Source organism: Dama dama, chromosome 1 (assembly GCF_033118175.1).
Source record: "Dama dama isolate Ldn47 chromosome 1, ASM3311817v1, whole genome shotgun sequence".
NCBI classification, from domain to species: domain Eukaryota; kingdom Metazoa; phylum Chordata; class Mammalia; order Artiodactyla; family Cervidae; genus Dama; species Dama dama.
The window spans coordinates 50,083,147-50,155,235 of NC_083681.1; the positions used below are offsets into that span (position 1 = coordinate 50,083,147).

The following is a 72,089-nucleotide window of genomic DNA, read 5'->3' on the forward strand; positions in this document are numbered from 1 at the left end:
CCTTCTCTATCTGACTTACTTCACTCAGTATGACAATTTCTGTCCATCTATATTGCTGCAAATGGAATTATTTCATTATTTTTAATAACTGTATAATATTTCATTATATATATGTGTGTGTATATATTATATTACATATATTTATTTATATATATATGCACATTATATATATATTACATATATATATATATATATATATATATATATATATATAGACACACACACACCATATGTTCTTTATCCATTCCTCTGTCGATGGACTTTTAGATTGTTTCCATGTCTTGGCTATTGTAAATAGTGCTGCAATGAATATTGGGGTGCACGTATCTTTTGGGGCCGTGTTTTTCTCTGGATATATGCCCAGGAGTGGGATTGCAGAGTCATATGGTAGCTCTGGGTTTCCCTTGTGGCTCAGCGGATAAAGAATCCACCTGTAATGCGGGAGACCTGGGTTCAATCCCTGGGTTGGGAAGATCCCCTGGAGAAGGGAAGGGAAACCCACTTCAGTATTCTTGCCTGAAGGATTCCATGGACAGAGGATCCTGGCAGGCTATAGTCCATGGGGTCGCAAAGAGTCGGGACTGAGCAACTAACACTGTGGTAGGTCTATTTTTAATTTTTAAAGGAACCTCCATACTATTCTCCATAGTGGCTGTACCAATTTACATTCCCACGAACAGTGCAGGAGGGTTCCCTTCTCTCCATACTCTCTCCAGCATCTGTTTGTGGGTTTTGTTTTCTTGTTGTTGTTGTTATTGTTGTTTTGATGATAGCCATTCTGACCGGTGTGAGGGGATATCTCACTGTAGTTTTGATTTGCATGTCTCTAATAACTAGCAATGTTGAACATCTTTTCATGCACCTCTTGGCCATCCGTATGTCCTCTTTAGAGAAATGTCTATTTCAGTCTTCTGCCCATTTTTTGAGTGAGTTGTTTGTTTTGATGCTATTAAATGTCATAAGCTGTTTGTAAATTTTGGAGACTAATCCCTTATCAGTCACATCATTTGGAAATATTTTTCCCAATCTTCGGATTGTCTTTTTGTTTTGTTTATTGTTTCCTTTGCTGTGCAAAAGCCTTTAAGTAGGTGCCATTTATTTTTGCTTTTATTTCCATTATTCTGGGAGATGGATTAAAAAAGATGTTGGTGTGATTTATGTCAGAGGGTGTTCGGCCTATGTTTTGCTCTAAAAATTTTATAGTGTCTGGTCTAACACTTAGGTCTTAAATCCATTTTGAGCTTATTTTTGTGTATGGAGTTAAGGAATGATCTATTTCATTTTTTTTTAACACGTAGCTGTCCAGTTTTCCCTGCATCATTTGTTGAAGCAACTATCTTTCCAATATTATGTAGTCTTGCCTCCTTTGTCATAGATTAATTGACTATAGGTGCATGGGCTTATTTCTGGGTGTTCTATCTTGTCCCATTGATCTACATTTCTATTTTTTGTGCCAGTATCATACTGTTTTGATTCCTGTAGCTTTATAGTACAATGGGCACCCAATGGTGGTTTTTAATACCTAGATCTGGCCCTGTGATTTTGCAAAGTGAATGAGAGATGAAACTGACCAGAATTTTACAATTATCTCAGGGATCAGCTCAACTAGGTGAACTCTAAAATGTTACAACGCTGCAGTGAACTGTTCATGATTTGCCCAGAAGTCTATTTTAAAATTTTTAACTGACATTCAAGGCAACTTTACCTATAACTGTAATATTGTTGCACTAAGATACAGTTGGATATTCTTGAAATGAAACTATAAATCATAAGATTGTGCAAATTTGGCCCCATAATTCATAAAACTTTTCACCAGTACAAAAGTCACATTCTGGACTACATCCCTGCTGATCATTTGTTAGTGTTTCAGCAACACAGAATTTTCTGTATTTCATATTTGGAAGGAGAACCAAAATCTTCTTGGTATTAGTAAGAAAGTGCTCCAAAATGGAACCAAGAAGCCACTGCTGGAGTAGGACTTCATGTCTCAGTCTCAACTAAGTGTGATGAACTCATGCAGAACATCTGTCAGATACTCAAGATACTTATTGGATCCTTGCCCTAAAAAGAATTTGTGAAAGCAAATCTACCTATTGGTAATGACCGTGAAATATCTCATGATATGTTAAGGACAAATATTGATACTTTCTTTTTTTAATTTTTTTATTGAAGTATAGCTGAAAGAAGGAAATGGCAACCCTCTATTCTTGCCTGGTGAATCCCCATGGACAGAGGAACCTGTTGGGGTGTCTATGGGGTTGCAAAGAATTGGACAGGACTTAGCAACTAAACAACATAATTGATTTACAATGTTGTGCCAATCTGCTGTATAAAGTGATTCAGTAATACACATATATACATTTTTATATTCTTTTCAACTATGGTTTATCACAGAATATTCAATAGAGTTTCCTGTGCTAATCATTAGGACTTTGTTGTTTATCCATTCTAAATGCAATAGTTTTCATCACCAACTCCAAACTCCCAGTCCATCCCTCTCCCTTCCCCCTTCCCCTACGCACACACAAGTCTGTTCTCTATGACTAGGAGTCTGTTTCTGTTTTGTAGGTACGTTCATTTCTGTCATACTTTAGATTCCACCTGTAAGTGATACCATAATCTTTCACTTTGACTTATTTTCTAAGTATGAAAATCTTTAATTGCATCCATGTTGCTGTAAATGGCATTTTTCCTTATTTTTAATGGCTGAGTAGTATTCAGTTGTATCAATGTCCACATCTTCTTTATCCATTCATCTGTCAGTGGACATTTAGTTTGTTTCCATGTTTTGGCTGTTGTGGACAGTGCAGCTATGAATATAGAGATGCACATATTGATGTATTGTTATATTGTTAATTATAGTTTTGTCTGGGTATATTCCCAGGAGTGGGATTGCAAGAAAATCAGGAATTGGTAAGAGCTTCTGCCTACTTTCATGCTTTCAAATTCAGCTTTATGTGAGCATTTGTACCTGCTGTGCTGTGCTTAGTCACTGTGTGACCCCATGATGTGTAGCTCGCCAGGCTCCTCTGTCCATGGGGATTCTCCAGGCAAGAATAATGGAGTGGGTTGCCATGCCCTCCTCCAGGGATCTTCCCAACCCAGGGATCAAATCCAGGTCTCCTGCAATGCAGACTGAGTCATTACCATCTGAGCCACCAGGAGAGCCCAAAAGTACTGGAGTAGGTAGCCTATCCCTTCTCCAGGGGATCTTCTTGACCCAGGAATTGAACCAGCTGAGCTACCCAGGAAACCCAAACATTTGCATACAGAAATGCAATACATTTAAAATTATTTTCATTTTCATATGTCTTGTTTTAAGTGAATATTATATACTTATAAATTATAAAAATACCAAACAAAAAGGAAAGATAAACATATGACTTTACACTTGTGCAGGGACAATATCTATGAAGCAACACACTATATTTTAATGCTTCTCTTATGGGAGGTGGTTGTGAATTGCTAATTTTTCTAAGTCATTATACCCTCTAAAGCACTGTTTCTCCAAGTGTATTCCCCAGACCACTAGCTTTAGCATCAAGTAGAAACTTGAGGAAAATGTAAATATGGACCCCAGACCTACTAAGTCAGATACTCTGGGGGTGGAGCCCAAATCTATGTTATGAAAATCCCCTCAGGTGATTCTGTGCCCACCAGTGCTTGTGGACAACTGCCTGAGGCAGGCATTTCTGAAAATACAAAGTCCTATCTTTACTTCTTAGGTACACAACTATACATTAGAAGTTTCTGAAGAGTTTTAACAATCGTTAGATTCAGGGAAATTTTAAATCCTGGTGTCTGCTGGTGGGAACTAGATAGCAATAGTTCCTCAAACTAGCCAGGTGGATATAACATACAACCAAAGTTGAGAATCTTTTACCTTAAGCAATGTTACTTAAATCACCTGTGTTCAAATAACCTAACAGGTTCTTTTAGGATCATCCTAACATGCAATTTCTGGTTTATTAATCCAGAGTGAGATCCAAGAGTATATACTTCCAACAAACTCCCAGAGGATGCCACAGCAGCTAGACTGAGAACCTACTTTGAACCCTAAAGCCCTAAAAGTTGTACAAAGGAAAGTCAATACCAGGACACTTCAGGTCTGAGGGTTAATGGACTTTCAAATTCTGTATCTTAAAGGAAATGTCTTCCATTCCCAAATTTTGCATACCTGATGTGCCCTCAAGTCTCTGCTGCTGCTCTGCCCCATTCCACTAGAGAATCTAAACAGATAAGGAAAGGAAGGCTACCTGCAAAACACACATCTGATCAAGTGTAACTCGTGCTTAAATACTTTAATGGCTTCCTTGTTTAACAAAAAATGAAAACGGTTCTAATCTTACCTGTTAGAAAGACATGCTGGGGATCTTTTAGTCCTTTCATTTCCTTGAAGGTAGCAGTCTCTGTCTAGCCTCAGTATCTTTGTACAAGCTGTGTTCTCTCCCCTGAAAGTTCTCTGTCTCGAGCTCCATCTACAAACACCTTCTAAGTAATCTATTCAGCTGTTAGATCAAACCTAAACTCATTTCCATCCAAGAAACTTATGTTCCCTCCCAGTCCCACATAGCTTTTCCTTTGAGATCCCAAAGCACTCAAAAGTGCCTACACTTGTATGAAAGCTGATTATTATTTTAATTCCTCAATGGATTGAAATACCTGAAAGATAGGGATTGTAAGTGCTTAGGCTTACTTCCTTCCCTGGTGGCTCATTGGTAAAGAATCCACCTGCCAATGCAGGAGACCCAGGTGTGATCTCTGGGTTGAGAATATCTCCTGGAGGAGGAAGTGGCAACCCATTCCGGTATTCTCACCTGGAAAATCCTGTTAACAGAGGATCCTGGAGGGCTACAGTCGATGGGGTCGAAAAGAGTTGAACACAACTGAGCACGCACGCATCTTACCTAACACCCAGCATAATGTCAAGCTCATAAAGTCATCCAATAAATATTTGTTGAATTGACTGATTAAAAGTGAGTTTTTTCTAATTCTAATAAGCTGAAATAGCACATATATTCTTCTTAGCAAAAATTTGAGATAGATTTTGTACTAAAACCTATTTACTTAAGTATCTTTTTTTGTAATGGGAAATGTAGCAGCAAGAATTGATCAAATGCCTATAATAATTTGACACATTGCTGACACTGCCAGTGTCCAAAATTTGAGTCTACTTAATTTGAATCTAAGTACACACACCAAATCCTAAGGGTCAAATCACCATAATTTACTTTCTTTATTCAAAGTCAGATCATGGCTTATTAACATCCTCAAACAGCCACTGTGAATATCAGCTAATGTCTAAATCTCTAGTGTGAATAGTGCTTTGTTGTTTAGTCACTAAGTCGTGTCTCTTTTCGACCTCATGGACTGTAGTCCACCAGGCTCCTCTGTCCATGGGATTTCCCAGGCAAGGATACTGGAGTGTGTTGCTATTTCCTTCTCCAGGGGATTTTCCCAACCCAGGGATCAAACCCGCATCTCCTGCATTACAGATAGATTCTTTACCACTCAGCCACCCTCCTCCACCTGCTTAAGGTCTCTGCCTGAGCCTAAACATTAAACTGACAGGAGACAGATGAAGCAGACAGAAAAGTGTACAAGATCTATTCAATATTTACCTGTATATGAGGACCTTCACAACTGAATGAAGCTCTAAATAAATGACCAGACCAAAAAGCTCTCATATTTTTTTTTTTTTTGATGGAGCAAAGGTGTTTTAATCAACATGGTATGGGCATATATACTGTAGTTATTCTCAGCAAAGATAAAGATTAAAATTCCAAACTTACAAAACACAAGGCGATCCCTATTAAAGAGAGAAGAGGGTACTTATCACCATAATGAGAAACTAACAAAGGAAATGCCTGGAATCCTCAGCCCAGGGAAAGGCGTGCCTCTCCTCTTAATTCCTGAATATTCAGGAATTAATAAGGGCCAAAGGTTTCCTGACAGATCCATAACAGCACATGGGAAGCCTCCTGTTAAATGCTTCCTGACAAAAACAATATCAATTAAACTGAAATATTAAATGATGAGCATGATTACTACTGTGCTTCATGAAATTTAAGGACATATAATAAGTAGTGAAATTTGTCCCTGAAGTATTATCTGTTGAAGAATAGTATAGACGTAATCCATAAAACATATTATTGTATTAACTGTAAGGATGATGTTGAGATTATGAGATTTAATACATTATACACTATTTTCTGTATTAGTACTCCCAGAAGAAATTTTTCTTTGTTTTTGGCACCTGGAATAGTTATGCTGCTCCTAAACCACTGTTTTGTTTAACTTGTAGGCACCTTGGGCTTTCTAACTGATCATGTTTCTATTTGCATTACCTGTCAGGAAGTTCAGAGTCAAATCTGTGGCTGACCCATAGTAAGTTTGAGGGCTCTTCTGGCATATGTTATCTATCCTAATCTGACACCTCATCTTACTTTCACCCTGCCATTATTTCTTTCCATTAATTTCTATTATAACATATTCTTTGTGGCATGGTTACCTGGGAAGATGAAGCAAGCTGAATCTATGAAAGTGACAAGGTGAAAGTGTAAGTGTAGTCGCTCAGTTGTGTCCGACTCTTTGTGATCCCATCGACTGTATGTAGCCGCCAGGATCCTCAGTCCATGGGATTTCCCAGGCAAGAATACTGGAGTGGGTTGCCATTTCCTTCTCCATCATATTTTTAAGACAAAGAAATAATAATAAATTTGTGATGAAGTGTCAAGACACAGGGCTTTGAGTGAGGCACAATAAGTTGTAAGGAAGTGACTAGAGAATATATGGTGCAGAAGGCAAGAACAAGGAGAGATAAGAATTATTTTGTCAAACTTGTTTTTTCAGACCCATTTCAGCATGGCTTCCCAGTCTCTGCAAACAAGGACGGTCTCTTCTGCTGCTGCTACAGGGAGGTCACCTTTCTCCTGGGAAATTGTATGGGCTGTTTTTAAGTAGAAAAAGTGGTCAGAGAGCCTCCGTGTCATTCACTGTTTTTCAAGCACCCCTGGAGAAGGGAAAGGCTACCCACTCCAGTATTCTGGCCTGGAGAATTCCATGGACTGTATAGTCCATGGGGTCGCAAAGAGTCGGACATGACTGAGTGACTTTCACTTTCAATTTCTCCTTCACTCCAAATAATCATTATTTCAAAGTGACCTATTTGGGAATGGCAAGTCCTGAGCTCCTTCATATTCAAGGCCTTTCCTGGATCACCTTGCCTGTCTCTTAAGGACCCTCTCTTGCCCCTCATATTCTACTTCTCAGACTGCCTACTTGCTATTCCCAAGTCCTTTGACCTGGGAAACTTGCTACTGGTCAACACTCAGCACAGGAATCAGCTCCTATAGGACGACTCCTCTCACTCCCAGCTAGGCAGAGTGACTGCCCTTTGTCTCACAGTGTTCCACAGTGTTGTCTACATAATTTATCACAAGACATTTTAATTACTAGCTGTTTTGTCTGCTATAATGTATGGCCTTCCTAAGAGAGGGGGAATATGATATATATTTCTATATATCCATATTTTAGCTTAGATCTGGTAAGTTATAAAGTGGGTGTCCATTAATGTTTGTTGAGTCACTCCTTTTATTTACAAGTTTTAGTTTATTTGTTTATGGTGTGATTATTGAGAAATATGGGCTTTACTGGTGGCTCAGACAGTAAAGAATTTGTCTGCAATGCTGGAGACCCTGGTTCGATCCCTGGGTCAGGAAGATCCACTGGAGAAAGGAATGACTACCCACTGCAATATTCTTGCCTGGGGGATCCCATGGACAGAGGAGCCTGGCAGGCTAGAGTCCATGAGGTCACAAAGAGTTGGACATGAGTGAGAGACTAACACTACCATGACTACACTACTGAGAAGTATATTCTAAATATGTGGTAATCCTGAGTGTTTTCATACAAAAGCTTGAATCCATTTATACAGTTAACCCTTTCCATACCTGTGGTAGCTGGGATGGCTTGGTTGTTTCTAAGCAAGTAGCAGGGGCATGGAGGCGGGATGACATTTGGGTTTGTGGGCACTATTCAGGCTGAAGTACAGATTCAAAGGCCCAAAGTAGGTGAAGAGAAAATTCAGATGTGAGACAACTTCTTAAAGCACTTTTCTTGGGTGTTACCCTGGATTGCCACTTCACCCTGAATTCATGGCCATTTTTGTCCTTGTCCTGCCTTTGTGTTACATGCAAAGAGACTTTGTGGGAGTTGTGTGAGCTCCATCTCTATGGAATGTCTTTCCTGGGCACAATTATATCAGTTCTTTCAAAGGGAATGGTTACCCTTGGGTTCATGCAATGGTTCTGGTCATATTCCCTGTGTGTCTAGCACAGACTCTATTCTATCTTCTAATATAACACCCTGCTGAAGAAGGAACCAGGAATAATGCATGTTGTAGTTCCTACATTCAGGAGTTGTTTACAGTCAGGCAGCTGAATAGACTGTCATGGATTTCCCCTGCCCAAAAGTCAGTGTGCTGCCAGTGTCCTCTCCTTGGTTAAAAATAGGAACCACATTTCCTGTGTTCAAACCAGTACTCTACAGACATTTCTCCTTTTCTTTTCAGATATTAACACTTACTCTTATGATTCACAACTTACTGATGTAAGTCATGGACAGGTTAGATAATGGCACACACAAAAACGCTTTCACTAATATAATTCCACTTTTTCTAAATGTACAACTACGTAAGTGTCTGCCTATATTTATGAGCAGGCTTCCCAGGTGGCTCAGTGGTAAAGAATCCATCTGCCAATGCGGGTAATACAGAAGATACAGGTTGAACCCCTGGGTCAGGAAAATCTCATGGAGAAGGCAATGGCAACCCACTCCAGTATTCTTGCCTGGAGAATCTCATGTATAGAGGAGCCAGGCAGGCTACAGTCCATAGGGTTGCAAATGCCAGACACAACTAAGTATGTATGCACATATTTATGGACATGTTCATTTTTTAATCATCTTAATATCAAATTATTTACCTATCTATGGCTGTGTTTAGGGGAACTCTTTTTGCTCCTTCTTCATTTAGCTATAATTTACCAATATAAAGTTTATACTTCTAAGGCATACAATGTATTATTTTGATATATTTATTTTGAAATGATTAAGAAATCAAGCCAATTAACATATTCTATACACTTAACTACAATTTGTGTCTGTATGTGATGAGAAAACTTAAGATCAAACCTCTTAAAATTTTGAATATATAATAAGTTAACTATAGTAACAATGCTATCCATTACATCTCTAGAAGTTATTGATCTTGCATAACTGACAAATGTACCCTTTGTATGTGATTGTCCAGGGATGTCACAAGATGTCTCAAAGGGTGAAAAACTCAGTGAGGAATAGTTGAATAAATTTAAAACCAGAACACTGTATTTATTTCATCTATTACCAAATCAAGCTAGTGACATAAAAGATGCATGGCTTTGGAAATTCACAGGCTCTGCATAGGACATAGCATGCTCAGTCAAATATGGTATTACTTTCTCTGTTGATTTGACTGAACAAGATGTAAGTCCCAGAACCTTCTTGGAGAACTTCCACTGGAATAGAATTCACTGTTACCTAGTATCCAGTTTACCACTAGGGTTTCCACCCACCAATTCTACTGCTCACATAGATACCTACAAAAATTGAAAATTCTGTTCATCCTCCAAAGTTATCTTTGCCTTGGAAAAAAATATGTGAGCCACCTGCTTCAGATTTGCTTGGTCTTGATCTCATAAACGATGGGGTTCAGCATAGGTAGAGCCAGAACGCAGACATTAGTCAACAAGATGTGGATGTGAGGCGGAATGTGCCAACCACACCTCTGAGTCAAGGTGTGAAGGTTCCAGGTCCATAAAAGAGAATGATGACGCAGACATGGGAGCCACACGGGTTAAGAGCCTTGTGGCAAACGTCTTTGGAAGAGATATGAAAGAAAGCATGCAGAACCAGAATGTAGGAAACAAAATTAATAGGACATCTAAGACCACTGTTGACATTATGACAGAGAGTCCATTCCAGATGTTCACTCTAATGTCATTACAAGCATATTTGGCCAAGCCAGTGTGTTCACAACAAGTGTGTGGGATGACATTATTTTGACAGAAAGTCAATCTTTTCAAAAGAAATATCATGGGGGAAAATCATACAATAACTTCTCAGAAAGATGATAACACCAATTTTCCCAGTCAGTGTATGTGTAAGAATAGTGGTGTATCTCAGAGGGTAGCATATGGCAATGTAGCAGTCAAATGGCTTCACCAGAAAAATCCCTGACTCAGAATGAAGGTGAAATGGATGAAGAAGAGCTGGGTGCTGCAGCGATCCAGGGAAATCTTCCCAACACTGAGCCGGAAGATAGCCAAGACCTGAGGGACTGTGCATGTGGAGAGGACAATGTCTGCTCCAGACAGCATGCAGAGGAAGAGGTACATGGGTTCATGGGGGTGCCATTCCATGAAGATAATGAAGATCAGCAGGCTGTTCCCAAGCAGGGCGATGACATAGGAAATGAAGAAGGGGTTGGAGATCCACATATGCTAGTCATCAAGGCCAGGGTTGCCCAGCAAGCAAAAGACTGTGTGGCTAACACTAGTGTGGTTTAAAGAAAGCATATATGTAGAGACTACCAGAGACATCACCTCAAACTCTCCAACAGAGATGAAAATTCAGATTTTCCTGGAATATACTTTGTGAAGTCACAAAGACTTTTGGCATATCTCACACACTTCATCTTCTGTGAACATGCAAAAATGAAACATGAAAAGCCAATAGGGTATATTCTCTGCCTCAGTTAGTGATAGTCTAACTAAAAGTTATGCACATCTCCAGGGTATGGAGAGATGGAAACTCTTCTACACTGCTGGTGAGAATGTAAATTTGTACAACTGCTGTGGAGAACAGTGTGGATATTCCTTCAAAAAGCTGAAAACAAAGCTACCATATAACCCTGCAATCCCACTCCTGGGCATATATATGGAGAAAAAACACCATCCGAAAGGATGTATGCACCCAAATATTCCTTGTAGCACTGTTTACAATAGCCAAAACATGGAAGCAACCTAAATGTCCATCAACAGAGGAACGGATAAAGAAGATGTTGTGCATATATGTAATGGAATATTACTCAGCCATTAAAAAAAATGAAATAATGTCACTTACAGCACATGGATGGACCTAGAGATTGTCATATTAAGTGAAGTAAGCCAGACAGAGAAGGAAAAATAAAACGTGGTATCACTTATATGTATAATCTTAAAAGAAATGATACAAATGAACTTATTTACAAAACAGAAACAGATTCACAGATTAGAGAATGAATTTATGGTTGCCAGGGAGAAAGGGAACTATCACATTGTTAATCAGCTGTGAAAGGAAAGTGAAAGTGAAAGTCGCTCTGTCAAGTCTTACTCTTTGTGACCCCATGAGCTATACTGTCCATGGAATTCTCCAGACCAGAATACTGGAGTGGGTAGCCTTTCCCTTCTCCAGGCAATCTTCCCAACCCAGGGATCAAACCCAGATCTCTGGCATTGCAGGTGAATTCTTTACCAGCTGAGCCACAAGGGAGGCCCAAGAATACTGAAATGTGTAGCCTATCCCTTCTCCAGGGGATCTTCCTGACCCAGGAATCAAACCGCGGTCTCCTGCATTGCAGGCGGATTCTTTACCAACTGACCTATGAGGGAAGTCCGTTAATCAGCTATACTACATTATAAAATTAAAAACTTTTTTAAAATAAGAATTAAAATATTTTAAAAGTCTACTTTTAAAAAGATATGCATATCTTCAGATAATCATATAAAGCACATCATTGTATATATTTCTCCCACAAACAAAGGATTATGAATATACAAAGTGTGAAAGTGTTAGTCACTCAGTTGTGTCCAACTCTTTGTGACCCCATGGACTATGGCCTGCCAGGCTCCTCTGTCCATGGAATTCTCCAGGCAAGAATACTGGAGTGGGTTGCCATTACCTTTTCCAGGGGATCTTCCTGACCCAGGAGTCAAACCCAGGTCTCCTGCATTGCAGGGAGATTCTTTGCCTTCTGAGCCACCAGGGAAGCCCATGAATGTGGAAATCATTATGTGTATCTGGGAATGCTATAGCAAGAGGTTTCTTGAATTTGAACTTGAACTTCACCTTGTGTTGGTTAGTTTATTATAAGGAGAATGAAAAGAAGAGGAAGCAATAGTAAAAAGTGGATATTCAAATTGAAATACAGCATGTTTGTGAACCCCATTTGTTCAGATCCAGGAAGCTGTGCATATAGGAATACTGAAGAGAACAGGGTAGGTTGGAAGCTGTGAATGGACAGGTGATTTTTGGGGAAGGATGAAACAAAGGAAATTTTATAGACTGGGGCCAGGCAAAGATGCCAAAAAGTTCAGTGTGAGGATTTGCCTCTTCCATTTTTCCCCTGACCAAGTTAGAGTGACCTTGGTCTGACACAAGTTCAGCCTAAATGCTCACACTCAAGACTCTTCCCTCACAGTTCTCTTCTCATACCTGCCTGAGAAGTCCTGGTCCACTTCCCAAGTCCTGCCTTAGGAGTCCAGGACAGACCTCTATCCTTGTCAGAGCTCTTATATTTGCAGAAGGGTCTTGAGTCTAAGTCAATATCTGTTTTGTTTTCTCATGTCTGGCCCAATTATTAGACACTGGTCATATATTAGATCACTTTGCATTCTTTATAGACCTTCATTAACCTCAGCTGCCTATACACTCTGCACCTCCCTTCCTAAACTTTGCCCCCCCTGACTGGGGGAAACCAGTTGGATGCCTTGGTCTTTGCCAGGCTTTCTCCACATATGTCAATAGCCTCCAAGAGGCCTGTCCCCTCTGACATGTCTGGAACATAAAACCAGCCCAGTCCTTACCTTGGTCCTGGAACCACACCACCCTCGGGCATCTAACTCACTCACCACCCTTTCCTGAGTCTTCAGGAACAGACCTAAGATTGATGATGTTCATCGCAGCACTGTTTATAATAGCCAGGACATGGAAGCAACCTAGATGCCCATCAGCGGACGAATGGATAAGGAAGCTATGGTACATATACACCATGGAATATTACTCAGCCATTAAAAAGAATTCATTTGAATCAGTTCTAATGAGATGGATGAAACTGGAGCCCATTATACAGAGTGAAGTAAGCCAGAGAGCTAAAGACCAATACAGTATACTAACACATATATATGGAATTTAGAAAGATGGTAACGATAACCCTATATGCAAAACAGAAAAAGAGACACAGAAGTACAGAACAGACTTTTGGACTTTGTGGGAGAAGGCGAGGGTGGGATATTTCGAGAGAACAGCATCGAAACATGTATATTATCTAGGGTGAAACAGATCACCAGCCCAGGCTGGATGCATGAGAGAAGTGCTCGGGCCTGGTGCACTGGGAAGACCCAGAGGAATCGGGTGGAGAGGGAGGTGGGACAGGGGATCGGGATGGGGAATACTTGTAAATCCATGGCTGATTCATGTCAATGTATGACAAAAACCACTACAATATTGTAAAGTAATTAGCCTCCAACTAATAAAAATAAATGAAAAAACAACAACAACAACAACAACAAAAAGCAAAAAAAAAAAAAAGATTGATGATGAAAGTCAGCTTGCTGGGGTCCAGACATTTAGGCTGTTTATTCTCTGTCAGGAGACCCCTTAAGGGAAGCACTTACATCAGAGCCCCAGGGAGAGTTGTCTCCACCAGCCTTGTCACCTCCCAAATGGATCCACTGCTCAGTTCATCCATGCACAACTCAGCCTTTCCCTCCTGTTTCTTCTCCTGTTCTCTCCACATGCCCTACTCTCCACCCCACACTCAGTGTTTATACTTAGGATGTTTTCCTACCAAAAACCCATCCCAGCAAAACCAACTTTGCTACAGTCTTGTTTAATACTTACAATGCCATTAAATATTGAGATAAATTAATGAAAATTAAAGTTATTTTCAATCTGCTATATCAATGCCTACAATTATTATGTACAGTTTATTTTCAAATTTTTGTCCTTCATATAAGGATGATTAGAATTATATTTATCCCTAGAGTCATCATAAGATCCATATTTTGGAGTTATATATCATGAGTCTTCATTTTTTCCTGAGGGTATGAAGATGTCCATGCACAATTTGTAGAAACCTTGTGATTCTTGACATTTGAGACATATTTCATTTCATTTGCCAGCCTAGATTATCATTCCATTTACTGCTTATTCATGAAAAATTCACATTTATGAGTGTTGAGGGGAAAAAATGCTAATGCTTTTTGTGTATTCTTTTAAAGTAGTTTTACCTGCTCACCGTAAATGCATACATAAGCTTTTTAACTTAAAAATAACTTTATATTCAATAAATTATCCAAGTACTCTTGTACATTATTGTTTCTCAAGACAGAGGATGAAATTAATATCAACTTCAGAAAATTTGTGTTTTGTTATAACTACACACAGCTTTTTCATAAACCAATTCTAAATCCCATAACTGTACCTTTTTTATTTGTTTGGTCAGACACCCCTATATTGTTCAGTGTCCCTTACTGAAATGCATAAAATAAAACTTGACTTTGCTGAACTGCAGGTTTATTTCTGTGGCTCTTACTAATTAGGCAAGGACAATGTCACTCATCTCCAACTTCTCAACCCAGCATTTTACCCAAGTTTAATTGTTTTTGACAGCCAGACATTGCCCTGGGCACTATGATCATGTACTTCCAGCCATAGGAGAAATAAAAACCATTAATTTTGCTGAAACAAACTTTATAGAAATAGCTCTGCTAGATAAAAACTTGAGAAAAATTTTAATTCATACTGATGTCTTAATTTAACAAATTTTCATGTAATTGTTTTCTGTGTAATAAAACACATAAATGATCCTAATATCTATGATGTGTATTTTCTTAACTTTCATACATATATGACCTGGTCAGGAACAAGTTGAATATATACTTTCTATTCTCAAGAATCTCTCCTCTATGAAAAATGCTCTTAAGAAGTATTAATATTTTGTTTAATCTCTTAAGTATTAAGATATTTTCAAGCTAACTTTCTGTTTTTGATTTCTGATCTAAGAATATACTTTATAAGATTGATACTTTAAAAATATGTTAAGATGTGCTTTATGGCCCAGAACGATGTCTAGTCTGGCAAATATTCTATGTGAGCTTGAAAATAATCTTTGTTCTGCTATAATTGAAAAGACTGTTCCACAAATGTCAACTAGATCAAGTTAGTTCATAGTTTTGTACTGACAACTTAATTTTCATGGATTTTTGGACTGCCTGGTCTATCAAAGTCAAAGAAAGGTGATAATGCCTCCAACCATAATAGTGGATTTGTCTCTTTCTTCATGCAGTTTTATCTGGTTTTGGCTCACATATTTTGACCTTCTGTTGTCAAGGACATATACATTTCAATTGTTATGTCTTCTTGAAGAATCAACCATGCTGTCATTATATAATACACTTCTTTATTCCAGATAATCTTCATTGTTCTGAAGTGTGCTTTATCTCAAGTAAACAGAGCTACCTCAGCTTTCTTTTGTTTAGTGTTTGCAAGGTATATCTTTTTTTTTTTTTTTTTTTGGGTGGGCCCATCTGGCCAGATGGTATTTTGGCTGCACAGCCTTTACACACACACACATTGCTAGAATGCTGAACATGGACCATGCCCCACCCAACATCCCCAATCCCAAATGCAGAGTAGCCAGGCTTCCAGACATAAATTAAAAAATAAAATTAAATAAAAAGAGTTGGTCTCTTGGAGGGAGAGCTCATGCAGAGATGAAGGCAAAGGCAAGGTATATCTTACTCAATCATATTATTTTTAACTCATCTGATTCTTTACAGTTAAGATAGGTTTCTTGTAGACAATATACAGATGGGTTTTTCTTCACTATTGTAAAAAAAAAAAAAATGAGATCTACTTCTTAGCTGAATTTTAAATACACAGTACAGTGTCATTAACTCTAAGTGCATGTTGTTCAGGAGATCTCTTAGAACTTTTTCATCCTGTATGACTGGAACTATAGCCCATTGAAAAGCAATTCCCCATTCCCCTCTCTCCAGTGCCTGGCAACCACCATTCTACTTTCTGTTTCTAGGAGTCTGACTATTTAGACACCTCACATAAGCAGAATCATGCAGTATTAGTCCTCCTATGACTGGCTTATTTCGCTCAGCATGGTGTTCTTGAGATCCATTCATGTTTTTACAAATGGAGAAATTTTCTTCTTTCTCATGAATGAATAATATTCCCGCGTGTGTGTGTGTGTGTGTGCACATGCGTGTGCGTGTGTGTATACCACATCCCCCTTATGCATTCATGATACATGGACACCTATGTTATTTCCATATATGGCTATTGTGGATAATGCTGCAATGAACATGACAGTACAGATATCTCTTTAAGATTCTGATTTCAATTATTTTGGCTAGACATCCAGAAGTGGGTCTGCTAGATCATCTAGTAGTTTTATTTTTAATTTTTCGAGGACCATCCATACTATTTTCCACAGTGACTGAACTAACTTACGTTTCCAACAATAGTGCACAATGTTTCACTTTTACCCTCATCCTCACCAAGGTTTGACCTTTCTTTTTTATTAAATAGCCATTTAAGCAAGTGTGAATTGACTAATGAATGTCCTTTTTATTTTGATTCATTGATGATTAGTAATGTTGAGAACCTTTACATGGACCTTTGGCCATTTGTATATCTTCTTTGGAAAAATGTCTATTCAGCCCATGAGCCCATTTTTAAATCAGGTGGTTTGGATTTTTTTGCTATTCAGTTGGATGAGTTCCCTGCATATTTTGGATAATAACCTCTTACAAGATATGTTCTGCAAAAATTTTCTCTCATTCCATACTTTGATATTTTTTCATTTTGTTAGGTGTTTCTTCTGCTGTGCAGAGCATTTGGGTTGATATAATCTCACTCTTGATTTTTGCTTTTGTTATTTGTGATTTTAGTGCCATACATTAAAACTCATTGCCATGACCAGCTCAAGGAGTTGTTTCTCTGTTTTCTTTTAGGAGTCTTATGGTTTGGGTTTGATCTTTAATCCATTTTGAGGGGATTTTTTTTTTTTTTTTTTGAGTGATGTGAGATAAGAGTACAGTTTCATTTTTTCCTCCTAATCATCGGGTTTTCCTAATACCATTTATCATGGAGTCTATCTTTTCCCCATTGACTGTAGATGACCATACATGTAAGAGTTTATTTCTGGTGTCATCGATGAGGCCTGTGTGTTTGGAGTGAGGCACTCCTGCTCACATCTTAGGGAACAAAGTTTAGAAATGACTGAAATTGGGAAAGAAAAGCATTACTGCTGGCATGCAAAACCATTATATTTAGAAGGTTATTTTAGAAGTAGAAAGTTTACTCTCTATTGACTAGTATACTTTCCTTTGACCAACACAGACATTCAGAAGTATATTTGGAACATTAACTACTTTTAAGCACCACGTTACAATCTGGGGATGCAGAAAAATTTGGGAAACTTTCAGAATCCTAGAGACTTCAGGTTGACAGAGAAGCAAATTTTAAGTTGGTGATTTTAAAAAACTGGAGACAAATGTTGATTCTCTCTGAGGAAAGTCTATCTCAGGATATCTATCTCAGTACTATTATATCTTAGGCTGATGAACACTGTATCTTCCATCCCAGGTTACCTATCTTGCTTCCTCTGCTTTTACTTTGAGTTGAGAAAAATCAGCTCCTATTTCCATCCTCCCAGCAATGAAAAAAATTGTTCTACCCTTAGACTTACTGGCCAAGGGAGCCCAGTCACTGGCCTTGACACACAAAACTCTCTAGAGCAGAAGGCTGCTCAGCGAGGAGGAAGAAGCTGAAAAGTCACATTTCTACACAGACAGGGGCTTGAAACACAACAGATGATTGTGCTAATGGTGGTCATGTGTTTGGATAAAAGGAAAAAAAAGGAAGTGTCTATGTCTGTTTTTAATTTTAGGCAAAGACCAAAGCCATGGAACCCAGGGTTATTTGGCAGGTTGTTCTTCTGACAGAGCAACTTTGGTCTTATACATGTTCATCCTAGATTCCTCCTAGAAATCTGCTTCAAATGCCTCCTCTGACATCTGCTTAAGAAAACCTAAAAGTCTCCTGTTTCCATCCCCTGCTCTGGGAACCCCAGCAAAGACCCCAGTCATTCTCAGGACTCTTCATATTTGCCATGACATATCTGCAGTCTAAGTCAGTATCTCCAGCCTGGTATAATTATTAGTGTACCTCTCATTTTTTGGAAGGTGTCTCTTTATTTACAAAATTTCAGGAACATCAGACAGACCATGTACTCCCACCTCCCTTCCCAGATGTCACCCTCCACTTCAGCTATAAATAACTAGATTTGGACTTCCTTGGTGGTCCAGTGGTTAAGAGTCCACCTGCCAAGGTAGGAGACACAGTTTCAATCCCTGGTCTGGGAAGATCCCACATGCTGGGGAGCAACTCATGTCCTGAGCCACAACTACTGAGTCGGAACTCTAGAATCCCGGAGTTGCAGCTACTGAGCCTGCTTGCTGCAACTACTGAAGCCCATGTGCCAAGAGCCCATACTCCACAAGAGAAGTGACCATGATGAGAAAGTGTGTACCACAACTGGAGAGTAACCCCCACTGGCCACAACCAAAAAAAGCAACATGTGCAGCAACAAAGATCTAGTGCAGTCAAAAATAAATAACCAGATCTGTGCCTCACTATCATCCCACACATACTAACAGCCTCCAAGAGGCCTGCCTCCTCTTGCTTATCTGGAACATACCTGCCCAGGCCTTTTGTTGTTGCTCAGTCAGTCATGTCTGACTCTGCAATCCCATGGACTGCAGCACACTTCCCTATCCTTCACCATCTCCTGGAGCTTGCTCAAACTCATGTCCATTGAGTGGGTGATCCCATCCAATCATCTTATCCTCTGTTGTACCCTTCTCCTCCTGCCTTCAATCTTTCCCAGCATCAGGGTCTTTTCTAATGAGTTGGCTCTTTGCAACAGGTGGTCAAAATACTGGAGTTTCAGCTTCAACATCAGTCCTTCCAATGAACATTCAGGATTGATTTCTTTTAGGATTGACTGCTTTGATCTCCTTGTAGTCCAAGGGACTCTCAAGAGTCGTTCTCCAACACCACAGTTCAAAAGCATCAATTCTTCGGTGCTCAGCCTTCCTTATGGTCCAACTCTCACATCCATACATGACTGCTGGAAAAACCACAGCTTTGACTCTACGGGACCAGAGGCAATGATCTTAGTTTTCTGAATGTTGAATTTTAAGCCAGCTTTTTCACTCAGCCTTTACCTTGGTTCTTAAACCACTCCTATCTGCTGCTATCTAATTCACTCATTGGCCTTAGACCGAGTCTTCAGGAACAGGCATTCAGTTGGAGATGACATTTACCTGCTGCATGGTGGAATTAGGACTTTGAGGGAAGCACTCGCACCAGGGCTCCAGGGAAAGAACTATCTCCACCAGCCTTGCCCTCTTTCCAAATGTGCTGGTTCAATTTTTCCTCACTTCCTCCGGTTCCCTTTCTGTCTTGCTTATCTCCAGATGATATGGTACAAAAATCATACACTATGTGAACCAGGCTTCCTACTGACTACTGTAGTACAACAGGAATATAAATACCTATAATTAAAAAGGGCTCACAGTTTTTTTTTTTTTTTCTTTTTTTTTTTTTTTTTATATTTACTCTCCACTTTTTTTTTTTTTTTCCAGTGAGTTTTGTCATACATTGATATGAATCAGCCATGGATTTACATGTATTCCCAATCCCGATCCCCCCTCCCACCTCCCTCTCCACCCGATTCCTCTGGGTCTTCCCAGTGCACCAGGCCGGAGCACTTGTCTCATGCATCCCACCTGGGCTGGTGATCTGTTTCACCATAGATAGTACACATGCTGTTCTTTTGAAATATCCCACCCTCACATTCTCCCACATAGTTCAAAAGTCTGTTCTGTATTTCTGTGTCTCTTTTTCTGTTTTGCATATAGGGTTATCGTTATCACCTTTCTAAATTCCAAATATATGTGATAGTATGCTGTAATGTTCTTTATCTTTCTGGCTTACTTCACTCTGTATAATGGGCTCCAGCTTCATCCATCTCATTAGGACTGGTTCAAATGAATTCTTTTTAATGGCTGAATAATATTCCATGGTGTATATGTACCACAGCTTCCTTATCCATTCATCTGCTGATGGGCATCTAGGTTGCTTCCATGTCCTGGCTATTATAAACAGTGCTGCGATGAACATTGGGGTGCACGTGTCTCTTTCAGATCTGGTTTCCTCAGTGTGTATGCCCAGAAGTGGGATTGCTGGGTCATATGGCAGTTCTATTTCCAGTTTTTTAAGAAATCTCCACACTGTTTTCCATAGTGGCTGTACTAGTTTGCATTCCCACCAACAGTGTAACAGGGTTCCCTTTTCTCCACACCCTCTCCAGCATTTATTGCTTGTAGACTTTTGGATAGCGGCCATCCTGACTGGCATGTAATGGTACCTCATTGTGGTTTTGATTTGCATTTCTCTGATAATGAGTGATGTTGAGCATCTTTTCATGTGTTTGTTAGCCATCTGTATGTCTTCTTTGGAGAAATGTCTGTTTAGTTCTTTAGCCCATTTTTTGATTGGGTCATTTATTTTTCTGGAATTGAGCTGCAGGAGTTGCTTGTATATTTTTGAGATTAATCCTTTGTCTGTTTCTTCATTTGCTATTATTTTCTCCCAATCTGAGGGCTGTCTTTTCACCTTACTTATAGTTTCCTTTGTAGTGCAAAAGCTTTTAAGTTTCATTAGGTCCCATTTGTTTAGTTTTGCTTTTATTTCCAATATTCTGGGAGGTGGGTCATAGAGGATCTTGCTGTGGTTTATGTCGGAGAGTGTTTTGCCTATGTTCTCCTCTAGGAGTTTTATAGTTTCTGGTCTTACATTTAGATCTTTAATCCATTTTGAGTTTATTTTTGTGTATGGTGTTAGAAAGTGTTCTAGTTTCATTCTTTTACAAGTGGTTGACCAGTTTTCCCAGCACCACTTGTTAAAGAGGTTGTCTTTTCTCCTTTGCATATTCGTGCCTCCTTTGTCAAAGATAAGGTGTCCATAGGTTGGTGGATTTATCTCTGGGCTTTCTATTCTGTTCCATTGATCTATATTTCTGTCTTTGTGCCAGTACCATACTGTCTTGATGACTGTGGCTTTGTAGTAGAGTCTGAAGTCAGGCAGGTTGATTCCTCCAGTTCCATTCTTCTTTCTCAAGATTACTTTGGCTATTCGAGGTTTTTTGTATTTCCATACAAATTGTGAAATTCTTTGGTCTAGTTCTGTGAAAAATACCGTTGGTAGCTTGATAGGGATTGCATTGAATCTATAGACTGCTTTGGGTAGAATAGCCATTTTGACAATATTAATTCTTCCAATCCATGAACACGGTATGTTTCTCCATCTGTTTGTGTCCTCTTTGATTTCTTTCATCAGTGTTTTATAGTTTTCTATGTATAGGTCCTTTGTTTCTTTAGGTAGATATACTCCTAAGTATTTTATTCTTTTTGTTGCAATGGTAAATGGTATTGTTTCCTTAATTTCTCTTTCTGTTTTTTCATTGTTAGTATATAGGAATGCAAGGGATTTCTGTGTGTTAATTTTATATCCTGCAACTTTACTATATTCATTGATTAGCTCTAGTAATTTTCTGGTAGAGTCTTTAGGGTTTTCTATATAGAGGATCATGTCATCTGCAAACAGTGAGAGTTTTACTTCTTCTTTTCCTATCTGGATTCCTTTTACTTCTTTTTCTGCTCTGTTTGCTGTGGCCAGAACTTCCAACACTATGTTGAATAGTAGTGGTGAGAGTGGGCACCCTTGTCTTGTTCCTGATTTCAGGGGAAATGCCTTCAATTTTTCACCATTGAGGGTGATGCTTGCTGTGGGTTTGTCATATATAGCTTTTATTATGTTGAGGTATGTTCCTTCTATTCCTGCTTTCTGGAGAGTTTTAATCATAAATGAGTGTTGAATTTTGTCAAAGGCTTTCTCTGCATCTATTGAGATAATCATATGGTTTTTATCTTTCAATTTGTTAATGTGGTGTATTACATTGATTGATTTGCGGATATTAAAGAATCCTTGCATTCCTGGGATAAAGCCCACTTGGTCATGGTGTATGATTTTTTTAATATGTTGTTGGATTCTGTTTGCTAGAATTTTGTTAAGGATTTTTGCATCTATGTTCATCAGTGATATTGGCCTGTAGTTTTCTTTTTTGGTGGCATCTTTGTCTGGTTTTGGAATTAGGGTGATGGTGGCCTCATAGAATGAGTTTGGAAGCTTACCTTCTTCTGCAATTTTCTGGAAGAGTTTGAGTAAGATAGGTGTTAGCTCTTCTCTAAATTTTTGGTAGAATTCAGCTGTGAAGCCATCTGGTCCTGGGCTTTTGTTTGCTGGAAGATTTTTGATGACAGTTTCGATTTCCTTGCTTGTGATGGGTCTGTTAAGATCTTCTATTTCTTCCTGGTTCAGTTTTGGAAAGTTGTACTTTTCTAAGAATTTGTCCATTTCATCCAAGTTGTCCATTTTATTGGCATAGAGCTGCTGGTAGTAGTCTCTTATGATCCTTTGTATTTCAGTGTTGTCTGTTGTGATCTCTCCATTTTCATTTCTAATTTTGTTAATTTGGTTTTTCTCTCTTTGTTTCTTAATGAGTCTTGCTAATGGTTTGTCAATTTTGTTTATTTTTTCAAAAAGCCAGCTTTTAGCTTTGTTGATTTTTGCTATGGTCTCTTTAGTTTCTTTTGCATTTATTTCTGCCCTGATTTTTAAGATTTCTTTCCTTCTGCTAACTCTGGGGTTCTTCATTTCTTCCTTCTCTAATTGCTTTAGGTGTAGAGTTAGGTTATTTATTTGGTTTTTTTCTTGTTTCTTGATGTAAGCCTGTAATGCTATGAACCTTCCCCTTAGCACTGCTTTTACAGTGTCCCATAGGTTTTGGGTTGTTGTGTTTTCATTTTCATTCATTTCTATACATATTTTGATTTCTTTTTTGATTTCTTCTATGATTTGTTGGTTATTCAGAAGCGTGTTATTTAGCCTCCATATGTTTGAAGTTTTAACAATTTTTTTCCTGTGATTGAGATCTAATCTTACTGCACAGTGGTCAGAAAAGATGACTGGAATGATTTCAATTTTTTTGAATTTTCCAAGACCAGATTTATGGCCCAGGATGTGATCTATTCTGGAGAAGGTTCCGTGTGCACTTGAGAAAAAGGTGAAGTTGATTGTTTTGGGGTGAAATGTCCTATAGATATCAATTAGGTCTAGCTGGTCCATTGTGTCATTTAAGGTTTGTGTTTCCTTGTTAATTTTCTGTTTAGTTGATCTATCCATAGTTGTGAGTGGGGTATTAAAGTCTCCCACTATTATTGTGTTACTATTAATTTCCTCTTTCATACTCGTTAGCATTTGCTGTACATATTGCGGTGCTCCTATGTTGGGTGCATATATATTTATAATTGCTATATCTTCTTCTTTGATTGATCCTTTGATCATTATGTAGTGTCCTTCTTTGTCTCTTTTCACATCCTTTATTTGAAAGTCTATTTTATCTGATATGAGTATTGCGACTCCTGCTTTCTTTTGGTCTCCGTTTGCATGAAATATTTTTTTCCAGCCCTTCACTTTTAGTCTGTATGTGTCTCTTGTTTTGAGGTGGGTCTCTTGTAGACAGCATATATAGGGGTCTTGTTTTTGTATCCATTCAGCCAATCTTTGTCTTTTGGTTGGGGCATTCAGCCCATTTACATTTAGGGTAATTATTGATAGGTGTGGTCCCGTTGCCATTTACTTTGTTGTTTTGGGTTCACCTTTATACAACCTTTCTGCATTTCCTGTCTAGAGAAGATCCTTTAGCATTTGTTGAAGAGCTGGTTTGGTGGTGCTGAATTCTCTCAGCTTTTGCTTATCTGTAAAGCTTTTGAATTCTCCTTCATATCTGAATGAGATCCTTGCTGGATACAGTAATCTAGGTTGTAGGTTATTCTCTTTCATTACTTTCAGTACGTCCTGCCATTCCCTTCTGGCCTGGAGGGTTTCTATTGATAGATCAGCTGTTATCCTTATGGGAATCCCTTTGTGTGTTATTTGTTGTTTTTCCCTTGCTGCTTTTAATATTTGTTCTTTGTGTTTGATCTTTGTTAATTTGATTAATATGTGTCTTGGGGTGTTTCGCCTTGGGTTTATCCTGTTTGGGACTCTCTGGGTTTCTTGGATTTGGGTGGCTATTTCCTTCCCCATTTTAGGGAAGTTTTCAGCTATTATCTCCTCGAGTATTTTCTCATGGCCTTTCTTTTTGTCTTCTTCTTCTGGAACTCCTATGATTCGAATGTTGGGGCGTTTCACAGTGTCCCAGAGGTCCCTGAGGTTGTCCTCATTTCTTTTGATCCTTTTTTCTTTTTTCCTCTCTGCTTCATTTATTTCCACCATTTTATCTTCTACCTCACTTATCCTATCTTCTGCCTCCGTTATTCTACTCTTGGTTCCCTCCAATGTGTTTTTGATCTCATTCATTGCATTATTCATTTGTAATTGACTCTTTTTTATTTCTTCTAGGTCTTTATTAAACAGTTCTTGAATCTTTTCAATCTTTGTTTCCAGGCTATTTATCTGTAACTCCATTTTGTTTTCAAGATTTTGGATCATTTTTATTATCATTATTCTAAATTCTTTTTCAGGTAGATTCCCTATCTCCTCCTCTTTTGTTTGACTTGGTGGGCATTTTTCATGTTCCTTTACCTGTTGGGTATTTCTTTGCCTTTTCATCTTGTTTAGATTGCTGTATCTGGAGTGGGCTTTCTGTATTCTGGAGGTCTGTGGTTCCTTTTTGTTGTGGAGGATTAACCCAGTGGGTGGGGTTAGACGATTGGCTTGTCAAGATTTCCTGGTTAGGGAAGCTTGTGTCAGTGTTCTGGTGCGTGGAACTTGATTTCTTCTCTTTGGAGAGCAATGGAGTGCCCAGTAATGAGTTTTGAGATGGGTCTATGTGTTAGGTGTGACCTTGGGCAGCCTGTATGTTGATGTTCAGGGCTATGTTCCTGCGTTGCTGGAGAATTTGCGTGGTATGTCTTGCTCTAAAACTTATTGGCTCTTGGGTGGCGGTTGGTTTCAGTGTAGGTATGGAGGCTTTTGGACAGTCACTTATTACTTAAAGTTCCATGTAGTCAGGAGTTTTCTGGTGCTCTCAGGTTTTGGGCTTAAGTCTCCTGCCTCTGGATTTCAGTTTTATTCTTCCTATAGTCTCAGGACTTCTCCAACTATACAGCCCTGATAAGAAAACTTCTAGGTTAATGGCTAAAAGATTCTCCCCCATTAGGGACACCCAGAGAGGTTCACAGAGTCACATGAAGAAGAGGAGAGGGAGGAGGGAGATAGAGATGAACAGGAGGAGAAAAAGGGGGACTCAAGAGGAGAGAGACAGATCTACGCAGCTGTCTGTTCCCAGAGTGTTCTCCGTAGCCCAGTCACCTACAAAGATTCACAGAATTGGATTGGGAAGAGAAGGGGAAAGGAGGAAATAGAGGTGTTCTGAGGTAGAAAACAGAGAGTCAAGATTGGGAGAGAATAATCTTCGGTTTAAAAATAGGGCTTCTCTTCTTTTTTTTTTTTTTTTTTTTTGTAAGGTTATAGTGTATTGAAAATGAAAATTAAGGAGTAGTAGAGGAGTACTAGAGGACTTTAAAAGAAATAAGAGAAAAAGAAAAATAGAAAATAGAAGAGAAAAAGGAAAGAAAAAAAAGAAAGAAAAAGAAAAAAAAAAAATTTTCCCCCTAATTAAAAAATCGTAAAAGTCTATGGAAATGAAAGTTAAGGAGTAATAGGGGAGTAATAGGGGATTTTAAAGGAAAACAAAAGAGAAAAAATAAAAAAAGAAAAAAGAAAAAAAAGAAAAAATAAATTAAAAAATTAAAAAAAAGAGAAAAAAGTAAAATTATATCTAGGAGTTTCTCTGGAGCTGTTGCAGTCAGTGTGGGTTCGGCTCAGTTTCAGATAGCTCCTCGTTCCAGCTTACGCTTCTCGATATCTACAGGCCCCTCCGGTGTAGTCAATGTTTCCTAGAGGGATTTTAATCTGTTGCACCAGTCCCTTCTGAAGCGGTTCCCTTTGTTTATTTGGCTTCTGTTTGCCGGTCTCTTCAGAGCCTCATTTCCGCCCTGACACAGGCGGACGGAGGTGGACTCTTATTCAGGTAGCTAGTTCCGTAGCTCTGCGGGGAGGGGCTTGCGCTGCAGGGAGAGGCTGGCGCTGTGGGGACAGGCTTGCGCCGCGGGGATGGGCTGGGGCTGCCAGGAGGGGCTGACGCTGCTCTCTCCGTCTGCGCTGCTCAGGCTCCCGGCTGTTCTATATGGAGCACGTCCCGAGCTGCGCGAGGTTCCAGCCCTCGGGTGTTCCACAAAAGCGCGGAAGGAAAAGCTGCGCCTGCTCTCTGTGCCTTCCCCGTCAGAGCGGTCCAGGCAGCCAGGGGCTTGGTGGGCGCACTCTCCCCAGGTGTGGCGCGCCCACTCCCTTCCGCGGACCCAGTCTCAGTTTCCGCTGGCGCCAGTCGGGTGCGCGCGCCTTCTGCCCTCCGCGTCCCCAGCCCCAGTCCCCGCCCGCGCCGGTCGGGTGCCTGCGCCCTGTGTCTCGCCGCGACCTTCCCCTCCTCCCTGCCTCCTGCCTCCGGCGGAGCTGGGCCGGTCCGCAGCCTGCGAGCTCTTCTCTGGACTTTCTCGGTCCCTTTGTTCTGCAAATGGCCGGCAGTGTGTTCGGGCCGGTTAATTTACTCTCTCTCTTTTGGTCTCCCACAGTTCAAGTTGGCAACTCACAGAAGCTCCCTCCGATTGTCCTCAGGGCACTCAGGCCCTGACCCTACCCCAAGCAATGCCGCCTAAGAGCTCCCGGGACGGATCTCCGTCCTTAGCTCCTTTGTCTCACTTTTTATCTTTTATATTTTGTCCTACCTCCTTTCGAAGACAATGGGCTGCTTTTCTGGGCGCCTGATGACCTCAGCTAGCGATCAGAAGTTGTTTTGCGAAGTTTGCTCTGCGTTCAGTTATTCTTTTGATGAATTTGTAGGAGAGAAAGTGGTCTCCCCGTCCTACTCCTCCGCCATCTTGACTCCTCCCTCTCACAGTTTTTAAAATTTAATTCTTCATGGAAAAGATTAATGAAATTCACATGAGTTTCAAAGTCCAGAGTCACAAATACTGATGTTTATCTCTGTATCTAAGAGTCCATAAACGTACTAACCTAGCAGTTAGTAGGAGACATGGGAGTCTTGATTGCCTTAGACACATCTCTATTTCATTTGCCTAATTATCTACTTTGCAGTCAAGATGCTTCACTTTTTCATAATTTTAAGCTTCATCTACATGGGCCTACACAGAGCTTTCATAGTTTTTAGTGTCCTTGAAATTCACTGAGATTTTTGAATATGGAAATTGATTAGTTTTACCTCATTTGGATATACTCAGGAATTATTTCTTACAAAACCTTTTACTCTCCTCTCATTTCAGTTGGAAATCAAACAACACATATGTTAGACCTTTTGACATTGTTTTACCACCGTTTGAAAGCTTTTTTATTTTTCTGTATTTTTTTCTGTCTTCTCAAGTTGGATAATTCTACTAAAAGATCTTATGATCTAGTCTTGCAGGTAGGGTTACCTAGGTCAAGGGATAAGTGCATTTGCAGTTTTGTCCTATATGGAAATAGTCCCACTGAACACATTATACTGCCTTTCATGAAAGCCACTGAACAGCCACATGAAAGTAACTCTGTCCTCACAAACTTGCCTGTAGACTAACTATCATGTCAAGTCTTAGAACATTTGTCAATCTGATATTGTGTCAGGTGTGGCTGATAATCTGCACAAATGGATGCCAATAGTTCTTCCCTCTGCTGTCCTCACAAGCCAATTCTTCTATCGTGGAGTGAGTGAGTCAAAGTGAATGAAAGTCGCTCTGTCATGTCTGACTCTTTGCGACCCCATGGACTACAGCCCACCAGGCTCCTCTGTCCATGGAATTCTCCAGGCAAGAATAACTGGAGTGGGTTGCCAGTCCCTTCTCCAGGGGATCTTCCCAACCCAGGGATCTAACCTGGGTCTCCCACATTGTAGGCAGATTCTTTACTGTCTGAGCCACCCACTCTGTTACACCTGTGATGTCTTCATGACTTGTTTTGGCCAATGGAATGAGGTGGAAGTATTATCCTCTGCTTAGAGGATCTAGAGTGAAGTAAAGTGGGAACAACAGTCAGAAGGTAAATACAGAATCAAAAAACAGCATCAGGGTGGATTGAACTTGGGAAGTGAAGGATTTGAAATAAATACTTACAAATGAAGCTACTGACACACTATTATTGTTAGGCTGTTGTCCCTTGGACTATAAAGTATTTCTGTCATTTTTGGATTTTTTAAATTGTTATTGTAAACACACACAAATATAGAAAACAAAACAAATGAATGGCTTAACAAATTCTATTCTTTTGTATCAACTTTTTAATTGGATGATAATCACTTTACAATGTTGTGTTAGTCTCTACTGTAGTACAGCATGAATCAGCTGTGTGTATACATGTATCTCCTCCCTCTTGAGCCTCCCTTCCACCCCCCACACTACCCTCTGGGTCATCCCAGAGCACCCATGAGTTCCCTGTGCAATACAGCAGCTTCCCACTAGCTATTTTACACATGATAGTGTATATTATAGGACTTCCCTGGTGGCTCAAATGGTGAAGAATCCACCCGCAATGTGGGAGACCTGGGTTTGATCCCTGGGTTGGGAAGATCCCCTGGAGGAGGGCATTGCAATCCACTTCAGTATTCTTGCCTGGAGAATCCCCATGGACAGAGGAGCCTGGCAGGCTACAGTCCATGGGGTCACAAAGAGTCGGACATGACTGAATGAGTAAGCACAGCACGGTGTGTATATATGTCAATGCTACTCCCTCAATTATAAGGCAAACATCACCCAGGTCAAGAAATAAAACTTGGTCAGATACACCTGCAGCAATGTCCATATGCCCTGTCCCAGTCACAAAGCCATCATTGACACACCTAACCTTTCAAGTTACATGTACATTCATGTCTTTCTGCAGTTTGCACCCAAATGCTGCCATTTCATCTCAACAATCTCTGAATATTCTATTTGCCTCTGTGTCTTAACTGGTACTATGTTTGTCTTCTCAAGAAACCACTTTAATTTCAGTAGCACATCTAAATCTTTATTTCCCATTCCTCATAATTAGACAGAAAGATATTGTTAGTTACCATTGCAACCTACAAACATAACTTCCCCTCCCTTTATCAAAACTACCAACAGCAGTGGTGTTCACGCCACTTGGGAACTACCCTCCCACAGTATTTAACTAACACCTGCTCTAGCCCCATCCTCCCCACACCTCAACATCTTTTAGCAGCACACCTGGAGGACCACAGAGAATTTAGCAGTCTTCTGGTCCAAACTATGGCTGATTTTTGTGGATCTGAAGCTGGAAAGACCTTTCCACAATGAAAAGCATCCTAAGATACTGGTAAAAGGAACGTCCAATGACAGAGATCAGAACTCGACATCCTGGGACCCCACACACCACAAGTAAAACCTGAAAATGCCTTCAGAATGCCACCAGCAGCTCTCAGTCCTGACTAAATTCTATTGGTAACATCCACAGCTCCATGTAAATGATCTCTGAGTTCTGATTGCCTCCTCTAATCTGTCTCTGACTTTCCAGGCAGGGAAGCCCTAGGTGCCCCAGGGTTCAGGATGAAAGGTTGGCCCAGGCAGCCTCCCAAGCAACCTTTTACTCATGTACTATCCTCACACTGAGCAACTCAAGCAACTAAAACATTTCCCTCTCAGTGCCCACAATGTTCAGGGTTTGATGTCTTCCTCAAGTACATTTTTTTAATATTTTTTTGATGTGGAACATTTTATTTTAAGCCTACTGAATTTGTTGCAATACTGCTTCTGTATTGTTTTTTTTTTTTTTTTGGATTTTTGGCTTTGAGGGATATGGGATCTTAGATCCTTAAGCAGGGCTGAAACCTGCACCCCCTACATTGGAAGGTAAAGTCCCAAGCACTGGACAACCAGGGAAGTCCCTCAATTGTTATTTCTAACTCTACAATAGACATCAATTTCTACAGTTCCATTGAGAAATATACCACTAGATCAAAATATAAACAATAGATCACCACCATTAAAGTTTTAACTTTCCAATCTTTTTTATATTTTTATAACCTGTAGGGCTTCCCTGGTGGCTCAGTGGTAAAAGATCCACCTGCCAATGCAAGAAATGTGGGTTTGACACCTGGATTGGGAAGATACCCTGGAGAAGGAATGGCGACCCACTCCAGTATTCTTGCTGGGGAAATCCCATGGAGAGAGGAACTGGGCCAACTACAGTACTGCTGCTGCTGCTGCTGCTAAGTCACATCAGTCGTGTCCAACTCTGTGTGACCACATGGACGGCAGCCCACCAGACTCCCGTCCCTGGGATTTTCCAGGCAAGAATACTGGAGTGGGCTGCCATTTCCTTCTCCAGTGCATGAAAGTGAAAAGTGAAAGTGAAGTCGTTCAGTCGTGTCTGACTCTTGGAGACCCCACGGACTGTAGCCTGCCAGGCTCCTCCATCCATGGGATTCTCCAGGCAAGAGTACTGGAGTGGGGTGCCATTGCTACAGTACACAGGGTTGCAAAAGAGTCATAAACAACTTAGCGACTAAACAACAGAGGGGACTCTTAAAAAATGTTCCAAAACCTTTTTAGTTCAGTTACATTCATTTTAATTTATTCAAGTACATTTTATATTTTTTAAATAAATGAATTCTATTTTTAATTTTTTTTGCACTGCAGTTGATTTACAATGTTGTATTAGCTTCTACTGTACAACAAACTAAATCAGTTATACACAAACACACACACACATATATATATATCCACTTTTTTAGGATTCTTTTCCCATTTAGGTCATTCAGTTCAGCTTAGTTCAGTCGCTCAGTCGTGTCTGACTCTCTGTGACAGCATGAATTGCAGCACACCAGGCCTCCCTGTCCATCACCAACTCCCAGAGTTTACTCAGACTCATGCCCATCAAGTCGGTGATGCCATCCAGTCATCTCATCCTCTGTTGTCCCCTTCTCCTCCTGCCCCCAATCCCTCCCAGCATCACGGTCTTTTCCAACGAGTCAACTCTTCACATGAGGTGGCCAAAGTATTGGAGTTTCAGCTTCAGCATCAGTCCTTCCAATGAACACCCAGGACTTATCTTCTTTAGGATGGACTGGTTGGATCTCCTTGCAGTCCAAGGGACTCTCAAGAGTCTTCTCCAACACCATAGTTCAAAAGCATCAATTTTTCGGTGCTCAGCTTTCTTCACAGTCTAACTCTCACATGCATACATGACTACTGGAAAAACTATAGCCTTGACTAGACGGACTTTTGTTGGCAAAGTAATGCCTCTGCTTTTTAATATGCTATCTAGGTTAGTCATAACTTTCCTTCCAAGGAGTAAGCGTCTTTTAATCTCATGGCTGCAGTCACCATCTGCAGTGATTTTGGAGCCCAAAAAAATAAAGTCTGACACTGTTTCCACTGTCTCCCCATCTGTTTCCCATGAGGTGATGGGACCAGATGCCATGATCTTAGTTTTCTGAATGTTAAGCTTTAAGCCAACTTTTTCACTCTCCTCTTTCACTTTCATCAAGAGGCTGTTTAGTTCCTCGTCACTCTCTGCCATAAGGGTGGTGTCATCTGCGTATCTGAGGTTATTGATATTTCTTTTGGCAATCTTGATTCCAGCTTGTGCGTCTTCCAGCCCAGCATTTCTCATGATGTACTCTGCATGTAAGTTAAACAAGCAGGGTGACAATATACAGCCTTGACGTACTCCTTTCCCTATTTGGAACCAGTCTATTTTTCCATGTCCAGCTCTAACTGTTGCTTCCTGACCTGCATACAGGTTTCTCAAGAGGCAGGTCAGGTTGTCTGGTATTCCCATCTCTTTCAGAATTTTCTACCATTTATTGTAAGTTCCTTGTGCTAAAGTAAGTCCTTATTAGCTGTACATTTTATATGTACTTTATATTTTGTAATTCATCACTATAATCTCTCCATCTAAGCACCTGCAACATTTTAATCCTCTGCCATATTTGCCTTGCCTGTCCAAACAGAGAGGAACTCAGAAACATATTATGTTTTCCTCAAAATGTATATTCTGGCAAAAATAATATCAGCTGGATAACACATTTCTATCTTCAGAAGAACATCCAACACTACCTAAAAACCTACTTCAATTTGGTGTTCCCATCACATGAAATGATAGACTCAACAGATTATCCCCTCCAGTCACCAGGCCTGACCTGAGTACCCACCAGCAGCAGAAAGACAAATCATAAAGCCCAAGGAATCTACCAGAAAAGAAACCCTCATGTTCCTACCACCAGCACTGCCACATGCAGATATATACACATAATCACCTGTGGTGAAAAAAAATTGAGTGTTTCTAAATTACTACCCCTCCTCCTCTTCAGCGAGTCCTCTTATTTCACTTCAACATCTCTCTCAGTCCCACATCTACTCCACCTGTCCAGAGCCACAACACTACTCCTGAGTCCACTCTTTACCTCAGGAATTACTGTACTAGCTGGTACATCTCCAGGTCCACCCTTCACTCCAATATGCCTACAATGTGTAGAGAAAGTAAACATCTACTTGGTGACATAGAAAATAACTTAATTCAATCATGCTAACTCCCTCTCCTTTAATTTCTCCTTTAAGATACACAGGCCTTGGTGTTACTGCAGACCACAACCAAGAATATTTCATTTCCCAATAGTGAGGATGTACTTTCAGAGGAATATAATACTCAAAACAATGAATCTTAAGCACGAACAAAATTCTCTTGAGGAAAGAATGCTTTTCTCCTGGGAATTTATATCAGTTTAGTTCAGTAGCATAGTTGTACCCAAGTTTTTGCAACCCCATGGTGTGCAACACGCCTCGTGCAGGACTTCCTTGTCCATCACCAACTCCTGGAGCTTACTCAAACTCATGTCCATTGAGTTGGTGATGCCATCCAACCATCTCATCCTCTGTCGTCCCCATCTCCTCCCACCTTCAATCTTTCCCAGCATCAGGGACTTTTCAAATGAGTCAGTTCTTTGCATCAGGAGGCCAAAGAATTGGAGTTTCAGCTTCAACATCACTCCTTCCAATGAATATCCAGGACTTATTTCCTTCAGAATTGGCTGACTGGATCTTCTGGCTGTCCAAGGGACTCTCAAGAGTCTTCTCCAACACCACAGTTGAAAAGCATCAATTCTTCAGCACTCAGCCATCTTTATGGTCTGACTCTCACATTCATACATGACTACTGGAAAAACCATAGTTTGAGTAGGCGGATCTTTGTTGGCAAAGTAATGTCTCTGCTTTTTGAGATGCTGTCTAAGTTTGTCAATTATTTTTCCCCCAAGGAGCAAGCATCTTTTAATTTCATGGCTGCAGTCACCATCTGCAGTGATTCTGGAGCCCAGGAAAATAAAACTCTCACTGTTTTCATTGTTTCCCCATCTATTTGCCATGGAGTGATGGGACCAGATGCCACGACCATAGTTTTTTGAATGCTGAATCATAAGCCAGCTTTTTTCTCTCCTCTTTCACCTTCATCAAGAGGCTCTTTAATACCTCTTTGCTTTCTGCCATAAGGGTAGTGTCATCAGTATATCTGAGGCTATTGACATTTCTCCAGGCAACCTTGATTCCAGCTTGTGTTTCATCCAGCTTGGCATTTCACATGATGTACTCTTCATAGATGCTAAATAGGTAGGGTGACACTATACAGCCTTGACATACTCCTTTCCCAATTTGGAACCAGTCTCTTGTCCCATGTCTGGTTCTAACTGTTGCTTCTTAACCTGCATACAGTTTTCTCAGGAGGCAGTAACCTGGTCTGATATTCCCATCTCTTGAAGAATTTTCCACAGTTTGTTATGATCCACACAGTCAAATGCTTTACTGTAGTCAATGAAGCAGTAGATGTTTTGATGCTTAATGATTAAACTATTTTTATTTAGTCTTGTTAGATGGACTGTTTTCCTTTATTTCTGCATTCTCTCGCTTCACTGATTAAGCTTATCCTTTAGCTAATATTTTCACAGACAAAGGCAGGCAGAGGACATAGTGGGGAAAGACCATAAGGTCCTGTTCTGTTTCACTTTGAGCCAAAATTCTTGCTATACAAGGTTTGTTAGACCCCTTCAGGTTTGGGTCGCTAATCTAATAAAATTTCATGCTGTATGTAGCTTCTGACTACCTCTTCATCTACTCCTGGTGTTTCTTTGACAGGATTTTTCTCTTTTGAATGTCCTGCTTCCCTTGTATTCTTGATGCCCTGCTTTGAACAAATTATTACAGCTTCCAAGTTCCAATCAAGGCTAAGAAACCCCTGCTTTGAGTCAGTTGCTTTCAAACCTTGGTGTACATTGTGATCATCTGAAGGGCTTTGTACATCCCAGATCTCTGGGCGTCACTCCCAGATTTTCCAATTTGGTGGGCTGGGATCCAAATTACCTTACCCCACATTCTGGGTTAATGTTAATGTCCTGGCTTTGGGACTCATACTTGGAGAAGATCAAGTGTGTTCACGGAGGTAGAATTCCTTCAGTGTGACAATGACTACAATTGACAAAGGCACAGAGACATAAAATCTGTCAGTTTCTAAATGGATGCTTCTCCTGAACCATTTTGAAGGGACAAGACTGTGTCCCCTTACTGTTTGGTGTATGCTTCATAATTTTTAAGTCTATATCCTTGGAGGGTCACCTCTGCAAACTGACAAAAGAAACGGAATTTAAAATTCCTATATTTCAGTATAGAGTGTTCAGACAGAGCTGTGCTTGAAAACATGGGAAAGCCATGGAGGCAGCTCCAGTCCTTGGAGAAGCATCATGAACTCAAGAAAACCAAATGCAAGCTGTGTGTGTTCTTGATACTCCTGCCACACTAACAGGAGGGATGTTTTCCAAACAGTTGCTTGGTACACTGGTAAATCTTGTTATTATTTATGGCCAAAATTATGTGTTTCTCCTGTAATTTAACAAAATTACAATCTTAGATTATCAACTGAGGGAAATAAATATGAAAAAACTATGGCAATTATATGTATAATGAACTAACTGTAAGTTTGAAAACTTCAAACACACATTCCAACCCATGTTCTCAGGTCACTAGAGAGAATGATGACAAAATTAAAGTAGTCTGCACAAGTCTAATATGCTTAGTAGCCCCTTGCAAATGTGACCCAGAGGACGAAGCGGAGACTACAAACCACCTCTACTCAGGAGCCAGATTAGGGTGAGAGCAGACATTCAGGTAATTGAATTACCAAACTTAGCCTCATATACACAGGCACATACAGGGTTAACTGTACCTGGCAAAGGTCTCTGGGGTGGCAAGGGAGCCAGATGGGCACCTCCTGGCCATCAAATTGGGTGATTGGATCACCGGGTTGTTCTGGTCACCCAATTGGGTGCACTATCTAGATCCAATCACTCAAGAGTTAAGCCAATCACCAATCAAGAGGTCTCCGCCCACCATGGGACCATGCCTCCATATAAAGGCCTTCTCTCTTCTCTGATTCAAATGCTCATTACAAAACTGGACACAGCCGGTCATCTCTCTGGCCTTCAGAGTCCCCCTCAGACCCTGAAGTCCTCCTGTCCAGCTGGAGTCCCAAGAGGCTGCCGCCATGCCCTCCTCCCCACTCAGGGTGGCTGTGGTCTGCATGAGCAACGTCAACAGGAGCATGGAAGCCCACCGCGTCCTCAGGAAGAACGGGTTCCATGTCAGGTCTTTTGGAGCCGGATCCCACGTGAGGCTCCCAGGAGGGGCAACCCACCCATGCTCTATGACTTCTCCACGTCCTATAAGAAGATGCACAGCGACCTCTCCTCGAAAGACCAAAAGCACTACAAAAGGAATGGAGTCTTACACATACTGAAGAGAAATGAGAGAATCAAGCCTGGCCCAGAAAGGTTTCAAGAGTGCCCAGATCCCTTTGATGTCATCTTCACCTGTGGGGAGAGAGCCTATAACAGGGTGGTGGCCGACCTGTGCACCAGGGATCAGGAAACCTGGCAGCCTGTGCTGGTCGTCAACGTGGACATAGACGACACCCTGGAGGCAGCCAGCCTTGGAGCCTCGATCATCTGTGAGCTCTGCCAGGGTCTCCAGCAGGCAGATGACATGCAAAGTCGTCTGGCCGAGCTGCTCCAGGCAGCGAAGGAGAAAACAGGAAGGAGCTTTCTGCACACCGTCTGCTTCTACTGAGGAAGCTTCTTGGCTGGTTTCAGCTGCTTTGTCAGTAAGAACTCATGCCTGGACTCTCGGGCTACTGGGTATTTTCTGGGAGAGGCTTCTTCAAAGCCATTTCTGCTAAAGGCTGTCGATGTTTGATTTGTCAGGTACACCCCACCCAGTGAAGGAGGTGGAGGAGGAGAGCATCGCCTGGCCCAGGGAACATGGAACACCGGGAGACATGCCAACCCTTCCAACGTGGGGAACGATGGTGTGGAACTGGACCAGGAAGGAAGAACTCAGTGTTCACAGGGTTTTGCACGGAGGTTAATCTTGAGGACTCTCTTTGCTGAATGGACAATCAAGGCTGATCATGGAGCCCGGGACAAGCAATGCATTGAAGGATATTCTGAGAAAAAGAAACAGTGTCTATTTTATTCATCTATATGGATACTAATTTCCTTTTGTCCTTTCGGCTTGGTGTATCAATACGATGGGTTGTTTTTTCTGAAGTGGGATGGGAATACCTTGAATGGAAATTATATTGAATTGGAAATATTTCTGCTTTTAAATTGTATGTCTTTGACAATTATCTACTTGATTATAAGTTCTGGGTAAATCATTGGTTGCTTTTCTGGGCAAAATCCAAGCATGATTTGTTTAATCAAATAGCATATTTATGAAATAAAATTATAAATCAGTGTAGTCTGTGGTCGCATTTATTACTAAAATATAAGCCCTATCTGTTCAACTATGTACCTTATTTAAATAAAATGAAATAAATCAAAATAAAACTCTTTAATTTAAGAAAAGGTGTCTTCTCATTTGTGATAGGGAATGGATGTTACCAACTGGGTGTCTTGATTTCCTCTTTTTCAAAGCCTATAAATCCCACGTAGAAAAGCATTCTCTTTTCTTGAGAATTTACTTCTCCTTCAAGCATTCGTTGTTTTGTGTTTTGTGCTCCTCCAAAAATGGATCCTCGTTGTGCGGAAATGAATCATTCTTGGTTCTGAACAGCTGTGTCACCAAGTCCTGTGTGACTTACAGGAGAAAACAAAGGAGAGACAGTGGGGATGGTGAAGTTAACTCACTAGCAGAAAGGAAGTGTGGACTTTGTTATCCATGTAGGAGGGATGGAGTGCCATGGATCTGGAGGGATCAGCGAGTACAGCAAATGCTGAGGAGAGGACTGCACTGAGGAGGAGGGAGGTGGCTCTGCACAGGGGGAGGAGTGTGGGAGCAGAGGGAGGTGCTGGAGGTGAAAAGACAAGACTTGATGAAGAGAAGAGAGAGGGGTGGTGTAGAAGCATTCTCAACTTTCTGTCTCTCCCCACATGTGATAGGTGCATCTCTATCTGAAGGGATCAGTGGTAGGGAGGTGACGGTTTCTTTCCTGGTAGAGACAGTGGCATTCAAGGTCAATCCCTCATCTGATAGTGGACAGCCATGGTCAGGAATGGATAGGGAATCAGAGAGTCAGTTGAGATGATCTTTTCCAGTGATGGGACCACAAAATTGAAGTAGGGAGATTTAGGAGCCCTTTGAAAGAAAGAGAAATGTTTTGTCCAGGTCAACTTATTTGGCCAGAAAATCCACATGCAGAAAAAGCTGTTGGTTGAATTCCTGTCTGTAGGGATATGCAGGAGGCAAATATGAGAGAGTACAACTGGTTCAAACAGCTGTAGACGTTACACAGGAGAGACCATAGTAATGCCACTTAACATAGTAGGTGTCCCTGGGAAAATAAAGGGAATGGAACTGGGTGAAATGGATGCTGAAGCATAGTTTGTCTAACAGCTATTAGAGTTGAAAAAAAAATAAACAAAAGTTTGGAAAATGGGTGATTGACGGTTGCCAAATATTCTGCTTCAGATTTTGATGTAGTGGCAGAGATCTGGGTGGAAGTATGGAAGCTGCTGTCACAGGGGAGTGTGCAGAAAAAGGCAGTTGGGGAGGAAGTGACAACACCAAATTTTGTTGGTGTTGAAAGGGTGATGTCTGTACTTGTAGGGTTTGTTAAGTATTTGACCTGTATCTATGGATTTTACATCCAGAATTGACAAAATATGGGCTTCCTCAGAGTGGTTAAGTCCAGAAAGACAGAAGATAACTTTGAGGAGAAGAGATTTTGTCTACAGGATTGATTAAAAAGAAAAAGAGGTAGTAATCATAAAAAAGATACTGACATCATTCAAAAGAGGACTGACTCTAAAAGAAATCAATCTTCATATAAGTGAAAACATATTGAAGGTTATCTCAAGGTGAGAAAACAGGACGGTGTCCAGTTAAATGCTGCTCAGAATTGGCAGAAAGTGAAGGAAAGCCTGCCCTGTAAGGTCTCCTCTACCAGCACTGCAGATCTCAGGGAGGTTTATGGGATGACACAGCGACACTGCTCTGGCACTAAGAGCTCAGCTGTGGCTGCCACAGTGCTGGCATGCCGAACAAGAGTCGCCTCCCCACCCTGAGTCTCACAGATAAACTCAGGAGCACACAAACAGACCAGAAGTAGAGGTTTTCACCACTGTGGGACTCTAGAGCCATCCTATGAAGAGAAAGGACCATGATGAGATAACTTCCTCCTGTAGTACCATGATTGCAGTTCGGGCTCTGAGTTCCTTCTCTCTCTCTCTCTGTCTCTCTCTGTCTCTCTCTCTCTCTCTCTCTCTGTCTCTCTCTCTCTTTTTCTCTCTCTCTCTCTCTCTGTCTCTCTCTCTCTTTCTCTCTCTCTCTCTCTCTCTCTGTTGAGGTCTCAGGCAGTGACTGTTAAAAAACACTTTCACATCATATTTGAGAGCTGACTACCTTTTCAGGTATGCCTGACCTTTTCTCTAATCTGGCTTTTCTCTTCAGAATATTCAACCTCCCATCTAGAGGCAGTGCTTCTCAGGGACTTCTGAGGTCCAGTCAAGTTTCTGAAATCTCTGCGATTAGTCAACTTGCTTTCAATCTGTAGTGCCCTTCCCTGCGATCCAGTTCAGTGGTCTGGAGTCCAGTTCCAGGTTAAACAAGCTCCCCTTCAGTTCATGCTGATGCTCTGGGGGTCACACTTTGAGTACACTTGGGCTGTTTACTGACATAGGACTCTGCTCTCGGAGAATCACTGCAATGCACAGAACATTCAGTCTGTGGCTCTATGAAGAGATCTTTGCCCTCGCCAATTGGAAGTGTCAGCATTAAGTCTCCTTACTGGTCAATGTCCCGATCCCAACTTTAATATCTGTACAGTTGCTTCATCTGCTATGCAAATGCAGAAAAGCAGTGAAAAGACTTCTATGTTGTGTATGGAGTGCTCGGACTGAGCTGCTTTTGGAGACGAGATAAGGGACGAGGATCTCCCTAGGTTCACTCCAGAATTCTGATCAATTGAAGAAAAGCGAAAGGAGAAAATGTGGTGTTCTTGCAACTTGTGAAACTCTATCAAATGGCAGTCATATTTTCCAGAGGTTGCTTTTGACACTGGTGCATGCTTTTCTTGACTGATAGGAAGAACCATGAATGCCTTCCTAGGATTTAGCACTACTGGTGTGCTAAACTGCTCTACTGGAGAATCAACTCTAACATGAAAAACTGGGGAACAACCACTGTGATTCTTTGCTCCTTGGATTAGGAGGCTCAGGAATTTCAAAGATCTTTTCCACATGCATGTCTTCAACTCTTCGGAAGGCTGGTGAGAAGCCAGGGAGTAGTCTACTGTTTTGCCTGATACCAATTCTGCCCCATACACACAGGCACAGATAGGGTAAGCCAGAGATGGCAAAATGCTCAGGAGGGGGTTGGGGGTTGGGTGGGCACATAGTGGCATTGAGGTTGGGTGATTGCATCAGCGGACAGTCCAGAAAACAGCACTGGGTTCTCTGCTCCCAGCCCACCATTCAAATCCAATCACTCAAGAGTTAAGCCAATCATCCACCAAGATTTCTCCTCCCAATCAGGACGAGTGCCTCCATATAAACGCCTTCTTTCTTCATTGACTCTAACACTCCTTGGAAGAGCTGGACCCAGCCGCTCATCCCCTGGCCTTCAGAGTCTCCTCAGCCCCTGAAGTCCACGCGTCTGGCTGGAGTCCCGGTGGCCGCCACCATGCCCTCGTATCCGCTCAGCGTGGCTGTGGTCTGCATGAGCAACATGAACAGGAGCATGGAGGCCCACCGCATCCTCAGGAGGAAAGGATTCCGAGTCAGGTCCTTCGGAGCTGGATCTCGAGTCAGGCTCCCAGGAACGGCACGCAACCTCCAGGTGGTTTACGATTTCTCCACCACCTACGAGGAGATGCGCAAGGACCTTGCGCGCAAAGCCCGAGAACGCTGTAACAGCAACGGCATCTTGCACATCTTGGGAAGAAACGAGAGAATCAAGCCTCGCCCGGAAAGATTTCAAGCGTGCCGAGATCGCTTTGATGTCATCTTCACCTGTGAGGAGAGCGTCTACGACAGGGTGGTGGAGGAGCTGTGGGTCCGAGAGCAGGAGACCTGCCAGCCTGTGCACGTGATCAACGTGGACATGGACGACACCGCGGAGGACGCCACCCTGGGCGCTTTTATCATCTGCGAGCTCTGCGAGCGCCTCCAGCAGGCGGACGACCTGGAGGACTCTCTGGTCGAGGTGCTCCTGGCAGCCGAGCGCAAAACTGGCAAGAGCTTTCTGCACACGGTCTGCTTCTACTGAGGATCTAGTCTGGTTTCAGCTCCTCTGGGTAAGAACTTGTGCCTGGACGTTGGGCTAGGTGCTATTTTCTGTCAGAAGCGGCTTCCAAGGCCTTTCTGCTAAAAGCCATCTACATGACTTTTTTCAGGTACACTCCACCCAGAAAAGGAAGTGGAGAAGGAAATCATTTTCTGCCAAAGTAACATGAACGCCCTGGAGGCATCCAAACCCTTCCTTGGCTGAGGACTACGGTATGGATTCTTGACCTGGAAGGAACACTTCAGTGCTAACAGGGCTCTGCGAGAAAGTTAACCTCGAGGACTCCATTATCCACATCAAGAGACCAAGGTTTACAATGGACAAGTGATGCATTGAAGGATATTCAGGGAAGAAGAGCAAGGAAACCCCACCCAACTTCCATTCCATCATTTTTTTTTACTTCATTATTTTAATACAATTTCCTTTTGACATTGTTGTATTGTGCAATAGTATAAATGCATTTTTCTTTTTAGTGAGATAGGATTAAATTTAATGCTTGAAATTTAGAAATTAATTTTTAATTTGTATGTATTTTGGTAACTGCAACTTTCATAGAAACTCAGGTTTGATAACAGTAAGCATTGATTGCCAAAATTTGAGCATGATCTGTTCAATTCAATATTCATGAAATGAAATAAAAGCTTCTAGTTTATAGAAAATGTATCTCCTAATTTTTGGTAGGGGTTGCATCTTACAAAAGGAACACCCTGGTTTCTTACTGTTTAAGCTGAATGAATTCCACAAGGTAAAGCTCTCTTTCCTCAAGTGGATTTTCTTCATGCATAAAAGGTTCATTGAGTCCTGAACTCCTCTAAAAGTGGATCCTATCTATAGGGAAGTGAATCCTCTTAGGTCTGACCAGCAATGGCACCAAGGCTTGTGTAAGTTACAGGAGAAAATAAAGGAAGGGGGAGTTGGTTGAATGAGGTCTCTTGCTATGTCAGAAGGTTGAAGTGGACTTTACAGAGCAAAGGCAGGATGGAGCAAGGCTGGACCTGGGGGCATGGGATGAGCTCCTAGAGGATTTCCAAAGGAGAAGTGTGGATTGATCAGTAAGGTGGAAGCTCTGGACAGGGGGAGAAGCTGTGGGATCATCAGAAGACGGTGGAGTTGAAAGGACAGGACATGCTGAAGAGAGAGAGGGAAGAATGTAGAAGCAATGTCAATGTTCTCTTTCCACACTGGTGATGGGGTGGAACTATCCACATGGGGCAGTGCTGGCAGTAGGGAGATTGAGGCAGTCAGGGCTGGAATGGGAAAGGGATTGGATAGTGTGTTCAGATGATCATCCCCAATGATGGGAACATTCTGGAGGGGCGGCCTGCAGGAGCAGAGCACCGTGCTGCCACCCAGACCCAGCTGGTCCTTGGAAGGCACACCAAGGGGGCGTCGGGTAACCTTCCAACTTAGAGGGGAGGGAAAAACCCAGTAGGGTAGGACCTGGGGCACAGGGTTGCCTGCCAGATGAAGCACCAATCCTGATGCTTCCTCTCTCAGCTATTTGAGTTGCAATTTAAAAATCTTAAAATTACTATTATTTCTTTTTAATATTTTAAAAAGAAAATTTAAATAATAATAATTTAATATTTCTTTACAATGTTGTGTTAGTTTCTGCTGTACAATGACGTGAATTAACTATATGTATACATATATCCCTCCCTCTTGGACACCCCCCCTCCCTCACAGTCCCACCCACCCAGATCATCACAGAGTGCCCAGCTGAGCCTCCTCTGCTTTATAGCAGGGTCCCACTAGCTAAGAGCAAATCTGAGGGCTTGAAGACACTGTCTGAGGCTGGTGGCACTAAAGAAGGTCTTGGCTTTAAGATTTGTGGATGCCTCACTTGAATTTTTCTACCTTATTACCTGGCAGTAGTTTATTTTTCTCAATGACTAATGTTTTCTGTTCTAACCTTAAACGCAGTTAATCTCCACCCCTTACCAAAGGGAAAATAACAAAATCAATCTAGGATGTCTAAGCCTCATCTTAAGGCCTGTACTTTCCCTTGTTAGCCTTTATCAGTGAAAGTATTCCAGGTCTCAGGATGTGCACAGCTCCCCAAGTAGCCTGACTGTCTTGGGGAGCACAGTCTGTGGCCACAGGGCCTGTGTGGCCTCACAGGAGCATATGCCCATCACTTACTAGACCAGAGCTCTGCTTGTGATCCTCTGTTTCACGTCAAGCATTCAGAGTGGGGGTCTAGTGCTGCCTCTCTCCCCTTTTTGCTGCCTCCTTGTCCCATTGGTCCAGAAAGCTATAATGCTATCCCTCTGCAAATAGCTCATCTTTCTTGTCACCCACTTCATGCTGTGCTGCCTCTGGACTGTGCTGCCAGCTGTCTGCATTGGCACCTCCTGATGTCTATTTGCAGCTGGCTTCCTAACAATAGTAGCCTGCACACTATGACTACTCCACTCTTCCTTCCCACCCCAGCCCCACCTCCAGACCCCTGCCCTTGGTCAGGGTCATGTTTGACCGGGGTGGGATAGGGAAGCTTTGGCTGCTATGTAGAAAAGGTCAAGAAGTCCAGTCCTGGCTAATAATGAAATTGGGTCAAGAAGTTACCTCTTTGGGGACTTCCCTGGTGGTCCAGTGGCGAAGACTCTGTGCTCCCAGTGCAGGGCACCCTGGTTTGATCCCTGCAGGGAACTAGATCCCACATACTGCAACTAAGAGTTTTCATGCACAACTGAAAAAAGATCCCACATGCCGCAACTAAGACCGAGTGCAGCCAAATAAATAAGTAAATAAATGCAAAAAAAAAAAAAAAGAAGTTACCGCTCTAACTCTTTAACATCTCATATTTTATAAAAGGGTTTTTATTTTCCTTTCAAATGTGCAGGCCAACATTAAGGTGTGAGTTCATGGATTGTAAAGGAAATTTACCTCCTCTTTAAAGACCCACATCATCACCTAAGATTGAAGTTGGCTGCTTGAGGACCTCTTCTGAGATTGTGATGAGGGTGGTAACTCTGAAGGAGGGCGTTCTCAGGAAAGGCCTGACTTTGGGGGCCGGCTAGCCGTTTGGGAATGAGGGCGTGGATGTGGTGTGTTAGAATGGATGGCAGTGCTGTTCTGGCTCCCAGGCAGAATCTGCATGGGGCGGGGGAGGCAGTTCTCTAGGCCCTCTGTTCCTTCTGCACCTGGCCTACCCTTTAAGGGTACAACTGGCATCGTAACTTTGGACTCAGTTGTGATGAAAGCACTTGACCACTTTGGGTGGCAATTATGGCCACTCTGTTCCTGAAGGTTCAACGGTGGCACTGGAGGCAGGTTCTTCAGGAGTCTGGGGAGACCCTCCCCGGTGGTACTGTTTTGACAACTCCTCCCCACCCCTACAAACAAAACAAAAAACAAAACCCCTGCATGGAGCCTGGTGTACTTTTAGTTCTGCCCAGAATGATCCTGTCTTTCTCTTTTTTTTAATATCAGTTTTATGGGTAACGATTAAACTCTCTCTTTTTTCAAATTTTTATTTATTTAGTTAGTTAATTACTATTTATTTCTGGCTGTGCTGGGTCTTGGTTGCTGTGTGGGCGTTTCTCCAGTTTTGGTGAGCAGGAGCTACTCTTCGTTGCGGTGCACGTACTGCTCACTGCGGTGGCTTCCTTGTCGGAGCAGGGGCTCGAGGGCAGGCTGGCTTCAGTAGCTGCGGCTCCTGGCTCTAGAGTGCAGGCTCAGTAGTTGTGGTGCTTGAGCTTGGTTGCTCTGCAGCATGTGGGATCTTCCCGGACCAGGAATCAAACCTATGTCTCCTGCATTGGCAGGTGGATTCTTTACCACAGAGCCACCAGGGATGACCTTGATCCTCTCTTTAGCCTGTATTGGTTCCCAAGGGCTTCAGTGGGCCTAGTGCTTGGTCAGGACCCACATCTTGGCAGGAACTGAGGAGACACGCTTCTTTTCTGCTCAGAGGGTGAGGGCCCTCTCCTGGGTCTACGAGGAAAAACGCACCAGTCGGGAGTCAGATATGCTTGGTCTCCCACTCACCAGGGCCTTGGACAAGTCAGTTCTTCATCCTTACCAGCATCTTGGGCAGAATAGTCCTTCAGGGATCTTTCACCTCCAGAGTCTCCTTCCGCATTCAGGTGTAGATGGTTTAGTGTACTTCACAGCAGAACCTGCATGAGGAGGGCTCGGATCATTATATAACATTAATAACATTATAAATATTGTTGCCTCTTTGAATGTTTGGATTCTAAAAACAATATTGATAAACCAGCATAAGTTGTATGTAAAAAACTAGAAGACATTAAAATTATATTTTAAATAATTTTAAGAAATCATAAAGAAAAAAGAAATTTATTGTAAATTTCATTCATTGAGTTTCTCACTTTCTCTCTTTCTCTTTTGTTTGTTATAATTAAATGAGTCAGTCAGTCCTTCTGAAAAGGACTCATCTGGTATAGATAAACTGATTCTAAATCTCAAAAAAAAAAAAAAAAAAAAGAAGGGCTGAGTAAGACCCAGGTATGGGACAGAATAGTTAGTGAGTCTTGGCTGACAGAGAACCTTCAGGCTCTTTCAAGGCTTTACATAAGTGAGAGCTGGGGGGCTGACATGCTCAGTTCCCTCCCCCCCCCAGTTCTTATCTGGCGCCAAACTCTTTATCATAAGGCTCACATCAAATTGTGACCCTGAAACCGGGTGGAAATACAAGGACAGAGACCTGCTTTATCATGGGCAAGGCTGGGGTGTTGTTAGTATTCAGGATCTGGGGAAGGAGGTTGCAGGGTGGGTGGAGGGCTCATGCTCTAGTCCTCTGCCTGGGGGGGCACCCCACATGCGAGGATGGGCAGTAGGGTATTAGGAAGAGCTCAAAATGTGGAAGGGCAGGCTGGATATTCAGCCCCTGTACCATGTACAGCAGTACCAGTTACTAATATTAGATATTGTTTGGAAATGGCTGGGGCCCCGAGGTCCCAGAGAACCCCCAGCCACCTTGGGCCCCATCATTGGTCAACCTGGGGCTCACTGGCTCACACACGGTCAGCACTGCTGTCCCTGGGCCGACCCCTGTCTCTGTGTGTCCACTGACCCGGGTGTGCACCTGGACCTTGATGGGAAGACCTCTTCCCAGGGATGGTGCTGGAGTTCCCAGATGCACTCGTGGACCCCCGAGGCTGTGGCTGCGGGGTGGTGCCAGAGTCACTCTCATTTGGCAGCTTGTGGGAGCTCCTGCCTCCACTGTGAACTGTATCTGTTGTTAAGTTTTGTTTTTTTTTTGCTTTTGTAAAAGGTGCTATATCTTCTATCCTTGGAAAATTCCTACTCATTCTTTTTTTTTTTTTTAATTTCTATTGGAGTATAGTTGGTTTACGATGTTGTGTTGTATAATGAAATGAATCTTTCATATATATATACACATATCCACTCTTTTTTAGATTATTTTCTCATATGTCAGCAATGTGAAGATCCTGGGTTCGATCCCTGGGTTGGGAAGATCCCCTGGAGAAGGGAATGGCTACCCATTCCAGCATTCTGGCCTGGAAAATTTCATGGACTGTATGGTCCATGGGGTTGCAAAGAGTTGGACATGACTGAGTGACTTTCATAGGTGATTAAAGAGTATTGAGTAGCATCCCCTGTGCTATATAGTAGGTCCTTATTAGCTATTTATTTTACATGTAGGAGTGTGTATGTGTCAGTCCTTGTCTCCCAAGTTATCCCTCCCCCCGATTACCTTCTGATAACCAGAAGTTTGTTTTTACATCTGTGACTCTATTTCTGTTTTGTAGATAAGTTCATTTGTACCCCCTTTTTTTGGTTAGATTCTGCATATAAGCGATATCGTGTGAGATTTATCTTTCTCTGTCTGACTTACTTCACCCAGTATGATAATCTCCAGATCCATCCATGTTGCTGCAAATGTCCTATTTTTTGGCCACACAGTAAAGCATGCAGGATCTTTCCCAACCAGAGATGGAACTCACATTCCTTGCAGTGGAAGTGTAGTTTCCCAACCACTGGAACCCCAGGGAAGTCCCTATTTCATTCTTTTTTATGGCTGAGTAATATCCCATTGTATAAATGTAGTCACATCTTTATCCATTCCTTTGTTGAGGGACATTTAGGTTGCTTCCACATGTTGGCTATTGTAAGTAGTGCTGCAAGGAACATTGGAATGCATGTATGTTTTTGACTTATGGTTTTCTCCGGATATATGCCCAGGAGTGGGATTGCAGGACCAGGCGTGTGCATGCGCTAAGTCGCTTCAGGCGAGTCTGACTCTTTTCGACCACATGGACTGTAGCCCCCCAGGCCCCTCTCCATGGGATTCTCCAGGCAAGAATACTGGAGCAGGTCGCCATGCCCTCCTCCAGGGGATCTTCCTGACCCAGGGATTGAACCTGTGTCTTCTATAACTCCTTCACTGCAGGCAGATTATTTACTGTCTGAGGTACCAGGGAAGTCCTGCGGGATCATATGGTATTCCTATTTCTAGATTTTTAAGGAAACTCCACACTATTCTCCATAGTGGCTGTACCAATTTACATTCCCACCAGCAGTATATGAGGGTTCCCTTTTCTCCGCACACTCTCCAGCATTGATTGTTTGTGGATTTTTTGGTGATGGCCATTCTGACTGGTATGATAGCTCATTGTGGTTTGATTTGCATCTGTATGATCAATAGTGATATCTAACATCTTTTCACGCATCGTTAAGTCTTTTAACAATCACTGCTGGGTAAGGGTGGGGACAGCAGAGTGAGGAACTGTGCTCTGGGCGTCTGGTCTCTCCACTGTGGCGGACAGCGAGGCAAAATCTGGCAGGTTTTTGGCCTTCCTCAGCGGTAGTAAAGGGGCTGTCAGTGCCAAGTCCAGCCCACTGGGGTTCCCACAGGCTCTGGCATCTCCTCCCCTGGGCAGGGCCATCTGTTTGGCAAAGCACACCCCAGTTGCCTGGGTTCCCTGCTCGCCATCCCTGGCACGAGCCCCTGGCTGCAGTCCTGGGAGCCAAGTCCTGCTGGGAGCTGGTGCCTCCTGGAGGCCGCGGGCCATTTCTTCCTCTGCCCTCTGCAGGTGGATAAGTTGGCAGGCTGAGGCCCTGCTTCTCTTGGCCAGTTCCTGCCATAGCTAATCTCCCTGTGGCCTGCTCCTGGCAATGAGCCCTCCGGGGCAGAGCTGCACGTCGGGTATCTTTATGAGGAACGCCTGCTTCTATCACTGGCACTGGATCTATTTCCCTGGAATCTTTCCTGGGTGGTCCCATTCCCTGTAGAACTCCCCTGGGAGCCTCCAGAGCACCTCTCTTGCTAGTCCAGCACCTGGATTTTTCCCCTTAAACTCTCCTTGTGTTGGCAGGGTGCTTTAACTGTTCACAAAGCACTTTATTTAAAAAAGAAAGAAAGAAACATTTATTTATCTATTTATTTGGCATTTGGGATCTTCCTCACTTCAAGTGGAATCTTTTGCTGTGGGGTGTGGGCTCTCTAGTTGTGTCATGCAGGCTCCAGAGAACATAGGCTTTGGTAGTTGCCACGCTTGGGTTTAGTTGCCCCACGCCATGTGGGATCTTAGATCCTACACCAGAGATCGAACCCGAGTCCCCTGCTGTGCAAGGTGGATTCTTAACCACCGGGCCACCAGGGAAATGCCCCATAATGCACTTTTGTAGTTTATCTCATCAGATGCTCAGTTCAGTTCAGTTCAGTTCAGTCGCTCAGTCGTGTCAGACTCTTTCTGATCCCATGGATTGCAGCACACCAGGCCTCCCTGTCCATCACCAACTCCCAGAGTTTAGTCAAACTCATGTCCATTGAGTCGGTGATGCCATTCAACCATCTCATCCTCTGTCATCCCTTTCACCTCCTGCCTTCAATCTTTCCGATTATCAGGGTCTTTTCTTTTTTTTGTCATACATTGATATGAATCAGCCATGGATTTACATGTATTCCCCATTCCGATCCCCGCTCCCACCTCCCTCTCCACCCGATTCCTCTGGGTCTTCCCAGTGCACCAGGCCTGAGCACTTGTCTCATGCATCCCACCTGGGCTGGTGATCTGTTTCACCATAGATAGTATACATGCTGTTCTTTTGAAATATCCCACCCTCACATTCTCCCACAGAGTTCAAATGAACCAGTTCTTTGCATCAGGTGGCCAAAGTACTGGAGTTCAGCTTCAGCATTAGTCCTTCCAATGAATACGCAGGACTGATTTCCTTTATGATGGACTGGTTGGATCTCCTTGCAGTCCAAGGGACTCTCAAGAGACTTCTCCAACACCACAGTTCAAAAGCATCAATTCTTCAGTGCTCAGCTTTCCTTATAGTCCAACTCTCACATCCACACACAACTACTGGAGAAACCATAGCTTTGACGAGACGGACCTTTCTAGGCAAAGTAATATCTCTGTTTTTAATATGCTGTCTAGGTTGGTCATAGCTTTTCTTTCAAGGAGCAAGCGTCTTTTAATTTCATGGCTGCAGTCACCATCTGCAGTGACTTTGGAGCCCCCCAAAATAAAGTCTGTCACTGTTTCCATTGTTTCCCCATCTGTTTGCCATGGAGTGATGGGACCGGATGCCATGATCTTAGTTTTCTGAATGTTGAGTTTTAAGCCAACTTTTTCACTCTTCTCTTTCACTTTCATCAAGAAGCTCTTTAGTTCTTCGTTTTCTGCCATAAGGGTGGTGTCATCTGCATATCTGAGTTTATTGATATTTCTCCTGGCAATCTTGATTCCAGCTTGTGCTTCATACAGCTTGGCATTTCGCATGATGTATTTTGGATACAAGTTAAATAAGCACTCTGACAGTAAACAGCCTGGATGTGCTCCTTTTCTGATTTGGAACCAGTCTGTTGTTCCATGTCCAGTTCTAACTCTTGCTTCTTGACCTGCATACAGATTTCTCAGAAGGCAGGTGAGGTGGTCTGATATTCCCATCTCTTTAAGAATTTTCTATAGTTTGTTGTGATCTACACAGTCAAAGGCTTTGGCATAGTCAATAAAGCAGAAATAGATGTTTTTCTGGAACTCTCTCGCTTTTTTGATGATCCAACAAATGTTGGCAATTTGATCTCTGGCTCCTCTGCCTTTTCTAAATCCAGGTGAATATCTGTAAGTTCACCCTTTACATATTGTTGAGGCCTGGCTTGGAGAATTTTGGACATTATGTTGCTAGCATGTGAGATGAGTGCAATTGTGCAGTAGTGTGAGCATTCTTTTGCATTGCCTTTCTTTGGGATTGGAATGAAAACTGTTCTTTTCCAGTCCTGTGGCCACTGCTGAGTTTTCCAAATTTGCTGGCATAGTGAGTGCAGCACTTTCACAGCATCATCTTTTAGGATTTGAAATAACTCAACTAGAATTACATCACCTCCACTAGCTTTGTTTGTAGTGATGCTTCCTAAGGCCCACTTGACTTCCCATTCCAGGATGTCTGGCTCTAGGTGAATGATCACACCATCATGATTATCTGGGTTGTGTAGATCTTTTTTGTACAGTTCTTCTGTATATTCTTGCCACCTCTTCTTAATATCTTCTGCCTCTGTTAGGTCCATACCATTTCTGTCCTTTATTGTGCCCATCTTTGCATGAAATGTTCCCTTGGTATCTCTAATTTTCTTGAAGAGATCTGTAGTCTTTCCCATTCTATTGTTTTCCTCTATTTCTTTGCACTGATTGCTGAGGAAGGTTTTCTTATCTCTCCTTGCTATTCTTTGGAACTCTGCGTTCAAATGGGTATATCTTTCCTTTTCTTCTTTGCCTTTTCACTTCTCAGATGCTCAGAAGCCCCTTAAAGAGGAAGTGATGCTCTGAGATTGAGGGTGCATGGGGTGTGCAGGCTTCCTGACAGATTTGTTCTGACTCTGCCTTTGGGCCCTCAGCCAGGGCTTTGTTGGGAGCCCGTGTCCTGAGGGTCTTGATGGGGCACATGTGTGGCTGTCTAGTCAGGGGTGTCCATGCGCCCTCTTCTTCCGGGGAAGGCATCCAAGGGGTGAGAAGAATCTGTAGCTGCTGTGGTGCCCACTGGGCGGATCTGAAACTGACAGGGAAGTTTTCTTACAAGAGCAGCAGCTTGGCGGTTGATCTGTAGGGGCAATGAGAAAACACAGTCAGGTTGGTGTCTTGGTTCTTAGGCCTCATGGGACGTTTGGGGCTGGGAGTGGGCTGGGAAGTTGCCCGATGAGGAGCACTCACTAGACACAGAGGTGAAGGTGGAGCTGGGATGGGCTAACTGATCCCCCGGTTGGTTCTGAACCACCTCCTGAGTGTCAAAATTTGGGGAAACGCTGTTTTCCCAAACTGAAGGAGGCAAACTGAAGTTTGTAAGAGTTTATGAACTAGCTAATCCTTCTTGTGTGGTTTGTAGCAGGCTGCCGCCAAGGCCGTTTCAACCAGACTCTGTGATGATTCAGTGATGACTTTGGCTCCCTGACCTTGGCCTGCCCGTCCTTCAGTGGATCTGCCTGGCCCCAGGGCTTAGGGGGGCTTTGTGGTGTGGGGTTTATTCCTCAGGTGAGCCCTGTGGGTTTAGGCCATCCCAAATGGGACTGAGTTCCATCAGGGCTGCCCTAGTGGCTCAGAAGGTAAAGAATCTGCCTGCAATGCAGGAGACCTGGGTTCAATTCGTGGGCTGGAAAGAACCCCTGCAGAAGGGAATGGCTACACAGTCCAGTTTCTTGCCTGGAGGATCCCATGGACAGGGGAGCCTGGTGAGCTACAGTCCATGGGGTCACAAAGAGTTGGACACGACAGAGTGAGGAACACTAACACCTCCACCAGGCCCCCCACGATGGGACTGGTTCCAGCAGATCAATTTGTGGACTCCACCCCTGCTCCGCCGCTGCATCAGGACCCGAGAAGAACTTCTCCTGGACTAACTATTGCTCTTTTCCACCCCGAAGAGGAGAGTGGTGTCCTTGTGGCCTGAGGTTAGCTGCTGAGAGACCAGTGGGTGTGGCCCAGACAGGTGCTGCTGTCCAGGCTGAGAGGATCATGCCAAGGTCCAGAGGACCCTTATGAAGGTGGTGGGGGGCAGTGTAGGGGTGACAACTCAGGGAGGGAGCTGGGACCCTCAGGATGCAACTGTTCATTGGGAGAGGCTTCCATTCCTTGGGGGTGGTGGGCACCAGGCGGACCCCTGGTGCTCTCCTTGGGCAGAACTCAGGCCCCAGCCCTCACTGAGGTCACCCTGAAAAGCCACAGTCCGGGTGCAGCCCCACAGCCGCTGCAGGCAGCCCTCATCTCCTGCTCCCCTCGTCTCTACTCCTCCCTCCCCCACCCGTGTAGGGGTGTGTGTGTGTGTGCATGTGTGTGTGTGCTTGCTCAGGTTTGGGGTGGGTCCCTATCCCATTGCTATGGGAGCCACAAGGCAGTTTGGTTCACTCTGGTTTATACTGAAACCCAAAACCTCTGGCAAATGGTTAGATCTGTAAGTAAGACTTGTTTGGTGGGTCAGTGAGATGACAGGGAGGTTTGGGACCCACCTGGGATGAGGCCACCCTGCAGTGGTCCTGGCACAGTGGAATCTTGGCTGATTCTGGCTCTAAGTTCTCACTTACAGGAAGGTGAAACCTGGGGAAAGCTGATGATTCCTCTGATACCAGTTATGTGCCTTATTGACGCTGCAGTGTGTTTGTGTGTGTTAGTCACTCAGTTGTGTCTGACTCTTTGTGACCTCATGGACTGTAGACCACTAGGCTCCTCTATCCATGGGATTCTCCAGGCAAGAATACTGGAGTGTGTAGCCATTCCCTTCTCCAGTGGATCTTCCCAAACCAGAGATCGAACCCGGGTCTCCCAGGTTACCAGCAGACTCTTTACCATCTGGGCCACCAGGGAAACCCTTTGAGCTTAGGTAGGTCCCATTTATTGATTTTTGCTTTCATTTTCATTACTCTAGGAGATGGATTCAAAAAGATGTTGCTGCGATTTTTGTCAGAGTCTTCTTCCTATGTTTATCCCTGGGATAAGTTCTACCTGATCATGGTGTGTGATCCTTTTAATGTTTCACTGGATTGATTGATTTGATAGTATTTTGTTGAGAATTTTTGCATTTATGTTCATCAGTGATATTGGCCTGTAATTTTCCTTGCTTTTGTGATATCTTTGTCTGGTTTTGGTATCGGGGTGATGGTGGCCTCGTAGACTGTGTTTGGAAGTGTTTCTTTCTCTGCAATTTTTTGGAATAGTTTAAGAAGAATAGGTGCTAACTCTTATTTAAATGTTTGATAGAATTTGCCTGTGAATCCTTCTGGTCCTGGACTTCTGTTTGTTGGGAATTTTTAAATTGCAGACTCAGTTGTAGTACTTATAATCGGTCTGTTCACATATTCTATTTCTTCCTGCTTCAGTCTTGGGAGATTGTACCTTTTTAAGAATGTGTCCATTTCTTCTAGGTTGTCCATTTTATTGGCATATACTGGTTTGTAGCAGTCTCTTATGGTTCTTTGTATTTCTGTGATGTCAATTGTTACTTCCTCATTTTTATTTTCCACTTTTATTGACTTGAGCCCTCTCCCCATTTTTTTCTTGATGGATCTGGCTAAAGATTTATCAGTTTTATTTATTTTCTCAAAGAACCATCTTTAAGTTTATTGATTTTTTCTATTGTTTCTTTTAAATTTCTATTTCATGTATTTTGCTTCTGATCTTTGTGATTTCATTCCTTCTGATAACTGTAGGTTTTAGTTGTTATTCTCTACTTGAATTAGATGTATTATTCAGTTATTCATTTGAGATTTTTCCATAGCCATTTTAAATAGAAATAGAAAAATAATCCTAAAATTCATATGAAACTTGAAAAGACCCTGAATAGCCAAACAATACTGAGTGAGAAGAACACAACTGGAGACATAACAGTTCCTGATTTCAAAATATATAGCAAAGCTACAGTATGGCACTGGCAGGTACTCACCTTTAACAAGGGTGCCAGGAACACACAATGGGGAGGGGATAGTCTCTCTGCAATAGTTTTGAGAAGACTGGATAGCAACATCCAAAACAATAAAATTGGACCCTTATCTTGAGTCAACTATTAACTGTGAAAAGTCAAACAACTGCACTACAAAACTTTCTGTAAGAAATTCAAAGAATTCACCTGAACAAATGTAGCTTTAAAAAATTTCAATTCACTGATGTCCCAAAGTACATGAGGCATAAACCGTGGCCTGTGTTCTTGAAGTAATTTGGACATAAACTATTCGGCCACAGAAATATTAATACAAGAGAGTCTCTACTGACTTCACATAAAAAAGTGTCTGGAGAATATGGATTTTTTTGTAGGGGTAATTACAGAAAGACATAAGAACTTTGAGGGCAATGTACTTTTTCCAGAATAGACTTTAAAAATGGGGGGAAAAAAGTAAAAATAAAGACACTTATTACATTCACAACTTACTGGCTATACGAAAAAACAGCTTTAAAAAAATTGAAGTCTGGTTGATTTACAATATTGTGTAAGGTTCCAGGTGTGCAGCAAAGTGAGGCAGTTGTATACATACATATGCATGTTTCCAGATTATTTTTTGTTTTGGGTTATTTCAAGTGATTGAATATAGTTCCCTGTGCCATATAGTAAATTTTTGTTGCTTATCTATTTTCTGTATAGTAGTTTGTATCTGTTAATCCCATACTCCTAATTTATTCTCCACAACCCCCCCCCCCTTTTCCCTCTGGGAAACATAGATTCAGGTAGAGGAAACCCAAGCCTCCTCATGCCCAAAGATGTTGTTTTCTCAGGTGGCCACTTATCATTCAGATCTGAGGGACCATGAACAGTAACATACAGTGGCTACTGTTCCTCATTCTTTTACTCCAAGACTGTCTTCCAGCCAGATCTGGGCTTATTTCTGAGGTTAAAATCTGAACTATGGGCTAGAACCCACTTTAGTGTCTCAAGGATCTTTTCAGGGATAAGAGTGTTTGGAACTCAGGAAGCTGAGGAGAAAGCTGACAGAAAAAAATAACTCTGAATACTTGTGGTCAATTTAGATTAATTCCCTCTACAAAATGACAGTGTTTAATGTGGAAGGCAAAATTAGAAAAAAAAATTATATATTGGTATGCTGGTGCATCCATTGGTATATCTATGTTTTTCCAGAAATTCTCATTTGGGGCCTCAAACAAGTAGGGAAACATTTTAATTGCATGAAAACATTAATTTTCTTGTATTTCTACTCACTGCAGTATTCCAACTCTATACTGGGTGACATCCTAACATGAGAGTTTCTCTTTCAACTGACTGTCCTTCAACTGAGGAGGTTGAACAAGAAATTACTGTTAAAGTTGAAAACCCGGGCTTTCAAAGCTTTGAAGTAGATTTTTCAGAGCTCCAAAGGTAGATATATATCATGAATTCCTGTGTATTTTCTCAAAGTTCAGTTCAGTTCAGTTGCTCAGTCACATCTGACTCTTTGCGATCCCATGAACCGCAGCTCGCCAGGCCTCCCTGTCCATCACCAACTCCCGGAGTCCACCCAAATCCATGTCTACTGAGTCGGTGATGCCACCCAACCATCTCATCCTCTGTAGTCCCCTTCACCTCCTATCCTCAATCTTTCCCAGCATCAGGGTCTTTTCAAATGAGTCAGCTCTTCGCATCAGGTGGTCAAAGTATTGGAGTTTCAGCTTCAGCATCAGTCCTTCCAATGAATATTCAGGACTGATTTCCTTTAGGATGGATTGTTTGGATCTCCTTGCAGTCAAGAGACTCTCAAGAGTCTTCTTCAACACCACAGGTCAAAAGCATCAATTCTTCTGCACTCAGCTTTCTTTATAGTTCAACTATCACATCCATACATGAATATTGAAAAAACCATAGCTTTGAGTAGACGGACCTTTCTTGGCAGAGTAACGTCTCTGCTTTTTGATATGCTGTCTAGGTTGGTCATACTTTCCTTGCAAGGAGTAAGTGTCTTTTAATTTCATGACTGCAGTCGCCATCTGCAGTGATTCTGGAGCTCAAGAAAATAAAGGCTCTCACTGTTTCCATTGTTTCTCCATCTATTTGCCATGGAGTGATGGAACTGGATGCCATGACCATGGTTTTTTGAATGCTGAATTGTAAGCCAGCTTTTTCACTCTCCTCTTTCACATTCATTAAGAGGCTCTTTAATTCCTCTTTGCTTTCTGCCATAATGGTGGTGTCATCAGCATATCTGAGGGTATTGATATTTCTCCAAGTGACCTTGATTCCACCTTGTTTCATCCACTTTGGCATTTCGCATGATGTACTCTTCATAGAAGCTAAATAAGCAAGGTGACACTATACAGCCTTGACATACCCCTTTCCCAATTTGGAACTAGTCTGTTGTTCCATGTCTGGCTCTAACTGTTGCTTCTTGACCTGCATACAGGTTTCTCAGGAGGTAGTAACCTGGTCTGGTATTCCCATCTCTTTAGGAATTTTCCACAGTTTGTTGTGATCCACACAGTTAAAGGCTTTACTGTAGTTAATGAAGCAGATGTTTTGATACTTAATGATTAAACTATTATTATTTAGTCTTGTTAGATGGATTGTTTTCCTTTATTTCTGCATTCTCTTGCTTCTCTGATTAGGCTTATTCTTTAGCTAATTTTTTTCACAGAAAAAGGCAGACAGAGGACATAATGTGAAAGACCACAGGTCCTGTTCTGTTTCACTTTGAGCCCAAGATCTTGCTATACAGGTTTGTTAGACCCTTTTAGGTTTGGGTCACTACTCTAATAAAATTTCACGCTGTATGTAGCTTCTGACTACCTCTTCATCTATGCCTGGAATTCCTTTGACAAGATTTTTCTCTTTTGATGTCCTGCTTCCCTTGTATTCTTGATGCCCTGCTTGAACACATTCTCCCGGCTTCCAAGTTCCAATCAAGGCTCGGAAACCACTGCTTTGAGTCAGTTGCTCTCAAATGTTGGTGTACATTGCAATCATCTGAAGGGCTTTCACTGGATCTCTGGGCTCCACTCCCAGATTTTCCAATTTGGTGGCCTGGGGTCCAAAGTTACCTTTCCCCACATTCTGGGTCAATGTTAATATCCGGGCTTTAGGATTCATACCTGGAGAAGATCAAGTGTGTTCACGGAGGTAGGACTCCTTCGATGTGACAATCACTACAATTGACAGAGGCACAGAGATATAAAATCTGTGAGTTTCTAAATGGATGCTCCTCCTGAATCATTTTGAAGGGACAAGACTGTGTCTCCTTGCTGTTTGGTGTATGGTTCATAATTTTTAGGTCTATATCCTTGGTGTGTCAACTCTGCAAATAGACAAAAGAAATGGAATTTAAAATTACTATATTTCAGTATAGAGTGTTCAGACAGAGCTGTACTTGAAAACATGGGAAAGCCATGGTAGTGCCTTGAGTCCCTGGAGAAGCATCATGAACTCAAGAAAATCCAATGCAGGATGTGTGTGTTTTTGAAGCTCATGCCACACTAACAGGAGGGACGTTTTCCAAACAGTTGCTTTGTACACTGGTGAATCTTGTTATTATTTATGGCCAAAGTTATGTGTTTCCCCTGTAATTTAACAAAATAACAATTCTAGATCATCAACTGAGGGAAATAAATATGAAAAAAAACTATTACAATTACATATATAGTGAATTAACTGTAAATTTGAAAACTTCAAACATACTTTCCACATGCTTGTTCTCAGGTGACTAGAGAGAATGATGACAAAATTAAAGTAGCCTGGACAAGTCTAATATGCTTAGTAGCCCCTTGCAAATGTGACCCAGAGGACGAAGCGGAGACTACAAACCACTCCAACTTGGGAGCCAGACCAGGGTGGAGAGCAGACATTCAGGTGACTGAATTACCAAACTTAGCCTCATATACACAGGCACATACAGGGTTAACTGTACCTGGCAAAGGAGTCTGGGGTGGCAAGGGAGCCAGATGGGCACCTCTTGGCCATCAAATTGGGTGATTGGATCACCTAATTGTTCTGGTCACCCAATTGGGTGCACTATCTAGATCCAATCACTCAAGAGTTAAGCCAATCACCAATCAAGTGGTCTCCGCCCACCTTGGGCCCATGCCTCCATATAAAGGCCTTCTCTCTTCTCTGATTCAAATGCTCATTACAAAACTGGACCCAGCCGGTCATCTCCCTGGCCTTCAGAGTCCCCCTCAGACCCTGAAGTCCTGTCCAGCTGGAGTCCCAAGAGGCTGCCGCCATGCCCTCCTCCCCACTCAGGGTGGCTGTGGTCTGCATGAGCAACGTCAACAGGAGCATGGAAGCCCACCGCGTCCTCAGGAAGAACGGGTTCCATGTCAGGTCCTTTGGAGCCGGATCCCACGTGAGGCTCCCAGGAGGGGCACACAACCCACCCGTGCTCTATGACTTCTCCACGTCCTATAAGAAGATGCACAGTGACCTCTCCTCGAAAGACCAAAAGCACTACAAAAGGAATGGAGTCTTACACATCCTGAAGAGAAATGAGAGAATCAAGCCTGGCCCAGAAAGGTTTCAAGAGTGCCCAGATCCCTTTGATGTCATCTTCACCTGTGGGGAGAGAGCCTATAACAGGGTGGTGGCCGACCTGTGCGCCAGGGATCAGGAGACCTGGCAGCCTGTGCTGGTCGTCAACGTGGACATAGACGACACCCTGGAGGCAGCCAGCCTTGGAGCCTCGATCATCTGTGAGCTCTGCCAGGGTCTCCAGCAGGCAGATGACATGCAAAGTCGTCTGGCCGAGCTGCTCCAGGCAGCGAAGGAGAAAACAGGAAGGAGCTTTCTGCACACCGTCTGCTTCTACTGAGGAAGCTTCTTGGTTGGTTTCAGCTGCTTTGTCAGTAAGAACTCATGCCTGGACTCTCGGGCTACTGAGCATTTTCTGGGAGAGGCTTCTTCAAAGCCGTTTCTGCTAAAGGTGGTCTATGTTTGATTTGTTTTCAGGTATCCAAAGGGTCGGACATGACTGAGGACTGAACTGAACACCCCACGCAGTGAAGGAAGTGGAGGAGGAGAGCATCGCCTGGCCCAGGGAACATGGAACACCGGGAGATATGTCAACCCTTCCATGGGGAACGATGGTGTGGAACTGGACCTGGAAGAAAGAACTCAGTGCTCACAGGGTTCTGCATGGAGGTTAATCTTGAGGACTCTCTTTGCTGGATGGACAATCAAGGCTGATCACGGAGCCCGGGACAAGCAATGCATTGAAGGATAATCTAAGAAAAAGGAACAGTGTCTATTTTATTCATCTATATGGATACTAATTTCCTTTTGTCCTTTCGGCTTGGTGTATCAATTTGACGGGTTGTTTTTTCTGAAGTGGGATGGGAATACCTTGAATGGAAATTATATTGAATTGGAAATATTTCTGCTTTTAGATTGTATGTCTTCGACAATTATCTACTTGATTATAAGTTCTGGGTAGATCATTGGTGGCTTTTTTGGGCAAACTTCAAGCATGATTTGTTTAATCAAATAGCGTATTTAAGAAATAAAATTATAAATCAGTGTAGTCCATGGTCGCATTTATTACTAAAATATAAGCCCTATCTGTTCAACTATGTACCTTATTTAAATAAAACAAAATTAAATAAATTGAAATACAACTCTTTAAGAAAGTGTTCTGCTCATTTGTGGCAGGGGATGGATGTTACCAACTGGGTGTCTTGATTTCCTCTTTTTCAAAGCCTATAAATCCCACGTAGAAAAGCATTCTCTTTTCTTGAGAATTTACTTCTCCTTCAAGCATTCGTTGTTTTGTGTTTAGTGCTCCTCCATAAATGGATCCTCGTTGTGCGGAAGTGAATCATTCTTGGTTCTGAACAGCTGTGTCACCAAGTCCTGTGTGACTTACAGGAGAAAACAAAGGAGAGACAGTGGGGATGGTGAAGTTAACTCACTAGCAGAAAGGAAGTGTGGACTTTGTTATCCATGTAGGAGGGATGGAGTGCCATGGATCTGGAGGGATCAGCGAGTACAGCAAATGCTGAGGAGAGGACTGCACTGAGGAGGAGGGAGGTGGCTCTGCACAGGGGGAGGAGTGTGGGAGCAGAGGGAGGTGCTGGAGGTGAAAAGACAAGACTTGATGAAGAGAAGAGAGAGGGGTGGTGTAGAAGCATTCTCAACTTTCTGTCTCTTCCCACATGTGAGCAGGTGCATCTCTATCTGAAGGGGTCAGTGGTAGGGAGGTGGCGGTTTTCTTTCCTGGTAGAGTCAGTGGTACTCAAGATCACTCTCTCATCTGATGGTGGACAGTCACGGTCAGGAATGGATAGGGAGTCGGACAGTCGGTTGAGATGATCTTTTCCAGTGATGGGACCACAAAATTGAAGTAGGGAGATTTAGGAGACCTTTGAAAGAAAGAGAAATGATTTGCCCAGGTGAATTTATTTGGCCAGAAAATCCACATGCAGAAAAAGCTGTTGGTTGAATTCCTGTCTGTAGGGATATTGAGGAAGTAAATATGAGAGAGTGCCACTGGTTCAGAGTGCTGTTGATGTTACACAAGAGCGACTATTAATGCCACTTAACATAGTAGGTATCCCTGGGAAAATAAAGGGAACGGAGCTGGATGAAATGGATGCTGAAGAATAGTTTGTCTAATAGCTATTAGGGTTGAAAAAAATAAACAAAAGTTTGGAAGGTGTGTGGTTGAAGGTTGGTGAATATTCTGCTTCAGATTTTGATGTAGTGGCAGAGATCTGGGTGGAAGTATGGAAGCTGCTGTCACAGGGGAGTGTGCAGAAAAAGGCAGTTGGGGAGGAAGTGACAATACCAAATTTTGTTGGTGTTGAAAGGGTGATGTCTGCACTTGTAGGGTTTGTTAAGTATTTGACCTGTATCTATGGATTTTACATCCAGAATTGACAGAATATGGACTTCCTCAGAGTGGTTAAGTCCAGAAAGACAGAAGATAACATTGAGAAGAGATTTTGTCTACAGGATTGATTAAAAAAAAAAAAGAGGTAGTAATCATAAAAAAGATACTGACATCATTCAAAAGAGGACTGACTCTAAAGGAAATCAATCTTCATATAAATAAAAACGTATTCAAGGTTATCTCAAGGTGAAAAAACAGGACGGTGTCCAGTTAAATGCTGCTCAGAATTGGCAGAAAGTGAAGGAAAGCCTGCCCTGTAAGGTCTCCTCTACCAGCACTGCAGATCTCAGGAAGGTTTATGGGATGACACAGCGACACTGCTCTAGCACTAAGAGCTCAGCTGTGGCTGCCACAGTGCTGGCATGCCAAACAAGAGCCGCCCCCCCGACCCTGTGTCTCACAGATAAACTCAGGGGCACACAAACAGACCAGAAGTAGAGGTTTTCACCACTGTGGGACTCTAGAGCCATCCTATGAAGAGAAAGGACCATGATGAGATAACTTCCTCCTGTAGTACCATGATTGCAGTTCGGGCTCTGAGTTCCTTCTCTCTCTCTCTCTCTCTCTCTCTCTCTCTCTCTCTCTCTTTCTCTCTCTCTCTCTCTCTCTCTCTGTTGAGGTCTCAGGCAGTGACTGTTAAAAAACACTTTCACATCATATTTGAGAGCTGACTACCTTTTCAGGTATACCTGACCTTTTCTCTAGTCTGGATTTTCTCTTCAGAATATTCAACCTCCCATCTAGAGGCAGTGCTTCTCAGGGACTTTCGAGGTCCAGTCAGGTTTCTGAAATCTCTGCTATTAGTCAAGTTGCTCTCAATCTTTAGTGCCCTTCCCTGCGATCCAATTCAGTGGTCTGGGAGTCCAGTTCCAGGTTAAACATGCTCCCCTTCAGTTCATGCTGATGCTCTGGGGGTCACACTTCGAGTACACTTGGGCTGTTTACTGACATAGGACTCTTTGCTCTCGGAGAATCATTGCAATGGACAGAACATTCAGTCTGTGGCTCTATGAAGAGATCTTTGCCCTCGCCAATTGGAAGTGACAGCATTAAGTCTCCTTAGTGGTCAGTGTCCTGATCCCAACTTTAATATCTGTTTGGTTGCTTCATCAGCTATGCAAATGGAGAAAAGCAATGAAAACACTTCTATTTTGAGTATGGAGTGCTCAGACTGAGCTGCTTTTGGAGATAAGATAAGGGAGGAGGATCTGCTCAGTTCACTCCAGAATTCTGATCAATTAAAGAAAAGCGAAAGGAGAAAATGTGGTGGTGTTCTTGCAACTTGTGAAACACTATCAAATGGCAGTCATATTTTCCAGAGGTTGCCTTTGACTGGTGCATGCTTTTCTTGACTGATAGGAAGAACCATGAATGCCTTCCTAGGATTTAGCACAACTGCTCTACTGGAGTATCAACTCTAACATGAAAACCTGGGGAACAACCACTGTGATTCTTTGCTCCCTGCATTAGGAGGCTCAGGAATTTCAAAGACCTTTTTCACATGCATGTCTTCAGCTCTTTGGAAGGCTGGTAAGAAGCCAGGGAGTAGTCTACTTGTTTTGCCTGATACCAATTCTGCCCCATACACACAGGCACAGATAGGGTAAACCAGAGATGGCAAAATGCTCAGGAGGGGGTTGGGGGTTGGGTGGGCACATAGTGGCATTCAGGTTGGGTGATGGCATCAGGGGATTGTGCTGAAAACAGCACTGGGTTCTCTGCTCCCAGCCCATCATTCAAATCCAATCACTCAAGAGTTAAGCCAATCATCCACCAAGATTTCTCCTCCCAATCAGGACGAGTGCCTCCATATAAACGCCTTCTTTCCTCGTTGACTCTAACACTCCTTGGAAGAGCTGGACCCAGCCGCTCATACCCCGGCCTTCAGAGTCCCCTCAGCCCCTGAAGTCCATGCGTCTGGCTGGAGTCCCGGTGGCCGCCACCATGCCCTCGTATCCGCTCAGCGTGGCTGTGGTCTGCATGAGCAACATGAACAGGAGCATGGAGGCCCACCGCATCCTCAGGAGGAAAGGATTCCGAGTCAGGTCCTTCGGAGCTGGATCTCGAGTCAGGCTCCCAGGAACGGCACACAACCTCCAGGTGGTTTACGATTTCTCCACCACCTACGAGGAGATGCGCAAGGACCTTGCGCGCAAAGCCTGAGAACGCTATAACAGCAACGGCATCTTACACATCTTGGGAAGAAACGAGAGAATCAAGCCTCGCCCAGAAAGATTTCAAGCGTGCCGAGATCGCTTTGATGTCATCTTCACCTGTGAGGAGAGCGTCTACGACAGGGTGGTGGAGGAGCTGTGGGTCCGAGAGCAGGAGACCTGCCAGCCTGTGCACGTGATCAACGTGGACATGGACGACACCGCGGAGGACGCCACCCTGGGCGCTTTTATCATCTGCGAGCTCTGCGAGCGCCTCCAGCAGGCGGACGACCTGGAGGACTCTCTGGTCGAGGTGCTCCTGGCAGCCGAGCGCAAAACTGGCAAGAGCTTTCTGCACACGGTCTGCTTCTACTGAGGATCTTGTCTGGTTTCAGCTCCTCTGGGTAAGAACTTGTGCCTGGACGTTGGGCTAGGTGCTATTTTCTGTCAGAAGCGGCTTCCAAGGCCTTCATGCTAAAAGCCATCTACATGACTTTTTTCAGGTACACTCCACCCAGAGAAGGAATTGGAGAAGGATATAATTTTCTGCCCAAGTGACATGAACGCCCTGGAGGCATCCAAACCCTTCCACGGCGGGGGACGATGGTACGGATTCTTGACCTGGAAGGAACTCTTCAGTGCTCACAGGGCTCTGCAAGGAAGTTAACCTCGAGGACTCCATTATCCACATCAAGAGACCAAGGTTTACAATGGACAAGTGATGCATTGAAGGATATTCAGGGAAGAAGAATAAACAAACCCCACCCAATTTCCATTCCATCATTTTTTTTAAACTTCATTATTTTAATAGAATTTCCTTTCATCAGTTTTGTATTGTGCATCAGTATAAATGCATTTTTCTTTTTAGTGAGATAGGATTATCTTTAATGGTTGAACTTTAGACATCTGTTTTTAGATTGTATGTGTTGGTAACTGCAACTTTCATAGAAACTCAGGTTCAATAACAGTAGGCATTGATTGCTAAAATTTGAGCATGATCTGTTCAATTCAATATTCATGAAATGAAATAAAAGCTTCTAGTTTATAGAAAATGTATCCTCTAATTTTTGGTAGGGGTTGAATCTTACAAAAGGAACACCTTGGTTTCTTACAGTTCAGGCTGAATGAATTCCACAGGGTAAAGCTCTCTTTCCTCAAGCGGATTTCTTCACCCATAAAAGGTGCATTGAGTACTGAACTCCTCTAAAAGTGGATCCTACCTTCCTACCAAGAGGAAGTGAATCCTCTTGGATCTGACCAGCAGTGGCATCTAGACTTGTATAACTTACAGGATAAAATAAAGGAAGGGGGAGTTGGCCTGGCTGAATGAGGTATCTTGCTATGTCAGAAGGTTGATGTGAACTTTATTTACAGAGAGAAGGCAGGATGGAGCAAGGGTGAACCTGGGGGCATGGGATGAGCTCGTAGAGGATTTACCGCGAAGTATGGATTGAGCAGTAAGGTGGAAGCTCTGGACAGGGGGAGAAGCTGTGGGATCATAGGAAGATGGTGGAGTTGAAAGGACAGGACATGCTGAAGAGGAGAGAGAGGGAAGAACTTACAAGCAATGTCAATTTTCTGCCTTTCCACACTGGTGATGGTGTGTACCTATCCACATGGGACAGTGCTGGCAGTAGGGAGGTGAGGGTTTCTTTCCGGGTAGATTCAATGAGCTTCAAGGTCAGTGTTTCATCTGATGTTGAGGCAGTCAGGGCAGGAATGGGAAAGGGATTGGATAGTGTGCTGAGATGATCATCTCCAATGATGGGAACACAAAATGGAAATAGGGAATGTTGGGGACCCTTTATAAGAGAGAGAAATGATCTGTCCAGGAGATCTTACTTTTGGTTGATTTCCTGTCTGTAGAGATATGGAGGAGGCTTTTTTTTACATAAAGCATGTAAAAGTGGGCTGGTGTTCCAAAGGAGTGACTACAGTGATGAAACTCAACATAGAAAATATCCATGGAAAAGTTAAAGGGAATGAGACTGGATGAAATGGATGGCGAGACACGGTTTGTCTAAGAGTCCTTAGAGCTGAAAAAATAACAAAAGATTGGAGGGTTGAAAGTTGAAGGTTGATGAGTGTCCTGCTTCAGATTTAGATGTAGTGCAGAGATCTGGATGGAACTTGGGAAGTTGCTGTCTCAGGGGAGGGTGTAGACAAAAGCAGTTGGGCAAATGTAGCAACACTGAATATCTTCAGTATTGAATGGGTGATCTTTGTGCTGGTTGGGTTTGCTAAGAATGGGACGTGTGTCTAGTGACTTCACATAAAGAATTATCAGGAGAATAGGAACCCTCTCATTGACATATGGACAACGACCCAGAGGATGCCACCCTTGGGTCTTTTATCATCTGTGAGCTCTGCAAATGCCTCCAGCAGGTGGACTACCTGGAGGACCCTCTGGTTGAGGTGCTCCTGGCAGCCCAGTGGAAAACAGGCAAGAATTTCTGCAACGGTCTGCTTCTACTGAAGATCTTGACTGGCTTCAGCTTCTTAGTCGGTAAGAACTTGTTCCTGGACTTTGGGCTAGACGGTATTCGCTGTGCAAGGATCTCATAGCCCTTTTTGCTAAAAGTCATCCTTATGATTTTCTTCAGGTGCACCCCAACCAAGCAAGGAAATGCAGGAGAAAAGCGTTACATGGATAATGGAACTTGAATCACCAGGAGCCATCAAAAACCTTCCAGTGTGAGGGATGATGGTGTGGGGACTTGACTTGGAGGGAATCGTTCAGTGCTCACATGGCTCTGGAAGGAAGTGACCCTGAAGGATTCTGTTTTTCAGATCAGCTAACGAAGGCTTATAATGGAGTGGTGGACATGTTTTGTTCAGTATAATCAGGATAGAAATTTGTCTATTGCATCATTTTAAAACAATATCCTTTTTCTCTTTTGTAGTTTTATATAAATATATAAATTTTTATTGAGATGTCATTCTAGTGAATTGTTTTTACTTAGAAATCTATTTATATTTAGATTGTATATCTTTACTAATGCCAATCTTAAGACAAACAGTGTAGATTATGGGCGGAATTTACTAAGATCCCTGCATGATTTTTTCAATTAAAGAGCTCATGACATTAAGTAAAATGAAATAAAAACCTCTGAATTATAGAAAAAGTGTCCTCTTATTTGTGGTAGTGCAGGGTTCTTACAAAGTGAGTCCTCTGGTTTCTTATTGTTCAATCCACGTCAGTTCCATGGAGAAAAAGCATTCTTTCCTAAGAAGTTCTTTCTTCATGCTAGTTGAGTTCCTATCTGTTTGAGCAAGGGATGGCAAAAATGACAAGACCCCATATGCAAAACAGAAAAAGAGACACAGATGTACAGAACAGACTTTTGGACTCTTTGGAGAAGGCGAGGGTGGGATGTTTCAGGAGAACAGCATCGAAACATGTATATTATCTATGATGAAACAGATGACCAGCCAGGTTGGATGCATGAGACAAGTGCTCGGGCCTGGCGCACTGGGAAGACCCAGAGGAATCAGGTGGAGAGGGAGGTGGGAGGAGGGATTGGGATGGGGAATACATGTAAATCCATGGCTGATTCATGTCAGTATGACAAAAACCACTACAATATTGTAAGGTAATTAGCCTCCAACTAATAAAAATAAATGAAAAAAAAAGAAAAAAAGAGTAAAAAAAGAAATGACAAGATGAGTAAAATCTGCAGGTACTGTAAGGTCTGGAGTTAGAGTAGGCGAGGTTCAGGAAAAGAACAAGACTGGCACTTACAGGAACAGATCACCTTTAATGAGGCAAGAAGGGGCAGCAGTCAGATTAGCGAGCTGCTGCACTTATCTAAGAAAAGAGTAAGTATAGATAGGCATGTATGTAGGAAGCTACTGTCTTAAGGGGGCCTGTTCTTCTCTAAGGTTGCTGGGAGTAGTTATCTCTTAAACAGCTGGGTCAAGGAGTTCTGGAGATCAGCCAGAGGCTGAGCCAGCTTGGAGCTGGGTGTAATCAACCTAATGCCTGTTTTTCTTCAGGTGAGAGAGTTCTTTGTTTGTCCTAGAATGGTGGGGAGGACCTGGAGGGGAGTTTTACCTCCAGGCTACCTTGAGCCATGCAACTTTCTTTCAGGTACTGCAATGGAGAGATCACAGTAATTAATTACAAAATATAAAGTGTATATAAAACAGATAACTAATAAGGACCTTTTCTGGGCTTCCCAGGTGGTGCTAGAGGTAAAGAACCCAGTTGCCAATGCAGGAGACATAAGAGATTCAGGTTTGAAACTTGGGTCGGGAAGATCCTGGGAGGAGGGCATGGCAACCCACTCCAGTATTCTTGCCTGGATAATCCCATGGACAGAGGAGCCTAGTGGGCTACAGTCCATGGGGTTGCAAAGAGTCTGATATGGTGAGCGACGGAGCATGCACATGCTGAAGGACCTTTTCTATGGCACAAGGAACTCTTCTCCACTCTGTAGTGACCTATATAGATATATATGGATAAAGAAGGTTGAAAACAGGAGATATATATGTGTGTGTATAACTGATTCACTTTCTTGTACAGTAGAAACTAAAATAACATTCTAAATCAACTATAGACCAAAAATTTTTCTTTTCAGTTTACTTAAAAACATCCAATGTGTCTATGAATGAATTAAAACAAATGGGATGGGGGATAAAGCAGATTGTGGAACCTGGTTTGTCTAAGTCGCCTTAAAGATCATAAAAATATAAAAATGTTTCAGGAGTTAGAACTTTAAGGTTGGTGAATTTAGTGTTTCACATTTTGATCTAGTGGTAGATATCTTGTGGAACTATAGAAGCTGGTGTCTCTTACAGAGTTAGAAAAATGCAGATGAGGAAGTTGTCAAAACCCTGAACATTGTAGGCATTGAGTGGGTGAACTATTGGTTGCTAGAGTTTCTGTGAATGAGAACAGAGGTGAGTAAAAGTTGCCTGGCAGGCTGTCTGGGCTCAGGTTTCCTCCTAAAAGTCACAGCACTTGGGGCTTCCTTGTGTGGAGAGTTGGAGACAGATTAGAGAGGGTGATGGGAACTCAGAGATCATTTACGTGGAGCGGTGGATGTTACCTACAGAATTTAGCCAGGACTATAAACTTCTGGCTGGATAAGGGCATAGCAACCCACTCCACTATTCCTGCCTGGAGAATCCCATGGACAGAGGAGCCTGGCAGGCTACAGTCCATAGGGTCTCACAGAGTCAGACATGACTGAATTGATTTAGCCTGCATACACTCATGAACTGCCAGCAGCATTCCTAAGGTATTTTCCTGACTTCCTCTAGGTGATTGCAGTCCCGGGATGCTGAGTCCTGATCTTCATCATTGGATGATCCTTTTACCAGCCTCTTAGGATGCTCCTCACTGTGGCAAGTTCTTTTCAGCTTCAGATCCACCCAAATCAGCCACACTTTGGACCAGAGTGCTGCTAAATTCTCTGCAGGTCTCCTAAAATAAAACCCGGAATTGGGAGGATGATACTAGAACAGGTATTGTTAAATACGGTGAGGGAATCATTTCCAGGTGATATTAACACCACTGGTGTTGCTGGTTTTGCTAAAAGGAGGGGAAATTATATTTGTCATTTTTAATGATAACTAACAATAAAATGTTTTGGACTACAAGGAGATCCAACCAGTCCATCCTAAAGGAGACCAGTCAGTCCTGGATGTTCATTGGAAGGACTGATGCTGAAACTGAAACTCCAGTACTTTGGCCACCTCATGCGAAGAGTTGACTCTTTGGGAAAAACCCTGATGCTGGGAGGGACTGGGGGCAGAAGGAGAAGGAAGCAACAGAGGATGAAATGGCTGGATGGCATCACCGACTCAATGGACATGAGTTTGAGCAAACTCCAGGAGTTGGTGATGGACAGGGAGGCCTGGCATGCTGTGATTCATGGGGTCACAAAGAGTTGGACATGACTGAGTGACTGAACTGAACTGAACTGAAGTGTGAGGAATGGAAAAATAAAGATTTAGATGTGCTACTGGACATACAGTGGTTTCTTGACTAGACAAACATAATTCCAGTTATGACACAGAGGCAAATGAAATATTCAGACGGTTGTTGTAGGTGAAATGGCAGCATTTGAATGCAAATTGCTGAAAGACATGAATGTACATGTAATTAGATATGTTAAGTATGCCAGTGATAGCTTTGGGACTCCGACGGGGCACGTGGACATGGCAATGGGTATGTCAGAGCAAGTTGTATTTCTTGATCTGGGTGATATTTGCCTTACAAGAATTTGTTAGGCTGTGCGTTTGTTTTGTTTTCTGTATTTGTGTGTGTGTTTACAATAACAGTTTTTAAAAATCCCCAAATGACAGAAATACTTTATAGTCCAAGAGGCAACAGCCTATCAATAGAAGTGTGTCAGTAGCTTCATTCATGATTAATTTATTTAAAATGCCTCATTTCCCAAGACCAAACTGCCGCTATGTTGTTTCTTGATTTTATATCCCCCTTCTGACTGTTGTTCCTGCTTCACTTCACTCTAAATCCATAGGGCAGAGGATATAATACTTCCAACATTATTCCACTAGCCAAAGCAAGTCATGAGGCAGTCACAGGTGCAAGGGAGTGGGGAACAGACTGCACCTCGTGAAGGAGGAATGGCTTGTGTGGACAATGAAGGGGTTGGGTAGGGAAGGATTATTGGCATGCATTTGTGCAGATAGTCAGCCTTATCGGGAACACTATCCAGTTGAAAATGTCTGAAAGCTTGACAATATACTCTGCAGGCATCATTGTGAGGACTAAGTTACTCTCAAATATCGCTGGGAGTAATGAAAAATAGTGTAGCCTGTACAAAGGGAATCTTTCCACTAGGACAAAACTACAAATGCATTTACCCCTGGACCAAGGTACCCCCACTTGCAGAAATAGACCATAGATCTTCCAATAGAGTTATCCAACTGGAGAAGAGAGAGAAAATACAGAAAAATAGAGAGACCTTTTTTAAAAAATATATTTTTAATTGAAGGATAATTGCTTTACAATGTTTTGTTGGTTTCTGCCATATGACAAGGTGAATCAGCCATAAGTTTACATGTATCCCTTCCCTCTTAAGCCTCCCTCCCACCTCCTCCCTGTCCCACTCCTCTAGGCTGTCACAGTGCACCACGCTGAACTCCCTCTGTTATACAGCTGCCTCCCACTAGCTATCTAGTTTACAAATGGTGGTGCATACATGTCAATGCTACTCTTTCCATTTGTCCTACCCTCTCCTTCTCCTGGGCTTTCCTGGTTGCTCAATGGTGAAGAATCCGCCTGCAATGCAGGAGACACAGGACATCACTACCAACTTGTTGTGGTTCTTTCTTTCCATCTTTAGTTGTTGAGACGCTGTTCTGCTAGTCTTAGGGTCATTTTCATTGGTAGCTGTTCTGTCAGTGGTTGCAATTTTGGATTGCCCATGGAAGCAGGTGAGCTTAGGGTCTTCCGACTCGCCACGTGGTTACACCTCCACATATGTCAGTGTGCTTTGACGTATGCTTGCTCGGGGTGCTCTTACATGTTTGTACTGTATTTGCTCTCATGCTGAATATTTTCTTCCAAACTGTTGGTAATATAAATAAAATATAAGAATTAGTAAACATTTGCTCTGTTTAATGTTTTAAAAAGATAAAGATTTACTTACACATATACTCATTATTTATGGTATTATGTTAACGGTGACTATATATGAATTTTAAGATATATATGAATTTTATAATTGTATAAAAAGCAAAAATATGATGAAAGCTACAACATAGGGGCAAATGGCAGGAAAATGTCTGAATGAGAGGAATAAAAGAGGTGCAGCCATTCAAAGCATAGAATGCCCTAGTAAATAAGAGTTTAACAATTACCCAGGAAAGGTCAGTTTCCAGGTCATTACAATCTAACCTCCAGCCTAGGAGTAGGGAGGTGAACTAATCTAGTTACGAATTCCATGTATAAGAAAGTGAACTAAGACCCCAAAGGCAGTGATATCTAATGATTTATTAAAGACTTTGCAAGAAACATTTACAAACCCATTCCTGATAAACTTGCTCTATGACAACAAGATACAGAGTTATTTGATTAGTATTTCCACTGTACCCCTCCACATCTTGATACAAAAGCTAACCTAAAGCATGATGAGCATTACTGAGGAAAGCACAAGGGTAGTTTCCATTGCTGTAGTCATATCTGCTTTGGAAACAGCAAATGAACTACCAGGTCCCGAATCTGCTTGGTCTTAATCCCATAAACCATGGGATTTAATGTAGGTGGAATGAGAATATAGACGTTGGCTGACAGACTGTAAATATGGAGTGGAATGTGGTATCCAAACCACTGATGAGAACTGAGAAGATCCCAGGTCCATAAAAGAGGATGATGACAGGTATGGGAGCCACATGTGCTGAGAGCTTTGTGAGGAGCATCTTGGGAGGAATGTGGAAGACAGCACGGAGAATAGGCATATATGAAACAAAGATTAGCACAATATCTAAGACCAAGGTTGACATTAGGACAAAAAAATCAAACCAGACGTTCTGTGTGAAAATCACTCATTTGTGACTGACTCTTCGTGACCCCATGGACTATACAATCCATGGAATTCTCCAGGCCAGAATACTGGAGTGGTAGCCACTTCCTTCTCCAGCATTTCATTGGATATCATTGCAGGAAATTTTTGCCGGGACAACATGCTTACAAGCAGTATTTGGGAGGATGCTACTTTTATAAAAAGTCAGTCTTTTCAGAAGAAACATTACATGAAAAACTGTACAATAACCTCTTAGGAAGATAGATATACCAATTTTCCCTATCAGTGTATGTGTGAGAACAGTGGTGTATCTCAGAGGGCAGCATATGGCAAAGTAGTGGTCAAATGCCATCACCTGCAAGATCCCAGACTTGTAAATAAAAGCGGAAGAGAGGAAGAATACCTGAGAAATGCAGCAATCCAGGGAGAGCTCTCCAGCATGGAACCAGAGGATTGCCAAGGCCTGAGGTACTATACACATGGAGAGGACAAGGTCTGCTCCTCACAGCATGCAGAGGAAGAGGACATGGGTTCATGAAGGCTGCGCTTGGTGAGGATAATGAAGATGAGCAGGCTGTTCCCAAGCAAGGCAGCGGCATAGGTAATAACAAAGGGGATGGAAATCTAC

At 42.5% G+C, this 72,089-nt stretch overlaps 2 protein-coding genes and 4 pseudogenes across 2 annotated transcripts; 4 read left to right on the plus strand and 2 right to left on the minus strand.

The window, feature by feature from the left end:
* Positions 1 to 9,709: 9,709 nt before the first annotated feature.
* On the minus strand, positions 9,710 to 10,613 carry LOC133054517 (olfactory receptor 52B4-like; annotated as a pseudogene).
* Positions 10,614 to 35,796: 25,183 nt separating this feature from the next.
* LOC133054522 (RNA polymerase II subunit A C-terminal domain phosphatase SSU72 like protein 3-like) lies at positions 35,797 to 36,377 on the plus strand (annotated as a pseudogene).
* A 4,053-nt stretch (positions 36,378 to 40,430) lies between these two features.
* On the plus strand, positions 40,431 to 41,015 carry LOC133054531 (RNA polymerase II subunit A C-terminal domain phosphatase SSU72 like protein 3-like). Its single transcript, XM_061139600.1, has one exon. It carries the CDS (start codon positions 40,431 to 40,433, stop codon positions 41,013 to 41,015), a length of 585 nt encoding a protein of 194 aa, XP_060995583.1.
* A 17,134-nt stretch (positions 41,016 to 58,149) lies between these two features.
* Positions 58,150 to 58,734, plus strand: LOC133054538 (RNA polymerase II subunit A C-terminal domain phosphatase SSU72 like protein 3-like). Its single transcript, XM_061139613.1, has one exon. The coding sequence runs from the start codon at positions 58,150 to 58,152 to the stop codon at positions 58,732 to 58,734; it is 585 nt and encodes a 194-aa protein (XP_060995596.1).
* A 4,020-nt stretch (positions 58,735 to 62,754) lies between these two features.
* On the plus strand, positions 62,755 to 63,339 carry LOC133054544 (RNA polymerase II subunit A C-terminal domain phosphatase SSU72 like protein 3-like; annotated as a pseudogene).
* Positions 63,340 to 71,115: 7,776 nt separating this feature from the next.
* The window catches only part of LOC133059555 (olfactory receptor 52B4-like), a 1,054-nt pseudogene continuing 80 nt past the window's right edge, over positions 71,116 to 72,089 (minus strand).

Excerpts from the sequence above, each read along its gene's own strand:
- LOC133054531 (XM_061139600.1), top strand. The coding sequence starts at position 40,431 with ATGCCCTCGTATCCGCTCAGCGTGGCTGTGGTCTGCATGAGCAACATG.
- LOC133054538 (XM_061139613.1), top strand. The coding sequence starts at position 58,150 with ATGCCCTCCTCCCCACTCAGGGTGGCTGTGGTCTGCATGAGCAACGTC.